This window comes from Triticum urartu, chromosome 7 (genome assembly GCF_003073215.2).
Source record: "Triticum urartu cultivar G1812 chromosome 7, Tu2.1, whole genome shotgun sequence".
NCBI lineage: Eukaryota > Viridiplantae > Streptophyta > Magnoliopsida > Poales > Poaceae > Triticum > Triticum urartu.
The window spans coordinates 641,457,899-641,529,987 of record NC_053028.1 but is presented as its reverse complement, the minus strand read 5'-3'; the positions used below and the strand labels follow the sequence as shown (position 1 = coordinate 641,529,987).

At 45.7% G+C, this 72,089-nt stretch overlaps 1 protein-coding gene across 1 annotated transcript; it reads left to right on the top strand.

The window, feature by feature from the left end:
* The first annotated feature begins 27,558 nt into the window (after positions 1–27,558).
* On the top strand, positions 27,559–31,648 carry LOC125523116 (carbonic anhydrase, chloroplastic-like). Its single transcript, XM_048688170.1, has 5 exons — positions 27,559–27,710; positions 27,817–27,865; positions 30,379–30,635; positions 30,714–30,819; positions 31,234–31,648. The coding sequence occupies exons 1-5, from the start codon at positions 27,661–27,663 to the stop codon at positions 31,366–31,368; spliced, it is 597 nt and encodes a 198-aa protein (XP_048544127.1). The 5' UTR covers positions 27,559–27,660; the 3' UTR covers positions 31,369–31,648.
* Positions 31,649–72,089: the final 40,441 nt, after the last annotated feature.

Below are 72,089 nucleotides of genomic sequence, written 5' to 3'. Positions count from 1 at the left end.
AGTTCAATACGTACTCCATATAATGTACATAGACTCCAACAATGCAGCCGAATATGAGGCCCTTTTACATGGTCTCCGGATGGCAGTATCCATGGGCATTCAACGCCTAGAGGTGCGCGGGGACTCGAACCTCGCAATATCCCAAATAAATGGAGACTTTGATGCCAAGGATCCAAAAATGGTAGCTTATCGCAACGCCGTCCTAAAAATGTCAGCTCGGTTCGAAGGGCTCGAATTTCACCATATAGCCCGGGAAAATAATCAGGCGGCAGATGTCCTGGCACGCATCGGCGCAAAACGCGATGTAGTCCCCACCAACATCTTCCTGAAAAGGTTGTTCAAGCCATCCGTCGTATGGGAAGGGGAACCCGGCAATAACAGCCCGGACCCAACCGCACTACCCGACACCGAACACTCTGACATAATTGGAGGCTCTGCCAATGAAATAACACCTTCAGCCCACGTAATAATGGCCGTCATCGCCCCGTGGACAGAACCATTCCTCGCCTACCTTACTAGGCAGGAACTCTCCGAGGACCAAAATGAGGCACGCTGCATAGTGCGGCGATCTAAAGCCTATAAAGTCCATGAGGGAGAGCTTTATAAGAAAAGCACTACTGGAGTCCTTCAAAGGTGCATCTCCGAAGAGGAAGGGCGGAACCTCCTGGCTGAAATTCAAGCCGGAATCGGCGGTCATCACGCTGCAGCTCGGTCCCTTGTAAGCAAGGCCTTCCGTACAGGCTTTTATTGGCCGACGGCCCGCGCAGACGCCCAGGACTTAGTAAAACGATGCGTCGGTTGCCAGCTTTTTGCAAACCAAAGCCATATGCCACCCACCGCCCTCCAAACTATCCCCATCACTTGGCCCTTCGCGGTCTGGGGGCTTGACATGGTTGGACCCCTTAAAGGCGGAACCCACAAGAAAAAATACTTACTGGTCATGGTGGATAAGTTCACCAAATGGATAGAAGCCAAGCCTGTTAAGACGGCCGAATCCGGACCGGTGATAGACTTTATATCCGGGGTTGTACACCGTTACGGCGTCCCCCACAGCATCATCACTGATAACGGCACGAACTTTATGGCCGACGAGGTAAAACTCTGGTGCAAAAATATGGGCATCAAGCTCGATTATGCTTCCGTCTATCACCCACAAACTAACGGCCAGGTCGAGCGTGCAAATGGTCTTATCATGAGCGGCATCAAACCCAGATTAGTGCAGTCCCTTAAGGAATCTAACACGCACTGGGTAGAGGAGCTCGACTCCGTACTCTAGGGGCTGCGGACCACGCCGAATCGCACCACCGGATACACACCATTCTTCATGGTGTACGGCGCAGAGGCAGTTTTGCCCTGCGACATAATTCATGACTCACCTCGAGTGTGCATGTACAAAGAAAGAGAAGCCAAGCTCGATCGGCAGGACAGTTTGGACGCCTTGGAGGAAGAGCGTGATGTGGCAAAAGCCCGTTCCGCATTCTATCAACAGCAGGCTCGAAGATACCAAAGCAGAGAAGTACGGGCCAAAAATTACAACGTTGGTGAATTAGTTCTACGCCTGCCGGACAAGAAGAAGGAAAAACTCAAGCCCAAGTGGGAAGGTCCCTTCATAATCGACCAAGTCCTGACTGGTGGAGCGTACCACCTGCGAGATGCATCGGATAACTGACTCGAACCGAACCCATGGAACGCAACCCGTCTACGAAGATTCTATGCCTAGCGCCGGACTATGTGTTCGTCTCCTTCCTCTGTCCATTTTTTATATACTTTTTCTCTTACATTTCTCTTCTTCTCCCCTCCCTCTCTCTTATAGCCTTTAAAGGCTCATAAAGTGACGCGCTATCCACGCTCATTAAACCTGGGGGCTTCTTTAAACAGAAGCTTATTTATACGGGCTTCATGCCCAACACATGTGTCACACTTCCGCATGTACCTTTTATTCGCCATTATATGCATCGATATGACTTAAGTTTTGGCCAAGCTAGGTTGCCTGGCTCCTGTGCTTACCCCTACGTTCCCGATTGTTCGGCTAGGTGGTAAAGGGAGCACCTCCGCGATTGTTACTACCGGGTCAGCCGGATGTGTACCTCAGACTGGGTGAAGCCGAAAGCTAGTATTCTTAAGGGAATATTCGGTCGGTGAACTAAAGATGATCTTTTTATTTATTTATCTATACGCCCCCAAATGTTTTTCCTGCGTCTCTTTTCACAGAATGGACATGCACTTTAGGGCATGCCTCCCAGGGAAAGGAACCCCTAACGGAACTATTCTCCCTGGAAGATGTTTCTTACTAACCATGTAATATAACATAACTAGTTGGGCATTTGTCTGTTCAAGCACTAATGACCCCTACGCCTGGTCTCCATGCATACCCCGGTTCTTATATAACCGCGAGGGTATTCGGACACACTCCGGACCGTCAGGTCCCGAGGTTGAAGCGAAAAGGTCGGCCATGACAAACGATCTACAATCCGGCTAGAAGGCATTACACATGTCAATTAAAATTACATAGTCAATCTGACTGATTGTATTCCTCTTCAATACCATCTAACAGGCTGTCTAGTTTACAGTCCTGTTGGGAATACTTTGCGGCCAACTCTACTTGGCCGTATACTAAGCTCACAGGGATCTCCTTCCCATCGGGCCCCACGGGTCCGACCTCGGCCATGTGGTTTGGGTCAGCCTTTGTGTACCGCGTCTTCACCATGGCCCAGGCCTCCCTGGTTCCTTGACGGCAGGCCGACATCTTCCATAATCGGAAGCACCGCCGCGCTCCCTTCAGCTTCTCTACAAGCTCTCCAAGGCCTTCGGGCATGGAGACGGATGGCCACAAGGCCTGGGCAACGCCTTGCATCACCTTCCGAACTCGCTCGTGCAGTTGTGAGAGCTCGGGAAGAAGGTCACCCGTAGAACCGGGCATTTCCTCTGCAGGACGACCTGTTAGCATACCTACAGACATTACTCTGTTAGTCGACTTCCTCGCCGAACTCTTTTTTCAAAGTTCGTTTAAGCACTTACTAAATATGCCGCGTCGAAGCCATTGATTCTCCTTAACGGAGTCTAACAGCTGGGCACGAACATCCTTCAGTTCAACGCCCAGCTTGGTGTTGGCATCTTGGAGATCGTTCTTCTCCCGCCTCACCTTTGTCAGCACGCTCTCACCAGCCTTCAGCTAGCGTAGGAGTTGTTGTTGTTCCGGATTTAATCCGGCGCCATCTGCAATTTCATTTGTCAGATTTGCACACACGCCGCACTTCGCAAAATACTTATCTTTCGAAGCATATATTACCAGAGGGGGTCTCCTTGGGCTCCCCTGCCGCGGCTAGTGCGGCCTCAAGTTGGGCTTTGCACTCTTCCAGCTCCTGGGACAGTAGGGTATTCTTTTCTGTAAGAACCTGCATAACAAATGATCCTTAAATAAGTTATTCTAACTATTTCAAGTCTCGGGGGCTACTGGTATATATATAATTAGCAAAATTTTCTTACCCGTATGTCTTTTACATTGCTCCGTGGCTCTGGCTAGACCACTTTGAGCGGCATGGAGGTACGCATCTCCCGAATTGAAGGCATCCAATGCCTCTTGGGAGAAACAAGCGTCACGAAGAACTGTCCGGCGACGCCTGTGGTTCATGGCACTCTCCACCTCGGAATTGGTGGCAGACAGCCTGTCCGCGTCCTCTGTCGGAGGAGCGTCCGGTGCGCGCCTTGTGTTCACCTTCGCTTCCGGACCAGGCTTTTGGAGCCTGGCTGATGGAGGCGCGGTTGGCAACCTCTCCGGATATAGTCCGGTGAGGTCTCTTCGTCCTGAAGAAAGCACGAGCGTTAGTATGCCTTAAAGGAATAACACCTGGGAATAAGATGGCGCGCTATACCTTTGCGCCGGCGTCTCAGTCCGGACCGCACTTCTTTTTAGCCCGCGGGGCCTTGCCGCCCCTCGTTGGCTAGTCGGTGCAGGCTCGGCCTCCCGTCTCAAGGACCTCCCTTGCAAAACACGGTTGTCATATGGTAATCGAAAACACGCAAGGATAGATCCCTTTTCAAAGTGTTGGGACTTCGGTCTCAGTTACCTGTGAGGCTGGGAGTAGCCCTGGGTAATCGGCCGTAATGGCCACCAAGGCGTTGTCCTTGCTCAATTGATGAAACACCCCATCAATCAGCTCCACAGATAAGTCCGGATCCTCTTGAGAGGCCGGGTCGAGGGACCGTCCCGGATCCTCGGGTTGTGGAGGAGGGCTGTTTATTTCTTTAACAGCCTGGCACAGTTCCTGCGTTGAAGTCGTTAGACTGAATATTTAACGATGGGAATATAAAACGGATGGGCAAGTAAAAGTGTCCACTTACCCAACTTGGGGGATTATACATAGAAAATCCACCCTGTGGGTTGACGCGGAGAAATTCCTCCTCTTCTCCCTTGTACAAAGCGGACAAGGTCTTTATTAGAGCGGCAGCCGAATCCGGCCCCTTACGGCCGTGGCGGGTGGTGTCGTCCTCCCTGTTGAAGTCCCACATGGGGTGGCCTCTATACTGGAGTGGTTGCACCCCTCGCATGATGCATGCGGCCATGACCCCGATCATGGTCAGTCCGGAATGACCTAACAATCTTATCCGGCCCATCAGGTAAAGAACGTCCTTGTCGCTTTCCCTCTGAGGGCTCCGTGGACGCCAGCTTAGGCGCTTCTTTAGGGGAGCACTGTCGAACTCAAGGAGGCCGATCCGGACAGGATCCGGCAGCTGGACGTCCTCTATATAAAACCATTCCGAAGGCCAATCCTCGGACGCCTTCTTTGGGGTTTCGGATAGATATCCGGTCCCGGCGATGCGCCACACTTCGGCTCCGCCCACTTGATATATTGAACCCTTCTGAGAACGGGGCACAAGGCAGAATAGCCTTTTCCACAGCGCGAAATGAGCCTCGCAGCCCAAGAACAGCTCGCAAAGGGCTACGAAGCCCGCGATATGCAATATGGAGGCAGGCGTGAGGTTGTGCAGCTGGAGGCCATAGAACTCCAGGAGCCCCCGGAGAAACGGATGAATTGGAAATCCGAGCCCTCTTATTAAGTAAGGGACAAGGCATACCCGCTCTCCTTTGGAGGGATTGGGGGCGCTCTCCGCTTGCTCTCCGCCATTATAGGTGGCAAGTCCGGCTCGAACCGGGACCATATAGGCCGGGGGGGAGAAATCCCTTGGTCTGGAGCGTCACTAGCTCGCTGTGCGGGATGGAGCACCTCTTCCAATCACCAGGCTGAGGGCTGGAAGGGCGAGAGGAGGAGCTGCGGCGGCTGGCCATGATAGAATAGACCTCTGTCGGATACGCTCTGATGAATATTCACGGAGGGGATAAGGTGTGGTTTGGATCTAAATCCTCGTCCCCTTAAATAGGCGGCTCATTCACGCGGCTAGGGGTGTAAATATAAAAAAACACCCTGACTTTTCGTATTCGTTTGACACGTGGAAGACGGCCATTATTGGGCGTAGAAGCCAAGGAGCACTACATTTATAAGAAACCGGACACTATTCAACAGGTACACGGAATTTGGAGAAGAACCCGCCTTGCAATGCCGAAGACAATTTGCGCGTCGGACTCGTCGTCATTGAAGCCTGGTTCGTGGGCTACTGAGGGAGTCCTGGATTAGGGGGTGTCCGGATAGCCGGACTATACCTTCGGCCGGACACCTGGACAATGAAGATACAAGATTGAATACTTCGTCCCGTGTCCCGAAGGGACTTTCCTTGGCGTGGAAGGCAAGCTTGGCGATGCGGATATGTAGATCTCCTACCATTGTAACCGACTCTATGTAACCCTAGCCCTCTCCTATGTCTATATAAACCAGAGGGTTTTAGTCCGTAGGAACAGACAATCATACCATAGGCTAGCTTCTAGGGTTTAGCCTCTCTGATCTCGTGGTAGATCTACTCTTGTACTACCCATATCATCAATATTAATCAAGCAGAATGTAGGGTTTTACCTCCATCAAGAGGGCCCGAACCTGGGTGAAACTTCGTGTCCCCTGCCTCCTGTTACCATCCGCCTAGACGCACAGTTCGGGACCCCCTACCCGAGATCCGCCGGTTTTGACACCAAGTCCGCGCGTTGGGCAGTCGTTTTTGTCCAGGCGGACCCAAACGGACATGGACGGACGAAATGGGTCGCCCTATTGGAGTTGCTCTAACAACACAGCCTAATTAACTTACTTCCTTGTTCCCCCACTAGAGGTGGGCATAAAAGCCGAGGAACCGAAGCTGAAACCCAAATAACCCAATTTTTTATTTTTAATACTGGTAATGTAAAATTCGGCTTTTACTTTTGTTATCCGAACTCATTTTGATCGGTTCGGTTTTTGGTTGGTAACCGAACAAAAATAGAGAAGTGTAACTACTACAGCGCTACGAGAGCTTCTCCTGTGCGTCTGTCGCTAAAAGCACGTGCCAGGTAGCAACCACGGTATGTGTGTGGTAGCGAAATCACAAATTGAGGAGTACTACTTCCAAAGATCACTTCCACATCCGTAAGTTATGACAAGTGGTGCGCTGTATGTGCACCACTTGTCGCAACCTAATAGTTTCTCTTTTTTCGTAGATCCATTTATTAAAAACATTTTATCTCTTAAACTGTGTATTCAAATCTCGAACATTTTTAGTGTTGGATTCCTCGCGTCGAGATTTTCAAAATTATATCCCATGTTGATAGGTTTTGACGAACTTCTTTTTAACGAAAAAATTTGGACAAAAAAACCACACCAGGAGCATGTTTTTTTTCCTTTCCGGTAGTCATTTCCGACAATCACAACCGTGTCTCTCCCAGAAGCAAATACGTGGCTCTCGCGGAAGCAAAACCATGCATCTCGTGGGAGGAATAAATAAATAAATAAAAATTGTTTTTTTGTTTCCGGGAGGCATGGTTGTTTCTCTCGCAGAAGCAAATCCGTACCTCTCGTGGAAGAAAAACAAAATAAAACATTTTTTCTGTTTGGGAGAGGCACAGTCGTGTCTCGCGGAAGCAAATCCATGCCTCTCGCGGAAACGAAACGGTGCATTTCACGGAAGGAAAAAAAAGAGAAACACGTTTTTCTTTCGGTCTCCGAGAGGTATGGCGGTGCCTCTCGCGGAAGCAAAACCGTACCCCCTCGTGGAAATAATAAAAAAGTGCTTTCTTTGCCGTTTCCGAGAGTCACGGCCGTGCCTCTCGCGGAAGCGAAACCGTGCCTCTTGTGAAAGCAAACTGTACTTCTCACGGAAGCAAAAAAAAGAAAACAGATTTTATTGCGCATTTTTTTAATTTTTAATCAAAAATCTAAGAAAGACCAGTGAAAAACCGAAAAGCCAAAAAAACCAATAAAAACCATCTAAAAAGTCAAAAACATGTGCGGAAAAATAAAGAAAATCAGAAGGGACTGCCCAGAGCGTGACAAGTGGCAGCGGCTGAGAGCTTGCCAAGTGCGGCACTCTCAGCCCACCCCAAGTGACCCTTGGGGAGGCGCCCGAACGAGCGCTCGGGACCTCCTATATGCCGCTCTCTCCAGCAAACAGTCATCATGAACACTTTTTGGAAAATGGGAACAGTTCTTCGAAATTTCAAAACTAAACTGGGCAAAGGCAAACATTCTTTAAACTCCCGAACAAAACTTGAAAACACGAACACTTTTCTGAAATTTGTCAACAATTTTGAAAAGGGAAACATTTTCTCGAAACTTGAAAACATGAATAATTTTTAAAATTTGTGAACAAATATATAAAATGGGAACATTATATGAAATACTCGACCTTTTTTCAAAAGTTACGATTTTTTTACTGAAACATTCTAAACATCTTTTGGAAAATATGAGTTTTTTATTACGCAGATAATTTCTCAATAATATGCGACCATTTTCTGAATTTATGAACAAAATTTGAAACACAACCTTTTCTAAATTTTGACCATTTTTATAAGAAAGAACTTTTTTGAAATTTCTGAACATTTTCCCTAAATAAAGTAAACTTAAAAAAATAATTTTCAAAATGAAACCAATTTTTGAAATAATGCAAACCTTTCGTGAATTGATGAAAAAAATTGAATGCACAAACTTTTTTGAAATCTGATGATTTTCTAAAAGAACAAACATTTCTAAATTTCCACAAAAAATTCTAAAAAAAAGTATACTTGGAAAAAAAGAAAATAAACGAAAGCATCAAAAACAAAAATAAAAACTAGAACACGAAAAAAAAACGGTAAAAGATACAAAAACAGGTTCAGGGATCATCCAGAATGTTGCCATAAATGGATGAAGCTCTAGGTACGCTGTGTAAGCAAATGGGCTGGCCCATCGCGTCGCTTCGGGCACTCACCTGAGCGAAATACGGGCACTTTGACGCATCATGCGTCAAATAGGATTTCATCGAGGCTTCTCAATTAGTTGCTCACGTGTGGCAGGGAATCTCTCTTTCATGAGGCGATTCTTAAACGGCGCCTCCTGCCCCCGTTAAAAGCCTTTCTGCAATCGGGCGCATAACCCCTGATCCGATGTGGGCCGGCCCATTTGCTATTTTTTATTCTGTTGAAACTGCAGAAACGGCGCCTTCTGCGCCCGTTTCAAGCCTTTCTGCAACCGGTGCATAGCGCCTGCTCCGATCTGGGCTGGCCCATATGCTGTTTTTTATTCTGCTGAAACTTCACTAAAAGGTGCGGGTGACGAACATGGAACCTCTTTGTTGGAGTGGCACAGCAGTAACAACTAGACTAGCTCATAGCTTGCGTACAATTTCCATTTTCTTGTCACTTTATAACTTTCTTCGGTTTTCCCAGTTCGCTAGCCACTATCCCATCATTTTTATTCGGTTTTTCTTTTTCTTCTTCTTTCGAAAATACTTGATCTTTTATTCAAATTTGTGAACTTTTTTTCTCTCATTTCTTTCAATGAAATTTCTTCAAAGTTCATGATTATTTTTTCAAAATTGATGAGCTTGTTTTCAAAATTGATGAACATTTTAAAAAACCGATGAACTTTTTTGAAATTCGTCATTTTTTCAAAATTGATTAACTTTTTTCGAAAATACGTGAACCTTTATTAAAATACATGAACTTTTTTCGAAGTTCATGATTTAGTTTTCAAAATCAATGATTGTTTTTGAAATTGATGAATTTTTCTCAAATCAGTTAACATTTTTTTCAAAATTGATGAAATTTTTTCAAAATTCATATTTATGAATTTTTTTAAAGCCACGAACATTTTAATAAATCCATGAACTTCTTATCTCATGACCATATTCAAATGCACAAAACCCGGAAGCCAGTTTTTTTCCCTGAACCAGCAGCACAACACAGCCGAAAAAATGCGAGCAAGGGCGAGTCGACGGAGCAAGCGAACTAAGCAAACAACAAAGTAATGGAGCGATGGTTCAATGGGCTAGCCCACGAAGGCGGTGCGCGTGGGCGCCGGTTGCTTCCCGGTGCGCGTGAGCCCAGCCAACAAGTTGCATGTACGCACCTTTTTTGGGGCTCTGTGTGGAGGCAAACCAGCAGGACGTAGTACCCATCCTGGGTTTACTACCACCTCGACTTGCTACTGTAGAGGGACATAAAGCTCGGATAGATTAAAAAAAACATAAAGCTCGGATATACAAGGCCTTGTACAATGTTGGATGTTTAGGGTGGTACTTAGATAAACAAACTGAATTTTACTGAAGCACTGGTGCTTATTTCTATAGAAGAAACGCCTAATTAAGATCTACCCTGTATAAATAAGTACCGGTGCTTTTAATGTAAGATTAGGGAAACCACACGTTGCGGTGCCTTGTATTGATCAATATATAGAGGTTACAAGGCAGAGTTCGTATCGTACAATATACAGATACCTATACAAGGACTACACATATACAACCGTATATCTATACAAAACAATACGGTTATATATTCTAACACCCTTCCTCAGTCGTAAACGGGCGTCGACGAATGTCAAGACTGTCCCGAAAATCCAAGAAGAGAGGGGATGGCAATCCTTTGGTGAAAATGTCCGCAAATTGAGAAGAACTCGGAACGTGAAGAACCCGGACCTCGCCTGTGGTGACACGGTCTCGTACAAAGTGTTGATCGATCTCCACATGCTTAGTGCGCTGATGATGAACAGGATTCTGTGTCATGTAAACAGAGCTCACATTGTCACAAAGCACCACAGTGGCACCAGTCACCGGGTGATGAAGCTCCTAAAGAAGCTGCCATAACCAACATGTTTCAGCCACTACATTTGCAATTGCCCTGTATTCGGCCTCGACGCTGGAGCGAGAGATCGTGTGCTGCGGCTTAGCAGACCATGACACCAGGTTAGTGCCTAGGAAGACACAATAACCTGAGGTAGACCGGCGAGTGTCGGGGCAACCTGCCCAATCAGCGTCAGAATAGGCCATCAATTTGTTGGAGCTACGTCGAAACAAAGTGAGGCCATGGCCCGTGGTGCCGCGGATATAGCGAAGCACACGCTTCACAAGGAGCAAATGATAAGCCCGAGGATCATGCATATGAAGACAAATCTGTTGCACAGCATAAGAGATGTCTGGCCGAGTGAATGTGAGGTACTGAAGACCGCCTGCAATACTACGATACTCGGTGGGACCTGCAACTGGATCACTGGACTTGGATGAAAGTTTGGAGGTAGTATCAACGGGAGTAGAGATGGGTTTGTACTGCAACATGCCAGCTCGGTCAAGAAGATCCATTGCGTACTTCTCCTGTGAGAGGAACAGACTGTCCTTCATGCGTGTGACAGAGATGCCCAGAAAATAATGAAGATCACCCATATCTGTCATACTGAACTCGGTACGAAGAGAGGCAATCAAATTGTGCACCAATGTCGAGGAAGATGCAGTCAGGATGATGTCATCCACATAGAGCCGGAGATAGGCCATGTCAGCGCCACGCCGATAGACGAACAACGAGCTGTCGGACTTGAAGCCTACGAAACCAACCGATGCAATGAACGAAGCAAACCGCTAAAACCATACTCGAGGCGCCTGTTTCAAACCAAAGTGATTTGTTGAGGCGACAAACCTTATCAGGGAAGCGAGGATCAGCGAACCTAGAAGGCCGACGAGCATAAACAGTCTCGGTGAGAGTGCCATTGAGGAATGCATTCTTGACGTCAAGCTGATGTATCAACCAGTCACTAGAGAGAGCAAGAGAGAGCACTGTGCGAATAGTAGTTGGCTTGACAATAGGGATGAAAGTTTCATCAAAATCGATACCTTCACGCTGAGTAAATCCACGGAGCACCCAACGAGCTTTGTAGCGATCCAAAGAACCATTGATACGTCTCCAACGTATCTATAATTTTTGATTGTTCCATGCTATCATATTATCAACCTTGGATGTTTTATATGCATTTATATGCTATTTTATATGATTTTTGGGACTAACCTATTAACCTAGAGCCCAGTGCCAGTTTCTGTTTTTTTCCTTGTTTTTGAGTATCGCAGAAAAGGAAAACCAAACGAAGTCTAATTGACCTGAAATTTCGCAGAGATTATTTTTGGACCACAAGAAGCCCACGGAGATGGGGCAGAAGAGTCTCGAGACACCCACGAGGGTGTGGGGCGTGCCCTACCCCTTGGGCGCGCCCCCTACCTTGTGGCCGCCTCGGGGACCCCCCTGACTTGTTTCCGACGCCAAAAATTCCTATAAATACTGAAACCTCCAGAAAATAACCTAGATCGGGAGTTCCGCCGCCACAAGCCTCTGTAGCCACCGAAAACCAATCTAGACCCGTTTCCTGCACCCTGCCGGAGGAGGGAATCCCTCTCCGGTGGCTATCTTCATCATCCCGACGCTCTCCATGACGAGGAGGGAGTAGTTCACCCTCGGGGCTGAGGGTATGTACCAGTAGTTATGTGTTTGATCTCTCTCTCTCTCGTGTTCTTGATTTGGCACGATCTTGATGTATCGGGAGCTTTGCTATTATAGTTGGATCTTATGATATTTCTCCCCATCTACTCTCTTGTAATGGATTGACTTTTCCCTTTGAAGCTATCTTATCGGATTGAGTCTTTAAGGATTTGAGAACACTTGATGTATGTCTTGCGTGGGATACCGTGGTGACAATGGGGTATTCTATTGATCCACTTGATATATGTTTTGGAGATCAACTTGCGGGTTCCGTGACCTTGGGAATCTATGCATAGGGGTTGGCACACGTTTTCGCCTTGACTCTCCGGTAGAAACTTTGGGGCCCTCTTTGAAGTTCTTTGTGTTGGTTGAATAGATGAGTCTGAGATTGTGTGATGCATATCGTATAATCATACCCGCGGATACTTGAGGTTGTTAGAATTAACCTTGCTGTTTTTTGGTTTTTCATCATATTTATTAAGCAGTGTCATGCATGTTGTCACGTCCGACCTACCTGGCTGTGGGCATGTACTCACGTAGAGAAGAGATCACGCGTGTATATGCAAGTCAGTAGTGTATCCCGTTGAGTTTGTTAGTAGTTTGCATGGATAGGCTAGCTGCATGCGTCTAGTTCCGTGGAGTCCAAGCGGCCGAGTTGTGTAGCAGAAAGAGGTGGAGAAAGAAGCGGGCAAAATCAGTTGTGGCATGCGCCGGCTGCGTGAACTCTTAGTTGATCTGCAGAAAACTTGGAAGTGACTCAATCTAGACGTGGGTTAGTTGAGTAGTAACCGGGTCAGACAGTTGTGGCCTGTGCGTGTGTGTGCACGGAGTTAGTGGGTGAGTGGCTGCGTTTTAGCCGTGTGCTTCCGGCTATTTAAGCCATCATGTAATTGCATTGCAAGTGTGAGAAGAAAACAAAGAAAAGGCAAAGTGTGTGCGTGCCAAGACTCTGTGCGTATCTTCTTCCACCTCTAGTTGTGTGTGTGAGTCTTCTTCCTCCTCCGACTGTGCCAACATTTGGTATTCAGAGCCATGGTGACTGAAGGTTCGCGCACTCCGTCGCCGGGTCGCCGCCGTGTCTCGGCCTCGCCGGTGGTGCGCCGAGGCCGGAGCCCGACGTGGCGTGGCTGCCGCGAGGTGGTGGTGCAGCAGGAGGTCGTTCATTAGGCCAGCAGCACCGTCGTCTACCCGCCGCTGACGGCGACGAACTACTTCGAGTGGTCACTGATCATGAAGGTGAACATGGAGGCCCAATGCGTGTGGGATGCCATCGAGGGAGGCGGGAGCTTCAGTCAGGACAGGGCGGCGCTTGCGGCAATTCTGCGAGCCGTGCCGGAGGAGATGCACTCCACGCTTGCCGTGAAGGCGACGGCAAAGGAGGCATGGGATGCCATCAAGATCATGCGGGTCGGCGATGCCCGCGTCCGTGAGGCCAAGGCGCAGACTCTCCTCAAGGAGTTTGATGTCGTCCGCATGAGGAGCGGCGAGACCCTCGATGAGCTCGCCATGCGCATGAACGGGATCGCCAACAAGCTGCGCACGCTCAGCGAGAACCTCGACGTGGTGAAGGTCGTGAAGAAGCTTCTCCGCATCGTGCCATCCAAGTATACCCAGGTAGCTATTGCCATTGAACAGCTTCTTGATCTTAAAACCATGTCCATGGAAGAGCTTGTGGGAAGGCTCAAAATGGCGGAAGACCGGAGCGACTTGGACGAGGGCGCCAACAACTACGACCAAGGTGGTGGGAGTCGCCTGCTCCTCACGGAGGAGGAGTGGCTTGCTCGCCACCGCAGCGGCGCCGGCAAGAAGAAGGGCAACTTTGACATACGCAAGGTGCGTTGCTACAACTGTCAAGAGTACGGACACTACTCCAAGGACTGCACCGAGCCAAGGAAACAGCAGGCGCTTCTTGCTGCCGCGACGGCCGACAACGAGCCGGGGCTGCTGTGATGCTACGGCATGGGAGTTCGAATAAACAACAGCAAGGTTAAGGGGGTGATTGTTAGAATTAACCTTGCTGTTTTTTGGTTTTTCATCATATTTATTTAGCAGTGTCATGCATGTTGTCACGTTCGACCTACCTGGCTGTGGGCATGTACTCACGTAGAGAAGAGATCACGCGTGTATAAGCAAGTCAGTAGTGTATCCCGTTGAGTTTGTTAGTAGTTTGCATGGATAGGCTAGCTGCATGCGTCTAGTTCCGTGGAGTCCAAGCGGCCGAGTTGTGTAGCAGAAAGAGGTGGAGAAAGAAGCGGGGAAAATCAGTTGTGGCATGCGCCGGCTGCGTGAACTCTTAGTTGATCTGCAGAAAACTTGGAAGTGACTCAATCTAGACGTGGGTTAGTTGAGTAGTAACCGGGTCAGACAGTTGTGGCCTGTGCGTGTGTGTGCATGGAGTTAGTGGGTGAGTGGCTGCGTTTTAGCCGTGTGCTTCCGGCTATTTAAGTTGAACAAGTGAATGTAAAAGGTGTGGCCATGAGGGCTGGGCAAAACAATGTAGTGTATGTGTTTCTCACCGGGAGTAGAAAGCAAAGCTAGTCTCTCTCCACGGTGAGGTGTGTGTGTATGTGTGGGTTTCTGAGTTTTTCCCACCATGTGCATTCGTGTGTTCTTGAGAGAAGAACAAAGCAATAGAGAAGAGAGAGTTGAGTTGTGTGAGATAGAGGAAGAAGAAGAGCGGCGCTGCACTGCGAGGAGGCGGCGCCAACAATTGGCATCAGAGCCATGTCGATCCGAGGTGACGGTGGCGGCGCGGTGGACTCCATGTGAAGGGGACGTCAGCGCCGCAAGGTGGACGCCGTTGGCGGCGTGATGCTGCTAGTGGGTGCGTGTGTGAGTCCTGTACTTGGCTATTTAAGTTGAACAAGTGAATGTAAAAGGTGTGGCCATGAGGGCTGGGAAAAACAATGTAGTGTATGTGTTTCTCACCGGGAGTAGAAAGCAAAGCTAGTCTCTCTCCACGGTGAGGTGTGTGTGTATGTGTGGGTTTCTGAGTTTTTCCCACCATGTGCATTCGTGTGTTCTTGAGAGAAGAACAAAGCAACAGAGAAGAGAGAGTTGAGTTGTGTGAGATAGAGGAAGAAGAAGAGCGGCGCTACACTGCGAGGAGGCAGCGCCAACAGAGGTGACATTGAAGTATCTAGGTGACATTAGGGTTTTGGTTGATTTGTGTCTTAAGGTGTTATTCTAGTACGAACTCTAGGATAGATCGAATGGAAGGAATAGCTTCGTGTTATTTTACTACGGACTCTTGAATAGATCGATTAGAGAGAATAACTTTGAGGTGGTTTTGTACCCTACAATAGTCTCTTCGTTTGTTCTCCGCTATTAGTGACTTTGGAGTGACTCTTTGTTGCATGTTGAGGGATAGTTATATGATCCAATTATGTTATTATTGTTGAGGGAATTTGCACTAGTGAAAGTATGAATCCTAGGCCTTGTTTCCTAGCATTGCAATATTGTTTACGCTCACTTTTACCACTTGCTACCTTGCTATTTTTATATTTTCAGATTAGAACAACCTATATCTACCATCCATATTGCACTTGTATCACCATCTCTTCGCTGAACTAGTGCACCTATACAATTTACCATTGTATTGAGTGTGTTGGGGACACAAGAGACTCTTTATTATTTGGTTGCAGGGTTGCTTGAGAGAGACCATCTTCATCCTACGCCTCCCACGGATTGATAAACCTTAGGTCATCCACTTGAGGGAAATTTGCTACTGTCCTACAAACCTCTGCACTTGGAGGCCCAACAACGTCTACAAGAAGAAGGTTGTGTAGTAGACATCAAGCTCTTTTCTGGCGCCGTTGCCGGGGAGGTTAGCGCTTGAAGGTATATCTTTAGGTTTTGCAATCGAATCTTTTTGTTTCTTGTTTTATCACTAGTTTAGTCTATAAAAGAAAATTACAAAAAAATGGAATTAAGGTTGCCTCATATGCTTCATCTTTTAATGTCTTTCGTGAAAATAAGGATTCCGATGATTGTGCCAAAGTGTTAGAAGAAGAATGTATTAAAATGTTTGGCACTAAATCTTTGGATGATGAGCATGCTTGCAATGTTGTTAGTATGAATTCTTTGAATATCCATGCTGCTAATGATATGCAAAGCCACAAGCTTGGGGATGCTATGTTTGATGAAGATGATATTTTTTGTCCCCCAAGTTTTGATGAGCAATTTTTTTTGATGATAGCATGCCTCCTATTTATGATGATTATATTGATGAAAGTGGGTTTGGAAGAGTGTCAACTTTAGGAAGTAATGGTCCCACTATTTTGGAGGATGTTGAATCTTATTGTGATAATTATGAAAGTGGGTTTGGAGAGGTCATGACTTTAGTTAATGTTAATCCCACTATTTTGGAAGAGTATCAACTTTGCATACATGTGGATCGTGTTAAGAATATGTTTTGTGATAGCTATATTGTTGAATTTGCTTATGATCCTACATGTAATTATTATGAGGGAGGAACATATGCTTGTAGGAATTGCAATAATATCAAGTTTCCTCTCTATGTGTTGAAAATCTTGAAGATTTGCTTGTTTTACCTTCCTATGCAAGTTGATTCTTGTTCCCACAAGTTGTTTGCTCACAAAATCCCTATGCATAGGAAGTGGGTTAGAATTAAATGTGCTAGTCATATTCTTCATGATGCTCTTTTTATGTGTTAATTCTTATCTTTTATGCCTAGCTAGGGGCGTTAAACGATAGCGCTTGTTGGGAGGCAACCCAAGTTTATTTTTGTTCTTGCTTTTTGTTCCGGTTTAGTAATAAATAAATCATCCACGTCTATTATGATTTTTTTATGTTTTAATTAGTGTTTGTGCCAAGTAGAACCTTTGGGAAGACTTTGGTGAAGTCTTTACGATCTTGCTGTAAAAACAGAAACTTTTGTGCTCACGAGATTAGCTGCCATGCTTTACTGGAGAGTGCAATTAGGTTGGTTCTTTTTGAAGACGATTAATAGACAAATTACTCAGGTCCACCAATTTATTTCAGAATTTTTGGAGTTATAGAAGTATTTGAACCTCCAGATTGCTATAGACTGTTCTGTTTTTGACAGATTCTGTTTTCTATGTGTTCTTTCCTTATTTTGATGAATCTATGAGTAGTATCGGAGGGTATAAACCATAGAAAAGTTGTAATAAAGTAGATATTACACCAATATGAATTTAGAATGAGTTCGCAACAGTACCAAAAGTGGTGATTTATTTTCTTATACTAACGGAGCTTACAAATTTTCAGTTGAGTTTTGTGTTGTGAAGTTTTCAAGTTTTGGGTAAAGATTCGATGGACTATGGAATAAGGAGTGGCAAGATCCTAATCTTGGGGATGCCCAAGGCACCCCAAGGTAATATTCAAGGAAAACCAAGAGCCTAAGCTTGGGGATGCCCCGGATGGCATCCCCTCTTTCGTCTGCGTTCATCGGGAACTTTACTTGAAACTATATTTTTATTGACCACATGATATGTGTTTTGCTTGGAGCAACTTTTACGATTTGAGTCTTTGCTTTCTAGTTTACCACAATCATCCTTGTTGTACACACCTTTTGGGAGAGACACACATGAATCGGAATTTATTAGAATACTCTATGTGCTTCACTTATATCTTTTGAGCTAGATAATTTTGCGCTAGTGCTTCACTTATATCTTTTAGAGAACAGTGGTGGTTTTATTTTATAAAAATTATTGATATCTCATGCTTCACTTATATTATTTTGAGAATCCTTTAGAACAGCATGGTAGTTTACTTTGGCTATAAAATTAGTCCTAATATGATAGACATCCAAGACTGGTATAATAAAAACTTTCATAAAAGTGCATTGAATACTATGAGAAGTTTGATACTTGATGATTGTTTTGAGATATGAAGATGGTAATATTATATTCGTGCTACTTGAGTAGTTGTGAATTTGAGAAATATTTGTGTTGAAGTTTGCAAGTCCCGTAGCATGCACGTATGGTAACCGTTGTGTAACAAATTTGAAACATGAGGTATTCTTTGATTGTCATCCTTATGAGTGGTGGTCGGGGACGAGCGATGGTATTTTCCTACCAATCTATCACCCTAGGAGCATGCGCGTAATGCTCGGGTTTTTGATGACTTGTAGATTTTTGGAGTAAGTATGTGAGTTCTTTATGACTAATGTTGAGTCCATGGATTATACGCACTCTCACATTTCCATCATTGCTAGCCTCTTCGGTACCTTGCATTACCCTTTCTCACCTTGAGAGTTGGTGCAAACTTCGCCGGTGCATCCAAACCCCATGATATGATATGCTCTATCACACATAAATCTTCTTATATCTTCCTCAAAACAGCCACCATCCCTACCTATTATGGCATTTCCATAGCCATTCCGAGATATATTGCCATGCAACTTTGCACCGTTTCATTTATTATGACACGCTTCATCATTGTCATATTGCCTTGCATGATCATGTAGTTGACATCGTATTTGTGGCAAAGCCACCATGCATAATTTATCATACATGTCACTCTTGATTCATTGCCCATCCCGATACACCACCGGAGGTATTCATATAGAGTCATATTTTGTTCTAGTATCGAGTTGTAATCATTGAGTTGTAAATAAAAAGAAGTGTGATGATCATCATTAATAGAGCATTGTCCCCAAAAAAGAGAGAAATGCCAAATAAAAAAAGGGAAAGGCCCAAAAAAGGGAGAAAAGAAATAAAATGGGACAATGCTACTATCCTTTTTTTCCACACTTGTGCTTCAAAGTAGCACCATGATCTTCATGATAGAGAGTCTCTTATTTTGTCACTTTCATATACTAGTGGGAATTTTTCATTATAGAACTTGGCTTGTATATTCCAACAATGGGCTTCCTCAAATGCCCTAGGTCTTCGTGAGCAAGCAAGTTGGATGCACACCCACTTAGTTTCTTTTGTTGAGCTTTCATACATTTATAGCTCTATTGCATATGTTGCATGACAATCCCTACTCCATGCATTACATCAATTAATGGACATCTCCCTAGACCGTTGATTAGCCACGTTAATGTGAGACTTTCTCTTTTTTTGTCTTCTTCGCACAACCCCCATCATTATATTCCATTCCACCCATAGTGCTATGTTCATGGCTCACGCTCATGTATTTCGTGAAAGTTGAAAAAAGTTTGAGATTACTAAAGTATGAAACAATTGCTTGGCTTGTCATCAGGGTTGTGCATGATGAGAGCATTTTTGTGTGATGAAAATGAAGCATAGCCAAACTATATGGTTTTGTAGGGATAAGCTTTCTTTGGCCATGTTATTTTGAGAAGACACAATTGCTTAGTTAGTATGCTTGAAGTATTATTATTTTTATGTCAATATTAAACTTTTATCTTGAATCTTTTGGGTCTGAATATTCTTGCCACAATAGAGAAGATTACATTGATAATTATGTTAGGTAGCATTCCACATCAAAAATTCTGTTTTTATCATTTACCTACTCGAGGACGAGCAGGAATTAAGCTTGGGGATGCTTGATATGTCTCCAACGTATCTACAATTTTTGATTGTTCCATGCTATTATATTATCAACCTTGGATGTTTTATATGTATTTATATGATTTTTGGGAGTAACCTATTAACCTAGAACCCAGTGTCAGTTTCTGTTTTTCCTTGTTTTTGAGTATCACAGAAAAGGAAAACCAAACGAAGTCCAATTGACCTGAAGTTTCACGGAGATTATTTTTGGACCACAAGAAGCCCACGGAGTATCGGAGATGGGCCAGTAGAGTCCCGAGGCACCCACAAGGGTGGGGGGGTGCACCCTACCCCTCTGGGCGCGCCCCCTACCTCGTGGCCGCCTCGGGGACCCCCCCTGACTTGTTCCCGACACCAAAAATTCCTATAAATACTGAAACCTCCAGATAATAACCTAGATCGGGAGTTTCGCCGCCGCAAGCCTCTGTAGCCACCGAAAACCAATCTAGACCCATTCCGGCACCCTGCTGGAGGGGGGGAATCCCTCTCTGGTGGCCATCTTCATCATCCCGGCGCTCTCCATGAAGAGGAGGGAGTAGTTCACCCTCAGGGCTGAGGGTATGTACCGGTAGCTATGTGTTTGATCTCTCTCTCTCTCTCTCTCGTGTTCTTAATTTGGCACGATCTTGATGTATCGCGAGCTTTGCTATTATAGTTGGATCTTATGATGTTTCTCCCCCTCTACTATCTTGTAATGGATTGGGTTTTCCCTTTGAAGTTATCTTATTGGATTGAGTCTTTAAGGATTTGAAAACACTTGATGTATGTCTTGCCTGGGATACCCGTGGTGACAATGGGGTATTCTATTGATCCACTTGACGTATGTTTTGGTGATCAATTTGCGGGTTCCGTGACCTTGGGAATCTATGCATAGGGGTTGGCACACGTTTTCGTCTTGACTCTCCGATAGAAACTTTGGGGCCCTCTTTGAAGTTCTTTGTGTTGGTTGAATAGATGAATCTGAGATTGTGTGATGCATATCGTATAATCATACCCACGGATACTTGAGGTGACATTGGATTATCTAGGTGACATTAGGGTTTTGGTTGATTTGTTTCTTAAGGTGTTATTCTAGTACGAACTCTAGGATAGATCGAACGAAAGGAATAGCTTCGTGTTATTTTACTATGGACTCTTGAATAGATCGATCAGAAAGAATAACTTTGAGGTGGTTTTGTACCCTACAATAATCTCTTCGTTTGTTCTCCGCTATTAGTGACTTTGGAGTGATTCTTTGTTGCATGTTGAGGGATAGTTATATGATCCAATTATGTTATTATTGTTGATGGAACTTGCACTAGTGAAACTATGAACCCTAGGCCTTGTTTCCTAGCATTGCAATACTGTTTACGCTCACTTTTACCACTTGCTACCTTACTGTTTTTATATTTTCAGATTACAAAAACCTATATCTACCATCCATATTGCACTTGTATCACCATCTCTTCGCCGAACTAGTGCACCTATACAATTTACCATTGTATTGAGTGTGTTGGGGACACAAGAGACTCTTTGTTATTTGGTTGCAGGGTTGCTTGAGAGAGACCATCTTCATCCTACGCCTCCCACGGATTGATAAACCTTAGGTCATCCACTTGAGGGAAATTTGCTACTGTCCTACAAACATCTACACTTGGAGGCCCAACAACGTCTACAAGAAGAAGGTTGTGTAGTAGACATCGACCATCAGACTTCATCTTGTGACGGTAGATCCACTTACCAGTAACGATGTTAGCATTGCGAGGTGGATCAACGAGGTCCCAAGTGTTGTTGGAGAGAAGAGCACCATACTCCTCAACCATAGCGGAATGCCAGTTTGGATCCTTGAGAGCACCACGATAAGTCTTCGGTATTGGAGATAAACCCTCAACATGAAGATCAAAAATCTTTTTCGGCTGCACAATACCCTGTTTGGCACGAGTGGCCATGGCGTGAGATGGTGGCGGTGGGAGGCCCCGTGGCCGGCGGGTCCGGGGTGGATCCACAGCAGCAGGAGCTACGACAGCGTGGCCGGCGATGATGCTGCGGCAGTAGGAGAAGGACTCCCAGCAGGGCCGCCATTAAGCCCCCCAGCAGGGCGCTCGGCAGAAGCCCGTTCCCCAGGCGATCAAGGCGATGTCGGTGGCGGCGATCGAGGCGAGGTCGGTGGCGGCAATCGTGGCGGCGACCGTGGGGTCGCATCCGGGGTTACCGTGCCTAGCACGGTGAACGACATCGGCTACTCAGTACCCTGCAAGAAATCATAAGTGTGCAGGGAAGGAGTAGGAGTTGACGAAGATGGAGTGGATGCAAATGGAAAGCTTGACTCATCGAACACTACATGGCGGGAGATGATGATCTTTTGGGTGGAAAGATCAAGGCAACGATAGCCATGATGCCGTGATGGGTACCCTAGAAACACGCATGGCACGGAGCGAGGCGCAAGTTTGTGCGGAGCAACAACGGTGGTGTTGGGGTAACATAGACATCCGAAAACCCGAAGACCAGCATATGCAGGATCCACGCCAAGTAAGGCACGAAAAGGAATGCGATCCGAGATTGCCTTGGAAGGTTGCCGATTATACAACCTAATGGTGGTGTGAAGAGCTTCGACCCAGAAACGAGGTGGCATGCTAGCTTGGATGAGGAGTGTACGAGTAATGTCATTGAGAGTATGAATAATGTGTTAGGCTTTACCATTCTATTGCGAAGTGTATGGACATGAAAAGCGGAGTGCAATTCCATGGTGCTGGGAAAACAAATGGAGGAGTGAATTATCGAACTCACGACCATTATCACACTGAATAGCCTGCAAGCGTGCACTAAACTGGGAGAGCGCTAAAGCATGAAGGAACGACAAGTGCAAGAAAGCTTCTGACTTAGACCGTAGAGGATAAACCCATGCATACCGAGTAAAATCATCGAGACAAACGAGATAATACTTAAAGCCAGAAATACTCTCAACAGGAGATGTCCACAAATCACAGTGAATTATCTGAAATGGAGTAGTGGTTACACGATTGGTGGAAGAAAAGGAAAGACAAACATGACGACCTAACTGACAAGCATGACACAAACTACTTTTATTCTTTTCCCTAGGGATGATCGAAGAACGAGCTAATGACTCCATGACGGGCCGCCCCGGATGCCCAAGCCGACGGTGCCAGAGTGCTGCATTGACGATGAGGAAGGCGTCTGGCTGGCTGGTAGAGGAAGGACAGATGGAGTAGAGAGCTCTGAAGCTATTGCATTTGAGAAGCTCGGTCGTGGTTAGGAGATCCCTCACAGAAAAAGCAAGAGGGTCAAATTCGACGGATACACGATTATCAATGGTGAACCGACGAACAGACAAAAGGTTTTTAACTATGTTAGGAGCCACTAAGACATTACGTAGGTAAAGAGGATGAGAGGTGGTGGAAATAGGAAGACGTGCATGCCCGGTACCGGTGATTGGAAGGGTGGAACTGTTACCGACAACGACAACACTACGAGAGGAGGAGGGGACAGACACGGAGGTGAGCATACCGATATCGGACGCGAAGTGGGAGGAGGCGCCGGTGTCCATCACCCACTCCCTGGTGGGTGCTTGCAGCCCCATGGTCTGGAACTGATGCATGAGCGCGGCCTGGTCCCATGAAGCAGTTGTTGATGCCGGTGATGATGGAGCCGGACCGGTGAGTCTGTAGGAGGGCTGTCCAGGGGCGTAGCCATAACCGTAGGGGGCAATGCCGTACGGGCTCTAGGCGTAGAACGCATGCGGCGACGGCATGTGCCGGGGCGCGTAGCTGGGAGCCGGGGCGTAGGTGGGCGGCGCACGACCGAGCAGCCCCCCTGGCCATAGGGCCACATATGGATGGCACCATTCCGGGATGCTGCAATGAGGGCCAGGAAGGAGTGGCAGCCGGCGGGGTCACGAGCGCCGGGATGATCTCCTTGGCGACTCCAGCGGCGACCTTCTTCTTCTTCCTTCCTTTTCCAGAGGCCTTGCCAGGGTTGCCGGCATTGTTGGTGAAGAGGGCCGTGTTCGAGTTGCGAGCGCGGCGATTTTTGCGCTTCATGTCCTGGAGCACGAGCAACGAGCGGCATTGCGCGAAGGTCATACCGGGCATGAGGGAGATCAGATCGGCGGCGGACTCGTATTGCTCGAAGAGGCTGTTGAGGCAGTGAACCACCATCTCGGCATCATCAACGGGGCGCCAAGATCCGCAAGTCCATCGGAGAGGGACTTGACCTTCTGAAGATAGTCGGTCATGCTCATCTCTCCCATCTTGACATCGCCGAGCTCGGCCGTGAGGTGGAGCTGACTATTGATCTTGTAGTCGTTGAAGAGAACGTTGATGCTGTTCAGAGATCGACGGTGAGGGGATCATCACCGGGCGTCATGACGGCGTCGAGGATGTTGAGCGAGACAGACCCATAGAGCCAAGAGACGATGGTGGCGTCGAGGAGAGACCACTCCGGGTTCGGCGCATCGGGGGCGTCGAAGTCGAGGTGATCCAGGAGTGCGTACTTGCGGCAGGCGGCACGGAAGAGAGTGTGCCACTGACAGTGAACGCCGGTGTCAAGCGCGAGCTCGATGGGAACGTGTCCCTTAATGGAATGCAGGCCGATGGCTTGGGCATGCAGCGAGGTCAAGGAGAAAGATCCCGCGCTCGTCCTGGATCCATCGGCGGCGGTCGCGAGAGGCAGCTTGGCCTTGGCGGCCTCTGCCTCGGCGTCCTGGCGCTCCTTGGCCGCGGCCAGCGCCTGGTTCGTTGCGTCCGCATCGGGCTGCGACATGGAGACGGCGTTGCGGGGCGCGGCAGCGAGAGGGGTGGTGGCTTCGGTGGCAGAGGAAGGAGGAGGAGGGCGGCGCAGGCTAGGGTTAGGGTTTTAGGCTCTATACCATGTAAGATTAGGGAAACCACACGTTGTGGTGCCTTGTATTGATCAACATATAGAGCTTACAAGGCAGAGTTCGTATCGTACAATATACATGGACTGATATACAACCGTATATCTATATACAACAATACGGTTATATATTCTAACACTCAAAATAGCTTGATTTATTTCTCCAAGCACCTCCCATAAGCACCTTGCATTGTATAAGGCCTAAGAGGCTACGTCGGAACATGTACAGTGCGCATGCAACTGAACTAACCATTCAGTATATATGGTAGTATAAACCAAATACCGTACTGAATTATCGGTTGACCGAATTTTCGGTTTTCTAATTTTTGAGCCATTTTTGGCTAGCATTTTGTCTAACCGAAATATAAATAATACTGAAATATATTAACCGAAATTTCGGTTTATATCAAGAGTCTAGGCCTATTCCCCACTGAGATCTCCTGTTATTTTGGCTGCATAGACCATCCTCGGTATAAATTTGAGGCAGACGAGCCACGACGCTTCATTCAGGTTTTGGAGGGCACATTTTCTGGATCTAATTTCCAAATTACCACAGTCTGTTTCTCGAGTAGCTTTGTTTTCATCGAAGTACGTCTTCGGCTCGCTTCAGTGTTTGTAGTTATTCCTAGGTGGTCTATAAATCTGAATATAATTTTTATTATTTCTGGTGTTCATTGTACTACCATGATTAAAAATGAATAGATCGAAAGTTTTCTCGGAAAAAAAAGATTTGAGTTAATCATTTCTTCTCAGATTTTGTGAGGACATCACGGTAATACAAGTCACCTACGGAAGTTCCATCCCGTCGAAGATGGTTCTTTACTCCTCCACGTATAGGCAGGGTCTAAAACACAACAGCGTGTGTCTATTTTATCCTTTCTGCATCCACCATCTACATGTGCATGTCGGCAAACTCGATATAATATGCGAGATGAACGGGTTTCCAAAGAGGTGGCCGGTGATAATGTTAACTAAAGATGATAATGTGCTCTGGATTGAAAACGACACAACAAAAGTCTCAACTGGAAAGGCGAAAGTTCTTATGGTGCATTAAGAAATCAAACATGTAGTGCTGTAGTGGCTTTTCCATGAAGCGATAAGGCGTGGAGTCTTACTATCAGGCTTTATTGCTATGACTGAAAGGTCATGAATTATTGCGGAGTCTATCAGGCATTATTGCTAAGACCGAAAGGCCACGAATTAGGCTGTAGGTCTACTCCATGTTCCTGTTATCTTGGAGAGAGATATATCTCCATCCTTGGGCGTAATGTTGAGCAGTTTGACTTTGATATACAGAAGTTTGCAGAATCAGAATAACGACGGAGTCATCCATTTCGTCAGCTTCCTATCAACTATTAACCTCTTTTGGAGTTTCTAAACATATATACCCTGTCTTAATGTTTGTTTTAATATTTGATTTGTTTTATAAGAAATAAGCTGGCATCATACATGATACATGTCAAAAATAACTGACTGATGGTTATAGCAGGCAGTTACTGTAGGGTAACCGATTTGTGGGGCAAATGCCGGCTGCTGGATAGTAACTGTGGATGAGCTCAGCTGGTTTACCAATTTCCAATTCCACCTTGGATCTGGGAGGCGGATGGACATTTTTTTTTCTTTCGTGGACATGTATGTGTGCATTCATGATATATGCACAAAGTGCGCAGGAGAACAGTGTCGGTCTATGTGCCCGGTCTAGATCTTAGGTACTTCCTTTGTTAAAAATAATTGATGTTCTAGATTTATCCCGAGTCAAGCATATCTAAGATTCGCGGCGGCCTTATCCTCAAGATACTAACAATGAACCTGCTTCATTTTTCTGATAGAGAGTGGCAAGCCGAGGTACTTCACCGGGAACGTAATGATTATCGCAGGGAGGTCAATGAGGACATGTTGAAGGTCGATGCCATGGTATCGACTGGGTGCTAGTTGACTCTTGCAGAAGTTGGTAACAAGGCCAGTCACGTTGCCAAACTCCCTCAAGATGTTGGAAAGTGAGGTTTAGTAATGCACACCTCGCCCATGTAACTAGTGCAATCTACCCTGAGAAGTGGCAAGGGCAATGATGAGCTGATAAATAGGGTCGATGGCAAGGCTGAGAGTAAAGGAGATGGCCTCTGCCTCCTCGCCTTCCACTAGGGTTCTCACCTAAGTTCTTCCCACAAATCTCTACTCTCTTAACGACGTCACCAAGTTTATTTCTTAAGCCGCTGCATTGGTCCCCTTCCTCTTCCCCATCAGGCGGCCTCGCCGGCGGCATCAAGAGAAGTGGGACTCGTCAGTACATTCCCTTTTTTTTCTCCTTAGGTTTTGTTTTCCTGGCGACATCGGCGAGGTGGTGCGACAGTGGCGTGTTAGAATAAGGTGTGTCCAGTCTCTCCCTGCCTCGATGACGTTCGATCCAGTGTCGACGAAGGACCTGTACGAGTTTGTTTCCCCGGGTCCGCTGGCTCTCTTCAGATCCTAGAAGTTAGTGTGTTCTTCAAGGAGAGCAATTGGTTGGCCATTCTTGCGATGACTTTGACATCTTCTTCTATATATTGTTCCACGACATGATTCAACTCTTTAACCTTCTGGACCGGCGATAATGAATTGCAAGCATGTTCTGTGTGGGTCATGCTCCGGCAGATACTTCTTCAGTGGCTTTTAGATTTCATCTATTGGGACGAGTGGCTATTGCGGTCACTAAAACATGGTATGGCGAAGGTGTTTGCAAGTGTCCCTTTTTATTACCATTGATTCAGAACAATTTTCATTCTTTGGCAGGCGGCGTACATCTGGACGAAGAAGATACGTAATATGCTCTGCAGAACTTTGGTTGGGTACACCCCAACTATGAAAGTTTAAGGATTTCATAGTCTTTCTGTATGCAAATCAATCTATTCAATATGTTTGTTCTGCAGGCTAATATGATGATAGTTTTTTTAAGTAACTTTAAGATTCATGCAAATTTTTAAGGAGGCGTGAGTTTTGCAATGTAATTTTATTTTGTACTGATTAATCCGCGCCAATTATTTTTTTCATTATACTGGCTATAATTTTTCTTGATAAATATCAGGTGTAAGATACCCTTTAGTTCTCTTATATATATAAAAAATCTCCACTCTCTTCTCTCCGCCAAATTAAAGAAAGCTCTAATCACCATCGATTGACGGACAGCCTTAGTATAATGTGATCAAGGGGAGTATACTAGAAGAGAAAGAAGAAAGGGAGGCTCTTGCCATTCTGATCAGCCACAAAAGAAATTTTATCCTTGTTTGACCGGCCACTGCTGATCCGGGGAGACACCATCGCAAAGAAAAAAGTATATGTATGCGAGATGAGCGGCCTCCCTCCCCAGCTGCTATATATGTGGCCTCCTCTTCCTTCTCGAGAAGCCCACCTACTATCGTCCAACAAGGTCCTCCTCTTCAAACCAGCCCTGCAGATAGAAAGATGGAGCGCCTCAGGACCGGCTTCGACAAGTTCAAGACCGAGGTCTACGAGTAAGCTTCCTCTCTCAGATCCTGCCGCTATGCTTTCCTTTCATCTTTTTGAGATTATTTATTTCTGTCTTCTTCCACTGATTATTCTCTGGCATGGCTGTCGCAGCCAGAAGCCGGATCTCTTCGAGCCCCTCAAAGACAACCAGGAACCCACGGTATGTACTGTACCCCCCACCATTTCTCTTTACTGCCATAATAAAATGTTGTCCCTGGCTAGCTGCCAACTCTGGTTACTTCATCTGCGATTTGTTGATTAGCTTGTTAAGTTTGTCCGGATGCTTGGCCAACAGAGTGTGTTCTCGGTCCTCAACAAAAAAAAGTGTGTTCTCTCTAGATTTGGTCATGCTCTCTTACTGCTACTTCCCCTATGGAGCAGTACTTGTTCAGTTGTTCTGTTTTTTCCCCTCTTCTTCTTCCTTTTTAGGGCTCATTCGGTTTGGAGGAAATCAAAACGTAGGAATTAGGAGTAGTATAGGAATATGATAGGATGGCACTTGCCATCCTAAGGAATTGACTTGCCTCGTTCCTACGCGTAAAATGAGCTTTGAGTGGATGTGTAGTTTCCTTTAAAAACACGGGAAATGAGTAGTATTTCTATGAAATTCCTGCACGCATTTCCTACAAACCGAATGCATACATAGGAAATTTTCCTCTGAAATCCTTATTCCTATGTTTTTCCTACGAAAATCCTCCAAACCGAATGAGGCCTTACTTTTTTCGGAACGGAGGTTGAAACCCCCTAAAGTTGCTTTGGTTGTACAACAATGTTGCTTGCCATTCGAGGAATACCCGGGATACACTCTGACTCTGGGGGTGGGGTATCCATAGCATTTCCTATTACTATCAAAGTAGATATAAAAAATTAAGCGACAGCTTGTCCTAACAGCACGGGCTAACCTTAAGAGGGGGGCCATTGCCGGCCACTTGATAATAGGTTAGTATCTGCTTATCCAACTACCAAGATAGGCACTGGATAATCTTCCGTTGAAATTGGATCATGCACCCTCAAGAAATTGGATCTGTACCGACTCACATGTGCGTTGCCATGATATATGATTTGGCTTATTCATATGTCACCGTCCCTATCACTTTTGTAGTCTTGTGGAGGTTGGAGTATATATTATGCAGGAGGACTAGCAGTTTAGGGTATATAACATGATCTATTATGGACAGATCGAAACCTGATGAAAACCTATGGAAATCAAAATAATTTACCAGAGTGGGAGTTGTAGGCACCCCAGCCAGTCATCGGTTCCGTGACTAACACATGGGATTCAGACTAAGCCTACAGAGCAACATTAGTTTTATGTTCACTTTGTTCTTTCAGAAAAGAAGATGCACCTTATTAATCATTCCGACTTAACGCGAATGATATACTACTCATATAAAAAGGTGCTTCTTCTTTTTTGGAAGCTCGTCTCCGAAGAACCTACAGGCTAAGTGTGCTTGGGATGGGGTAACTTATGGCGTCCTGACTTAATTGGAATGATAGATTACTCATATCAATAATGTGCACCTTCTTTTCCAGAAGCTCATCTCCAATGAACCTATAAATTAAGCATGCTTCTGTGACCATACGGGAAGTTATTCCCGGCGAGCTGCAACCGTCGGTCGGCGGGCTACAACTGACATAGGTAGTGCTACAACGAGTTACGAACGAGCGGTGGCGAGGTTACATCATGGGTACGGCGAATAGTCTCGGAGGCCATCCCTGACGATGCGACAGTGATCACCGGGATGTCGTCGGGCCTCGGTGCGACGTGGCTGCCGCAGCGAATGGAGGCGACGTCGGGGGAGCAGGGTGCTGTTGTGCCTTGCCAGTGTTGCACGCACATGGGTGGGAAGGTGGAGATGTGCGAATCATGGGCATGAGGGGATACTTTAATTTACGTTGACTGGACGAGAGGAAAAAACAGTCCATCCTATGGTTCGAAGAGGCTTCATCTGACGGTCCTGCTGCGACTGGTCTGGTGCTTGCGCCGATCAACCGACATAGAGTGTTACCCAATTTGGTTTGGACGGGCGACGGAAGTACCTTGCCGCTACTTGCTTTGCTTGCCTTTCTATCTCCGTGTGTCTCTACTTTTCGATTTCTTGTCACAAAAGCAAAATTTAGTTTCTCCCGCCAGATTGAATAAAAGGTGGTCCGAGATAGAATGTTGAAAGTGGCAGCCTTCAGCGCAAAGCTATGTCAGAAACGTCTATTCCACCTATCAGAGCAAGTATGAGAAGGGGTTTATATCCCGATCTACATAGCATTTTTTTTTCTATGCGAAGAAAAGAGACACTAAAAAAACCTCTCATGCAAGAGCTCGAGGTCGGCTCTATGCGTGCTTCTTAACAAATGTAATAAATACAATGAAAGAAAGAGATAAGGTTGAAAAAAGTGCTAGTTAACGGTCCATCTTATAGACTATGTTAAATGTGAGTGATTATAGATGATTACTCTAAATAGCGTGGCAGCTATATATAGCCATCAACTGACTATACTATTAACCATGCTCTTACGATATCGGCATACAGACAAATTTCTTTATTTATATCACAAGGCTGACTAATACTGCCCAGCCATAATGAATAGCATCTCTGCTTATCACTGACAACTATGAGATGTTGGAGTTCCAAAAAAACTCTAAAATATTGCAAACTAAATATATCGGTCATGCAGTATTTGTTGTTTGCGTGCGCCGACTCGCGTGTGTGCCCATCGGTCACCTTGGGCCTGGAACCCGGCGAGGCCTTCACCGTTCGCAACATCGGTGCCATGGTCCCGTGCTACTGTAAGAACAAGCACACCGGCGTTGGATCGGCAATCGAATACGCCGTCTGTGCCCTCAAGGTTAAGGTCATCGTGGTGATTGGTCACAGCCGCTGTGGTGGAATTAAGGCCCTCCTCTCGCTCAAGGATGGGGAGGACGACTCTTTGTAAGTACGTAGCTTGGATCTGAATGATAATTTTCTTGGTCCGTGTCTGACCGGAGAAGTTTGGTTTGTTGGTGTCAGCCACTTTGTTGAGGACTGGGTCAGGATCGGGTACTCGGCCAAGAAGAAGGTGAAGGACGAGTGTTGTGACCTGCCTTTCGAGGACCAATGTGCCATCTTGGAAAAGGTTCACTCGCACCATTGGCCATCTACCATTTCATACTACTTTACTTGTTTCGTTTTACTCTATATATATAAGTTTGTCTCAAGTCAAATTTCATCGAGTTTGGCTAAGATTGTAGGAGAAAGTATTGACATATCTTTTTGATGCTCAGAAAGTATTCATATTCACATTATCAAATTAATAGTATAATTAGATGCATCAAGTAATTGCTTTTCATATTATACATTCTAAGTATTGTTGGTGTTGATATTTTAAATATAAGTTTGGTCAAATGTCAAAAAATAAATCTTAATGTGGAATACAATGCAACGGAGGGACTAGTATTTGGCAGATAGCTTGTAATGTTCAGACTTTTTGCATGTGAATAAATGGAAACTCGCTGAGCGAGAGTTCTCTCTTAACCGTTCTCATCCACAGGAGGCCGTGAACGTGTCCCTCCAGAACCTAAGCACCTACCCGTTTGTCAAGGAGGGTGTGGCCAACAGAACCCTCAAGCTCGTCGGCGGCCACTACGACTTTGTCTCAGGCAAGTTCGACACATGGGAACTGTAAATCAATCTTCCCTCACATTGCTCAACTCCCACACATATATGCATACGTGTGTATATCAAGATATATGGATCCATCGATATGAATGCCATGGAGTACCTACTCGTTATTTTCCAGTAGTGAATGCCGGATGGCTTGGTGTCAATTTTTGTAATAAGCAATAGTATTTTCCGACGCACAATTATTGTACTACTATGTGATGCATAATTTGATCGTCATATGATCAAAATGTATCAGGCATTATTCTAATCATATTCTTCATTAAGAGTTTACCTTTCGATTTTTTGGCTTTGTTTTCCCTTAACACTAACAAATTGTTGTTTGCCCCTCCATTGCTACTTTTTTTTATCACTATTAATTTAACCCAGTGATTGGACTCTCTTCGGCTTTCTGTGCTACCCAGCTCTTTCTACACAACATGTCCTTCTCCTTTATTTATACAAGGCATTCATTCATTCCACTAACTCCGCCTATGTTGTCTCAACATAGTCAGTCCCAAGCCCGGATAAAGGAGGAGGGTTGTGATAGGCTTGGCGAGCCAACATAAAAACTCAACCACTCTCATGAAGATGAAACCCAAAAGATTTCCGTTGGGGCGTAACCCTCTCAACGACGCGCCACATCGGAACCCGGTGTGGTGGAAAATGGGCAAGGGCCGGGCCATCACCCCCCAGGTGGCGCGCCGTATCTTGATTCGGATACAATGGCAAGTGAGCAAGGATCGGGTCGCCGCATCCTTAGTGGCGCGCTACATCGGCGCCCGGATGTAGTGGAAAATGAGCAAGGGTCTTCGCATTTGACTCGATGAGTGCGAAGGGTAAGGAAGCTAGCCGAGCCTAGGAGGATTCGCTTAGGTAGCTGGAACGTAGGGTCTCGGACAGGGAAGCTTCGGGAGCTAGTTGATGCAGCGGTGAGGAGAGGTGTTGATATCCTTTGCGTCCAAGAAACCAAATGGAGAGGACAGAAGGCGAAGGAGGTGGAGGATACCGGCTTCAAGCTGTGGTACACGGGGACGACTGCAAACAGAAATGGCGTATGCATCTTGATCAACAAGAGCCTCAAGTATGAAGTGGTAGACGTCAAGAGACACTAGTAGAAAAAGGGCCATTTGTCCCGGTTCATAAGGCCCATCTGTCCCGGTTGGGGAACCGGGACTAAAGGGTCGTTACTAATGCCTAGGCCTTTAGTCCCGGTTCTTATACGAACCGGGACAGACGGGCCTCCACGTGGCCGGTGCGGCGAGCCCAGGCAAGAGGCTCTTTAGTCCCGGTTGGTGGCACCAACCGGGACCAATAGGCATCCATGCGTCAGCTGTTCAGAATCTAGGGTTTTTGTTTTTTTTCTGAAAGGGAGGTGGATTTGGGGCTTTTGTATGGTTAATTAAGGTGTTTCATATATTGTGTTAGGTAGCTAATTAATTAATAGAGAGAAGTGTCCTCTCTTATCTCCGTGCTTGGTCGATGCTACGTACTATACATATAGAGAGGCCCTCGACACGCTAGCTAGTAAGAAAATGAAGGAAACCATTAAGTACAGAAGTTCGTCATGCATACCGAGAGAAGTGTTGGACCTCTCCTTCTCCGAGAGATTGGTCGAACAACAAGTTTTCGTATTATCTATCCGATGCTACTGGCTACATACATATACAATATGTAAGATCTGTTACAATCCCCTAGCATCTGAAATCAAGTTCCACATGGTATTCTCCGGCTTTATCGAGGACGTGGTCAAGAAAGAATCCCGCTAATTCCTCTTGAATTGCTTTCATGCGATCTTATGGTAGGAGTTCATTCCGCATCTCCCACGTCTAATTTGAAGAAGGGGGTTAATACATATATATGAATGAAAATCAACAGAAATGATGGTGTAATAAAATGAAATTGTGAATATTATTGCTTATGCACATCAAATTGTCTTTTAGAGTAGCCCCTCTTATCTTTGCAAGTCGCATTGTAGATGAACTCGCACACGTAGTATCCACAGTAATCATTCCCTTGTTCCTGCCACAAGCACTTTACGAGAAATAGAGGTCAATTAAACTGATAATGAAGCATTATAAATGGCATTGATGAAAGTAGTTAGAATCAACGGGAGATGTGCGGAACTAGCTAGCTAGTAGTACTTAATTTTGGGTATGTATATCGCAGCTCCATCGGCAGTCCCGGAGCTTCTTCGGTGAACTTTTTCCAAACCCTGCATGACAAAGAAAATAATTATTACTTGAGATATCAGGAAATGAACAGAAAGTTGCCGATATGGTGCGATAATGATCGATTGAACTTACTTGTTGAGAATTTTAGTCATGTCCGCATAGGTCTCGGGATCTTTTCGTCTCGAGTCTAAGACGGTTACTCGTCCCTGCTCAAGCTTAATCTTCAGGAGAATATAGTGGAAGCTGCGCACGCATGCATAACTCATCAATTACATTACTATAACCTCGCTCAAGTAATAAGGGAAACCGAATATGCACAAGACACTAACACTCACTCAAAGTTGTAAGGAAAGAGTATTTATCTTTGTTTTGATTTATTATCAATGATTTGAGCAAGTTGGCCTCAGCATCTTCGGTGTTCTTTTTAACCTGAAATTCATCTATGATATTTGTGTTAATGAACCCAATATCATACATTTATGCTTTTCTGCACTCGACGATCTTCAATCTGCATAATATGATGAGGATAATTATATATACATGCAATGAAAGAGCTGAGCTATATATAGAGACTTAATGACAGAAGTAGTACTTACAGATAGTAGCAAGTGACCGTTAATTTATCGAGGGCCTTTTGATTGAACAACTGGAAGAACTCCTCAAATGGAACAGTCAACAAATCAATTCCAATGAGGTCGTGCTCCTCTTTAACACTCAGATACAAATTATTCGTCCCCCCAGACTCTCTGCAGGTTTTCATGTACCAATCATGGAATCTTCGCATCATCTTTGTTAGAGATTTTTCATCTTTGACAAGAGGTTTGCCGTAATGGTATTGGTGTTCTTCCACCTCCAAGAAATCATAATGTACATCGTCGGGCAGGTAATCTTCAAGATTGCTATAATCGGGCACCATCCTCGGATCATTAGCGACGATATCGCTAGACACCTTGAGCGGGGGGCACGATTGGTCCGCTTGTTCGCCGAGCTGGGCAATTTTTTTCCCAACTCGTCGTTCTGCTAACCTTCAATCACTTATAGTATTTTCCGACCGCTCCGCTTCGATATATACCTTTGCAGTAATGCGCTCATAGTGGTTTTTCAGCGGAAACTTTGGTGGTTTCCTCAGGGCATCGATAGTGCGCTTTGCTTTCACCCAGTCTACCTTCTCCTCCGGAGGTGGATGTCTCTTTGCTTTCACCCCTTCAAAGAAGTCCTTCACTTCTTTTTCCATGATCTTCGCGTTTTCTTCCACAGTCCTCTCGTATGGTAACTTCTCTAGAGGCTTGAGAGGTGGGCCGAATCTGTATTGCCTCCTGCCACTGGTTGTACTGCTAGATGCCGGAGCAGATGGAGCGGTTGCGGCTATCTTCTTTCGTGCTTGCTTACGAGGCGGAGGAGAAGGACTATGACGCGCCGGAGCAGCCGGGGCGACGGCGGGTCTCTTCCGCCCTTGCTGGCAAGGCGGAGAAGGAGGAGGCTGGTGGCTGCTCGGGCGCGCCGGCGCAGGCGGAGAAGGAGGCGGAGTGCCGCCACGCGCCGGAGAAGGAGGCTGAGTGCCCTGATCACTCGCCGGAGGACGAGGCGGTGGAGGAGGCGGAGTGCCCTGACTCGCCGGAGGAGGAGGAGGAGGCGGAGGCGTCCAGTTCGGAAGGTTGATGAGCTTTTTCCGCCATAGGCATGGAGTCTTCAGACAAGAACCCAGGCGAGTCTCCCCGTCACCCGTAGGGTGGTCAAGCTGGAGGTCCTCAAATCCTTCTGTGATTTCATCCACCATCACCCTAGCATATCCTTCTAGAATTGGCCAGCAGTGAAAAGTTGCGTCAGGTTCAGGAGGTGCAACAGAGCCAACAGCCGCCTTGACTTTCAATTCCATCCACTGCGTCATAAGGTGGCAATTCTGAGACTATGTGATAGCATCCACGGGGTAGCTAGCAGGAGCCGTGAAGACAGGCTCCTGAAGCAGTTCCGTGGAAGCCACGCTGCTTCTCCGCTGAGATGGTGGGGTAGCTTCGGGTGTAGCTTCGGCAGGTCGTGTGCTGCGAACTGCGTCTCGTTCCTCTAGCGCTTGTACCCTTGCGTGCAGCGCCTGTAGTTGGGTCAACTCCTTTTTCTTCTTCCTCTCCCGGCGTTTGTAACCGCCTGCGTCAGGAAATCCAGCCTTCCACGAAAGGGAGCCTGGCGTGCCTTGTGTCCGTCCGGGGTGCTCAGGATTCCCGAGGGCCTCTATGAGCTCGTCGTTCTCTCTGTTCGGAACGAACGTCCCTTGCTGCGCCTTTTCGATATACTCCTGAAGCTTCTCGATGGGTGTATTCATCTGCTCGTTGGTCCAAACGCACTTCCCTGTTACAGGGTCCAATTTTCCCCCAACCCCAAAGAACCAAGTCCTGCAACGGTCTGGCCAGCGTCGCGTCTCTGGTTCAATCCCTTTATCAATGAGGTCATTCTCAGCCTTGTCCCACAACAGCCGGGCTTTCAGGTAGCCACCTGACCCCGTGCGATGGTGATGCTTCTTCTTTACAGCATTTTTCTTATTTGTCGCTGACATCTTTACTGTTCTCTCAGATTTCTTTTTGGTGACAAATGCGGGCCACTGATCTTTGACCTTCTCAAATCGGCCGATGAATTCTGGAGTCTTGTCTTGGTCGACAAACGATGATTTCAGCTCATTCTTCCACCTCCTGAATAGCTCAGCCATCTTCTTAAGAGCATAAGCCTTGATCATTGGCTTTTAACTGGATTCTCCGGATCCTCCTCTGGCGGGAAGGTGAAATTTTCCTGCAGCGCGGTCCAAAGATCAGCTTTCTGCCTATCGCTGACATAAGACACCTGAGAGTCTTTGTCCTTAGGATTCAACCATTGTTCGATGCTGATCGGGATCATGTCCCTAACTATAACCCCGCACTGAGCATTAAATTTTTGCTTGATCCAGAGGGGTTCAATCGGTTGGCCAGCGCGATCAATTTCGATGATCGTGTACCTTTCATTCGACTCAACTTTCTCTTCAGGCCTCGTCTCGTTACCGAAGTGTTGCTCGATTCGGAGGGCTAGAAAAGAAGAAAAAGAAGAGAGTTAATATGTGTACATACCAAAAAAATTAATGCATCAATTACACATGCTTAATTAATTAATATATATACCTGGCCGGACTCCGTTCGGTCATCGGAGCCGTCATCACGGTGTCCTTCCCCTCCATTCGGTCACCGGAGCCGTCATCACGGTGTCCTTCCTCCTCCATTGTTTGATCATCGTCGTATCCTGCTTCTTAATCCTGTCTTTCCAGACCATCGGTGCATGTGTCGTTCAGAAACGACAAGACGGCATCACTTCCGTGTGCGATTATCTCCCCCAACACCGCTTCTGTTGCTTCGCCTCGGGGGTGCGGATCCATAGTTTCTGCAAATATTTACAACATGGCAATTATTATTCAAACATTACAGATGGATATATTAGTGGCAAACATAGAACTAGCTAGCTAAGCACAATAAGGAATCATATTAGTGGCCTGGCCTCGACGCTTCTCTAGGGTTTGGGGGTGGCCTCGGCAACGGTTGAAGGGTTTGGGGTGGCCTCGACGACAACGCTCTTTTAACTTGGTAAATTTGGGTGGCCTCAATAGAGTTTGTCGATCGGGTAGGGGCGCCGCGGGAGGGGGTAGGAGACGGACATCGTTTTTTTCTAGGCTTTGGGTGTCCTCGAGAGTTTTGGTCGAGCGAGAGGGCCGGGGGGTGCTCCTGACGTCCCCCCCTCACTTTAGCAAAGAACTATCTTAAAAAAAGACTTGCTTCGCCGCGGGTGCTCGATCGGTGCGACGTGGACTTGGTGGAAACACTTTATGAAAATGCGATGGTGGCCGGGCCGGGCGGTTTTCTTTTCCTTCTTCATTTTTTCCTTTGTTTTTTATTATATGTTTGTTTTCGTTTTCATTCTACATTTTTGTACATATGAAAAAAATAAAGTTTCTATACAAAAGTGCACAATTTTTATGAACAAATTACAACATCTAAATTAACTATACATCTAAGTAAATATAACTACACATCTGAAATTTTCTTAATCTTAAAACTAAACTAAACATAAACTAAAATAATATAACTACACATCCATCCATACATACATACACATACATATACATCTACATTATATATGAACAAAAAAACCTAATTTTATGAACATCAAAAGGTCTATGAACAAAAAAAACATCACCGGGATAATTGCTTTAACTAAAAAAATTCATATGAGCTCACTAATTAAGGGGGCGGCGATAGACGAGGAGGCAGGGCACGGGGGCAACGGTGAGGGGCGCGGCGACAGTGACGGTGTGGGGCGCGGCGACAGGCGACGAGCGGAGCCAGGGGGCGGCGGCGGCGACGGTGAGGGGCGCGGCGACAGGCGACGAGGAGGCAGGGGGCGGCGACGGCGATGATGAGGGGCGTGGCGACGGGCGATGCGGAGGCAGGGGCGGCGACGGTACCAATGCACCCCTTTAGTCCCGGTTGGTGCCAGCAACCGGGACCAAAGGCCTTGCACATCGGGGTGGTGGTGGGAGTTTAGTCCCACCTCGCTAGTTGAGAGGGGCGCGCACTGATTTATAAGCCCCACTGCCGCACCCCTCTCGAGCTTCTCTCCATTGAAGGCTTACGGGTCTAATTGTGACTGCTATGCCTGCTGGGCCTACTGGGCCTTCTGTGGGCCTGAATCCTAGCCCATGGATTGGTTTCTAGTCGAATTCAGGTCGTGGTGGCCCAGTAGGTGGCAATTTTTTTATTTTTTCCCAGTTTTTTTGTGTTCTTTTTTGCTTTATTTTTTTTGTTTCTACTTACAAAAAAAATATTTATTTATTTTATTTTATTTTGTTTCTAATTACTTATTTATTTTATTTTATGATAATTCCTTTTTCTATTAAAGTTTCTAGCAAAAAAAGTTATTTATGATTTTTTTTGCTTTTAATGATTTTGAACAGAAAATACTTTGATAATTTTAGTTGCATCAATTTTATATAATTTTAGTTTCATAAATTTTAGAAGTTGCTTATAATGTTTTGAACAGAAAATACTTTGATAATTTTAGTTTCATACATTTTATTTATGTTATTAAAGTTTATTTTATTTTGTTTTGTTTCCACTTATATATTTTATTAAAGTTTATATTATTTTGTTTCAAATTACTTATTTATTTTATTTTATGATAATTCTTTTTGCTATTAAATTTTCATTCATTTACTGATTATTTTGAGCTATAAGACCCTGATATTAAAAAGCATTATAAATGAACTCTGAAAAGGTTAAAAGTTGGCATGGTATCATCATTTCATCACATAGCATGTGCAAGAAAGTAGATAGTGTTACGGCAAAAACTGGATGCACTTCGTGTACCAAATGGACAATCTCTTTCGAAGTTTCAGGGTTTCATACGGAAACTCGTCTGTTACAAAGAGATTTCATTTTTTGAACTTATTTGAACTTCATAGTTTTTCTGTGTTCAAAATGCACCATTCAAAGCCACATCATCAATTTTCAACCCTTTCTGACTTCATTTGTTATTTTTCATGTATTTACTGATTTTTTTAGCTATAAGACCCTGAAATTAAAAAGCACTACAATGTAAACTCTGAAACGGTTGAAAGTTGGCATGGTATCATCATTTCACCCACATATCATGTGCAAGAGAGTAGATAGTGTTACGGCCAAAACTGGATGCACTTCGTGTACAAAACGGACAATCTCTTTCGAAGTATCAGGGTTTCATACGAAAACTCGTCTGTTACAAAGGGATTTCATTTTTTGAACTTATTTGAACTTCATAGTTTTTCTGTGTTCAAAATGCACCATTCCAAGCCACATCATCAATTTAGTACATATAGCTCTCATCAATAGATAAGTGACCAAATTAATAAAAGTTCATCATCACAATAAAAACAAAGTACATACATAGTTCTCATTGAACAACATATAGCTCTCTAGAGCATCTAGTTAAACCATACATTGAAACTATGTAAAATCTTTCAATGCAACAACAAATGCGATCATAATCACAGCGAAGGTAAAAATTGATCCAACGGCATAATGATACCAAGCCTCGGTATGAATGTCATATTTTCTAATCTTTCTAATCTTCCACCGCATTGCATCCATCTTGATCTTGTGATCATCGACGACATCCGCAACATGCAACTCCAATATCATCTTCTCCTCCTCAATTTTTTTTAATTTTTTTCCTTCAAGTAATTGTATTCTTCTTGAACTAAATTTAACCTCTCGACAATAGGGTCGGTTGGAATTTTCGGTTCAACTACCTCCTACATAAATAAAATCTATGTCAAGTTGATGGGCATAATTGTCATAAACAATGAATGAACCAAATAGTTATAAAAGATAATATATAGCACATCCGAATCATAGCCAGGACGAGGGCCGATGGGGGCGGATACCAAAACCATCGCACTATATAATAACAAGCAATAATAAAAGTAAGAAAATTAGACAAGTATTTATCTGAAGTAAGAATTTTTTTTCTTTCAGAAGAAGATAAGAACAAGAGGCTCACCACGGTGGTGTAGGCGACGAGATCGGCGTGGGCGATCGACGGCGGTGAAGACGGGGACGGGACGTGACGGACCACTAAACCTAGACAAATCTCGGGGAAAATGGAGCTTGGAGGTCGAGCTTCGAGAGGAGAAAGCTTAACTAGCGTGGCTCGGGCACTTCATCGAACACCTCATGTGGATAGGAGGTGAGCTAGAGCACCCAAATGCCCTCTCCTCGTCGGCCAGAAAAAACAGAGCATTGTGGAGTGCTTTGCTGCGGCGACGGTGTATATATAGGCAACTCATTTGTCCCGGTTCGTGTCTGGAACCGGGACTAAAGCCCAGCCTTCTGTCCCGGTTCGAGCGAAGAACCGGGACCAATGTTTGTGCGCCAGGAGCGAGGCCCATTGGTCCCAGTTCGTGCCAAGAACCGGGACAAATGGGCCCAGACGAACCGGGACCAATGCCCACGAGGCCCCGGCCGCCCCCTGGGCTCACGAACCGAGACGAATGCATCCATTGGTCTCGGTTCGTGGCAGAACCGGGACTAATGGGCTGGCCAGGCCCGAACGAAAGCCCCTTTTTCTACTAGTGAGACGTGGGGACCGGATTATCCTGGTCAAGCTGGTAGTTGAGGACTTGGTTCTCAATGTTATCAGCGCGTATGCCCCGCAAGTAGGCCATAACGAGAACATCAAGAGGGGGTTCTGGGAAGGCCCGGAAGACATGGTTAGGGGTGTACCAATTGGTGAGAAGCTCTTTATAGGAGGAGACCTCAATGGCCACGTGGGTACATCTAACACAGGTTTTGAAGGGGCGCATGGGGGCTTTGCCTATGGCATCAGAAATCAAGAAGGATAAGATGTCTTAAGCTTTGCTCTAGCCTACAACATGATTGCAGCTAACACCCTCTTTAGAAAAAGAGAATCACATCTGGTGACTTTTAGTAGTGGCCAACACTCTAGCCAGATTGATTTCATCCTCTCGAGAAGAGAATATAGGCGTGCGTGCCTAGACTGTAAGGTGATACCCGAAGAGTGTCGTACCCCAGCATAAGCTGGTGGTTGCTGACTTCTGCTTTCGGATTCGTGTCCAGTGGGATAAGCTACATAGTAATGATTCCTTAACAGAAACGTTTCAGGAGTCAATTGGCCAGAGGTACGATGGCGAACAAGAGAATGTATCTGGTGCACCGGGCCACATGGTGCTACCGGTCCATCAAACTTTCTTAGGACATTTTTAAATGTTTTAAAAGAATGACAAAAATCTAGCGACATCACTATAATATTAATGTATGTTGTCATAAAATTTCATACCAAAATTCGAAACATAGCTTGAGATATAATGATGACAAATTCGTCACGGAATAGTATATAACACAAGTTGGGCTTTAGATTTGGCCCATTATCACACTGATGTCAAATTTATCAGTTTTGTATCTTAAACAATGTTTCAAAATTTTATACGAAATTTTGTGAAAACGTATATTGATGTTATGCCAATGTGTTTAATTTTTTGGATTTTTTGAAACATTAAAAAATGTGCTAATGCATCCGGTGCACCAGATACGTTCTTTGGCGAACTATGGCATCTCAGGGTCCTTTTAGACTACGGAGTGCAGTGAACAGTGGTGTACATGGATTTTTATCCCTATTGATAGGAATGTGGTACATGGTAGAGAAAGATGACTGTTGGGAGCACACTACAGATTCCAAAGATGATGGCCTTAAAAGCAACTCCAACACAACGATCCAAATCGTTCACCTCTATTTGTTTGGGTCGGCGCAGACAAAAGTGAAGACCCAACGCGTCGACCTAAACCCAAAACAAGTCCGCTTTGCGTCCGCGCCGACCGCAAATGCGTCCGGCCGGACACGCCGCGCGTTCTCTCGGTGTCTGCCGCGGTCCCATTTGGCAGCCACTTAACTACCGCCCACCTTCTAATTTATGACTACCATCGACACTAGGCCCACTAGTCAGCCAATGCAACCGTCTTATTTTAACCCACACTTGCTGGGGGGCGTCCTCATCCACTTCCGTCCACATCTGTCCTCCCCCCCCCACCACCACCCCCTTCTTGCTTCCTCGCCGGCGACAACCCAAAATCCTAGCCATGGGCCTCTTCGGCAGCAGCTCCGGCAGCGGCAAAGGCAAGGGCACCCCCCGCGCCTCATCCTCCCGTGTTCCGCCTCCCCCTCCTCCTCCGCCGCCGGCGCGTGCCCGCCCAGGTCGGTAGCGTCTGCACATCCCGGTGCACCAAGCGAGGTGGTACTGGGAGTATAGGCAGTCGCTGCCTTACCCCGACGTAACGCTGCCGCACCACTGGCACCTCGATCTGGAGCGGACCCCGGTGTCGGCGGTTCCGCGGTTACAACGGATGCATGACAAGGAGGTGCAATGGCGCCAGGCGCGGCTCACGCCAGCGCAGTGGCAGATGCCCGAGTACGCCGCAGATTCTCCCAGCTAGGAGGCTTGGTTTGCCCTCGAGCACAAGGAGCAACGGCGGCTCGGCGCCCAAATCAACCACGATCTTCCGTCGCCGCCCCTGTGGGTAGAGCCGGACGAAGAGGAGGCGGAGGCGGAGTATCAAGTCGTCCTCAAGGAGGCACTACAGCATGCGCTGGAGGCGAGCCGACTCGAGGAGGACGCCCAATGGGATGGGCTGGAGCAAGCCCTTGCTATGTCTACGGTGGGGGACTCCGTCCAGGCGCCCTGTTCGTGCAGCCACCGCCCCCGCCGCCAGCCCTCGTCGAGCCCAAGCCCGAGCCGGAGCGCGAGCCAACTCCCATGCGCAAGCGGTCACCGCTGCCCCTCACTTGGCCGGAGGAGTCCTATTCATGGACCGGCCAGTACCGCGAGTGGGTGAGCGTGCCTCCCTGCCACTACGCCGCCACACCGAAAGAAGAGGCGGACCACCTTGAGCGCTGGAAGGCGCACTGGCTCGCCGAGGAGGAGGCCGACAGCGAGTGGCTGATGCAATGTGAGCAGATGTTGCGCCGTGATGAGGAGGCTCTGCGGCTTGAGGAGGAGTAGGAGGAGCGTGCCCGCCTCGCCGCTAGGCCGCCGCAGCAGATGCCGGAGGAGGCTGCCCTGGCGGCCTATCAAGCCATGTTCGGTTGGGCTGGGCGTCCCCCCGTCTTCATTGACCTCACCGACGTCGAGAACGACGATGGCAAGGGCAAGGGCAAGGGCAAGGGGGTCTACTAGGGCAGCGCGCAGACGGCTTATTTTTTTTCTTGTGGTTTAAGTGGACTTTGACCAGCCATTTATGTATGATTATGTTTAATTATTCAGCTTCTGTCACATCGGTATAAATGGGTCGGCCTTCCGTTGGGCGCACCTGCCGACCCAAATGAAAAACCAAACGCGCTCGTCCGCCTGGCCGACCCAAATGGACTGAAAGCAGACAAAGCGCACGTCCGTTTGGGTCGGCGCATTGGAGTTGCTCTTAGGACTTTCCTGTATTTTGGAATCGGACTTATTTTTCCTTTATATCTGGTAGTTTGCAATAAAATTACGCTAAATGTGTGGATCCGAAGCTGGGCTAGTAAGCTCAACATTCTTTTCCTTTCCAAACTAAAAATGATGTTTTGAGCATTGTGCTAGAAAAACTTGCGGCTTTTAGATGCATGTGTTTTGGTAGTTAGGAGTACATTCAATATGAGTTGTAGCTTGTTTGATATATGGTTTAAGTAGATAGATAATCTACATGTTCGTATATAAAAACGACAAACCTCCTTGAAACTCCAAATTTAAAAGACAAATGTAGCTGTATTTTTTTTATTGTCTCATAAAGGCATGTGATGTCTATAGTGTTGCCCTGCTATCTTATCTATACTTTCATTTATTGTACTACCAATTTATGCTCTCTTCAAATACTTCTTCCTCTGCTCTCTCTGTACTGCCAAGTGCTATAGCTACTTTGCTGAGAGTATAGGAGTATGCTTAGGCGATTGAGTTGTTTCTATGTTGAGTATAGGCATGCACATAGTCCAGTCCAATATGATTAGGCGGTTGAGTTGTTTGTATTTCTTTCATTAGTGGGTTTGTCCTTTCGCCTCTGTACTCGTCAGTTCAAAATTCCGGCATGGGACGTATCAGGATGCAAAACTGTACGAGTTGGAGGATTCAGGCAGATCCAACACAAGTGGTGCATTGCTTCCTCATCAGTTAACCTAGCGTTAATATGTGACTAGCACCGAAGAAGCACGGCGCACGCACGCCCGTGACCGATTTCATCTGTATTTTGCCGAAATAAGCCAAAAACAATATGTATTACGTGAGAATAAAATGAAGTTTTGAGAACGAAAGCTTCCCCCCCCCCCCCCCCCCCCCCCCCCCCCCCCCCCCCCCCCCCCCCCCCCCCCCCCCCCGCCCCCGCGTCGCTCTGCTTGGGGCGACTCGGGAGGCGACGAAACCCTAGCCGCCAGTTCTTCCACCCCTCCTCCTTCCCCCCTCGCCGCCGCCTGAGGAGGCCTTCGGCGAACTCCGCATGCCCACGAAGGACGGCAGCGGCGAGGATCTAGCCGCTGCCGCACGGAGGGCTTCAGGCGCCGAGGCGGTGGCCTCGGGTGGTGAGGCGGCGCCGTCTTCTACAGCGAGTGGCGTCGCAGGTGTTGCCCCTGTGTCTCCTCGGCCGCGTGGGCGGCGAGGGACGGCGGGAGTTGTCGCCGGTCGTAGCGGGTTGTGCGTCCTCCTGGCTCGCGTCCGGATCTGAACGCGACCTCCCTCCCCCCCCCCCCCCCCCCCCCCCCCCCGACCCCGCAGCGCTGCTGTACGCCGGATCTGGTCGTCGGAGGCCTTGGGTCGCGGGCGCCGGTGAAGGTGGACTGCCAGGAGTCGCGAACTTGGATCGGGAGAAATCCTTGGCTGGTTCTCTGGCCACGGCGGCGGCGACACTGGCCGGTGCCGTTCCCCTCCATGGAGGCGTCGTCGAGGTTCGGTTCCTCTCCCTTCCGCTTCTTTCCCAGGAGAAATCCCTTGTCTTGCTTAGACTGGACGGCAACGGCGCGACATGCGTCGCCTCCTTCTTGAAGGTGCCATCTTGGGCAAGGTGGGAGCGTGCAGTGGGGCATCGTGGTGGCTGCGTCTTCGGCGAGGGAGATGGAACATGGTGCTTTGTTTCTGAATTAGTGCAGCTCGTCATTCCTTGATTTGTTCGGTTGCCAGTCAGCTTCTGCTTGATTGGCGTCATTGCCTTGGGCAGGGAGGAGATAGGGGTCCTCACTAACAACTGCTCGATGCAGTGACACGAACATGGCTGATTTCCGCGTTCCTGAGCTAATTCCAATTGTGGTGCTCTATCTCTTTTCTCTGTATGTTTGTTCAGTGACAGGTCCCTTGTGCAGTTTTTCCTCTTCGTGCTTGTATCAGAGAGCTTCGATGTGGATATCCTCGGTTTCCTTTGTGCAGCAACAGGTCGGTATGAGTATCTCCCTTGGTGGTCGGAACCGTGTCTGTTCTTTGCTCTAGGGTGAGCAATTCCATCTTCCGGCGGTCCGGCGCCTTTCGAGCCAAGGCGAGGGGCAGGGGTCCCCTCCGGATTTGGAGAACAGCGGCATGATTTCGGTGTCCACCTTCCTGGGTAGATGAGGGCGCGATCCTTTGTCGTTGGGCACTGGCGCCATCTGATGTTCCTCTCTATTTGCTCTTCTGGGTCAAGTTCACTCGGATGACTTCGTCGACTACAAACTAGAGCTTATTTAGGATTCTTGTGTAGGGCTTGTAGTCTTTGGTGCTTGTAAGATGCTGGGCAACACTTTGTATCGGCTGTAGCTTTTCCTTTCTGTTCCGTGTTGGTTGTATTTATGGCCTTGTGTAATCCCTGGCCGGTTGATGGCTTTGTTAATTCAAATCCGGGCTTCTCTTGAGCCTTTGTTCCAAAAAAAAGAATAAAATGAAAAGGAGAACATGAATTCTATCTTTACCCCAAGATCTATGTTGGCATGTAATAAACTTAAATAATTTTTAAAAAATAGGTAAACCGGCTGGCGTATTAATATTTTTTCATAAGCACATATTTTCCCCCTTCCATAAGTAAAAATAAGTGATGGGCGCCATAGACGATGGCAAGAACATGACTATTCTTCTTGCGTAGGTGAATGCACCAAGGGAGAAGGAGTCTCAATTTTTTTAGATATTTCTTCTGAATTACTATTCACCTGAATGCATAGTGCTGATTTACTATTTTTATTGTCCCAGTTTATTCGGGTGTATCATTCTTGGTTATAATTCAGATACTGTTTTGGTTTACGGTTCGGATGGTAATGTTTTTGGTTTATTCAGGTGTTGTTCCGTGTCACTAGTTTTACTGTTCCGGTTTGAGGGAGGAGATGGGGCTAACCGAACATAGCATAAAGGGGCACTTCTCTCATTTATTCTAGAGAAAAGTATACTTTTCGTCCCTCAACTCTTGGCAGAGTCTAGATTTGGTCCCTCAACTCCGAAACCGGACAACTTGCACCCTGAACTACTAAAACCGGACAAGGTTCGTCCCTGGACACGGTTTTGACTGGTTTTGGTGCTGACTTTTGCCGATTTTGACCGTGTTTTGACTCAAATTCGCGTACTTTCTTCAAATCCGTTTATTTTATTCAGGTCTGCATACCATTTTCAAGTGCTTTTTTTCAATTCTGCGTACTTTCTATAAAAGTTCATGAATTTGAAGAAGTACACGGATTTGAAAGCAGTACACGAACATGAAAAAAGTACGCGGATTTAAGAAAAATACGCGAACTAGAAAAAGTATGCGGATTTGGAAAATTATGTGAACTTGAAAAAATACGTGGATTTGAAAATAGTGCGGATTTCAAAAAGGTATGTAAATTTGAAATTTTACGCAAACGTGAAAAGTACAGAGATTTGGAAAAGGTACATGAATTCAAAAGATTCACATATTTGAAAGATATACACGTATTTAAGTTAGCACCGGTCAAAACCGGGGTGAGCCAGCACCAAAACCGCTCAAAATCGAGACCAGGGATGAATCTTGTCCGGTTTCAGTAGTTGGTGGTGCAAGTTGTCCGGTTTCAAAGATGAGGGACCAAATCTAGACTTGAACAAAAGTTAAGGGACAAAAAGTATACTTTTCTCTTTATTCTATCCATTTTCTCTCTTTAACTACTCTACCTCTATTCGTTACACATGGATCCTCCTTTTAGACTAGTTTCTCTCCTCCCTATCTATTGATAAGTACTATGGACACTTTACTCTGAGGTTGGATATGCATATATACACAACAACCACATATAGGCATGCACCCAGTCAAATACTATATAAAAGGCAGTTGAGTTGTTCATACATCACCAAAATGAGTAGGATAGTATTCTTTTATTTGCACTTTTGTGCGTTCTCCCTTGTACTCGTTAGTCCGACAATTCGGCATGGAAGGTATCAGGATGCACAAAGGTGCCAGAGGCACGGGTCTGTGAGATCCAACAAAAGTAGTGCTATGATCCCTGCTCAGCCTTTGCATGGCTAATACATCATTTATTGTCATACCCCCCACTCACACACATTTCAAAATCCAAAAAGAGAACCCGATGTTTTGGTCAAAGGCTGGTTTAGGTGCCGCCGGTGTGGTGCTGTGAACTTGCCTGTATTTTCTGAGCGGTAATGCTACGACTACCGATGTTATTCCTCTTCCATCATCTTTCACGCCGGCTGGACCTCCTCGAGTTGTGGCAGCTCGGCGGTCAAGGTGAAGCCTCTCCTGGATGCCACCACCGCTTGTGCGTTCACTTGCGTGTCAGCTGCATAAACCAGGACGGCCAAGAAGCAGAATTCAGTTGTGTCACTGGCCGGTGATGTACATGGCTTTGCTAGCTCAATAACTTTGTGCTTTATGTACACACAACTTGACTCGTGTATATGCAAGCTGACGGTGTTCACACTCCTCGATGCAGCTCCCGTGGCAACCTCTGAAATGCTGCCCTACTCGCTCATTGATAAGTGATAGCCATTAACCAATCTACACTCGCTGATAACTAATTGTAGGTTCATGTGAAATTTCGATATGGCTGTTGGACGAGTAACCAGTGGTCCTTAGCACTCACAAACTTCTGCAGGTCCCAGAGTTCTGTCAGTATATTTTCCTGTACTGAACATTTTTAAGTTCGCATCGTCTATCTGAAGCCGACAGGCCTACCCTTCTCAGTCAAAGTCAGCAAACAACCCCGAATTGTCCCAAGAGCTCTACTGTTCTTCGCCTCGCCCACCCCTCTTACCTGCTAATCTCTTCTCATCTTGTTCTTTTCTGTTTACATTGTATCTTTTCTTGGACGTTACACCCATCATATTGATCAGTAGCCCGACTCCCCTCGCGTCGCCTCCCCTCAGGCGGCGCCAGGGGCTCCAGATCCCTAGCCGCCAGTCCCTCCCCCTGCTCTATACCCAGCCGCCGGCAAGGGCCGTGGTGGCGGCGGGCCCTGCGCCGCAGATCCAGGGGGTGGTCGTCGTGGCGGACCCTGTGAGGCAGAGGCGGCCTCTCATGCGGGGAGGCCGGGGGTGGCAGTCAAGGCGGTGCCCCTGCCGTGTGGCGGCGATGGGAGTCTTCATGGCCGGCGGTATGGCGGCTGCGTGCGCATGGATGGCTCCGATGGATGCGGATCTGGCGTCATGTCCAGATCCGTCTTGGTATGGCCTTGGCCAGCCGGTGGTGCGAGGAGGACTGGTGAGGGGTGGCTGGAGGCTCCCTGCCAGCGTCCCGACAGCGGCCCTCGTCTTCACGACGAGGCTCCGTTTGGTTCCAACCAGCTGCGAGGTTGGGGGGACGCGACTTCCGGTGAGAATCACGCTGACTTCGGTCATGGCGGACGATGGCGTCGTCTATGACGTTGTTCCCTTCTCGAAGTATCGTTGTTGCAGGTCGTGGCACCCCACTCGTGATGCTCTGGGGGAAACGCTAGATCTGGATCTACCGGATCGAATGATGATGGTACCTTTGATGCCTTTATCCCTCCCGAGGGCATCATTTTGAAGCAAGTGTTGGTTGGACGGAGCAAGCGGAAAAGCGGTGTCTCATCCACCGCAAGGCTGAAGATGGATCCCGGTGGCATGGCGCTGCGGAGGTTCGGCGACGGGGCGTTTGGACGGATATGTGCAGCATGGTGGAGTTGTCTTGCGTCGTGGTGGCGTCGACGGCATGCCAGACAAGGTCGATGAGTCAGTTACTGCTCTGAAGATGGACCGATGGAAGATGGCAGCAATAGGCTCTGAGAGTGCATTAGTCTGGTATGGAACCCAGTTTCGGTGTGTTGCTAGGCTGGGGCATCCGGCTTTAGATGTTAGGGTTTGGTGCGATGTCCGTTTGGTATTAGGCTCGAATATTCGACACATCTTCACCAATGGGATAAGAGTAGCAACATATATTGCCTAGATGGTGGCTTCAGACTGACTGATGTATTACTTTGTATAGTCTTCGTGAATAATAAATAAAATGGCCGCATGCATCATTCAGATGCAGTGGCAGGAGGTCTATCCTCCTTTTCAAAAAAAAAAAAAACAAGTAATCAGGCAACATTACCGTCCGAAGCAGAACTTCGGTTATTTTGGCTGCACACGACCAACCTCATAATAAATTTGAGGCGCACGTCACGAGCCCTATAACAAAACTGTGGTTTCTGTTGCACTGTGCTCCATTCAATTTTTTAAGGTAACTTTTGGATCTGCCAATTTCACATTTTCTGAACAATTGTGCGAAGGAACGGACAAACTATTATAGAATATTGGGCTCCAAACTCTATGTTTACCTTTGTAGATCTCAATACGCACTTGCCTGGAAGGGATAATGACCAATTTTGTATGCACTTTGTAGGTATTCAAGTAAATCCAGAGCAGTGTATCATAAGAATGCACGAGCGACACGAGAGGCCCCAAATACTAGCCGCCGGAACCAACCTTCTCCTATCCCTCCCCTCCGTCACGGTGGTCGGTGCCGAGTAAAGCCTGTGCGTGCGCGCTCTCTTGGGTCACCGGATGGTCCGGGGCGCCCTGCTCGTGGAGATGTGGCTCCCTTTCTGATCCACGTCGGCCGGATCCTGGCGGTTGTGTACGGCGTGATGATGGTGGGGATCGACGGCCGAAGGAAGGTGGTGCGGCTGGGCGTGGTCAGTAGCGGCGGCCAAGCTCGGTCTGGATCCGGGGTGGCAGCCCCAGAGGTGGACGCTCGTGAGGCTCTGACTATCCTCAGCAGCACGGCGTGGAGATGCCCATGTCCAAGGCGGAGCAACTTCAGCAGTCGGTGGCTTCAGCAATGCTTCCCGCTTGGTTTAGAGACAGTGACAAGCACGTCTTGGATTCTTCCTAGTGGCTTATCTGCCATGGCGTGGTGGGCTGGCGGCCCTCCTCCAGGCTGTAGTGGTGGCGCACTTCGATAGTGGCTGGAGCGTCAGGCTCCCGCGGTGACAGTGCTGATGTGGATGGTCACCGGATTTGCATGGCCAAATCTGGGGCTTTGAAGGTGATCTGGATGATGTGTAGTTGTCAGTTGGAGTCTCGTGGGGAAGATGCGGGTGAAGATCTTGTCTTCGGCCAGTGGCTGGAGCCGGTGATGGTGGTGCTCTGGCGCGATATCCTTCTTGAAGCATCGAGGTGAAGCGCCCACCTCCTTCCGCTACCTCCGGGGAAAACTCTTGAACAATCGATCAAATGATGGTGGCGTCCTTGTGTCATTCCCAGCTTGCTCCCCTGGGAATAGTTTGGATTCCCCTAAGTGTACCAATGAAGTAGCCTAGCGGCAAATATTTTCCTCAGTTAATGAATCAAGGTTATCAATCCAGTAGGAGTCCCGCAAGCTAACAAAGTGAATGCACCTGCACAAAAGAGACAAAACACACTCATCCCAGCACGGCAAGATGGTTGTCAAGCCCTTTGTCTTGCTAGTTACAAGATTAAACTACAAGGGGATAGTTGATAGCAATGTAACACGGAAAAGTAGAAGTAGCAGTTGTGTGCAAGAATTCAGTGGCGGAGAATAGACCCACGGAGAACTACTGGCATGTCACTCAAAAACAAGAAAATGTCATGGTAAACAAAATTATAGTTGGGTAGTATTAATGACTATGATCATTGATGGTATAATCTTATATAGGAAGTATGTCTGTGATAAATAGACCGTTAATCCAACTGCATATATTCTATATCTAAATAGCTAGTCCCCATTAACATATTTCTCTCAACATGCAAGCATGTCACCTCATCATTCAACTTGCATAGGAAAGGCCCACCTCACCATGCAACTATGCATATTAAAAATCCACTTCAACATGCAAACATGCATGCATGTAAAAGTCCATTCTATTATGGAATTAGATTTAATTCTTATATAATTTTAAAAACTATTATTTCAAATATTCATGTTCCATATAACCAAAATCTTACTAAAATACTGCAAAATATTTCCGCAACAACGTGCAGGGCATCATCTAGTACTACTAATAGTCCACCCCAAAACTGTTATCCAACATGCATCTCGGGGTATTAAGTTTGCAAGAAACAAAGCATCACAATAAGCAAGATGACCAAATGTAGATACAAAAACATCAATCAATATGATGAGACCCCCGTCGTTTAATCCTTAGTGGCAACAATACAATACGTATCTTTGCCTTTATTGTCACTGTGTTAGAGCATTGCAAGATTGAACTCACTGCAAAGCACCTCTCTCTCTCTCTCTCTCTCTCTGAAGAAAAACCCATCGGGCTTGGCCAAAGCAGATTGACAGATCGGAGAACATGCAAAGTTATTTAGTTATAGATCAAGAAAATCTCAACAGATTCAATTGATTTCAAAGAACAATCTGATTATAAAGTGACAATTCATCGTATCCCGATAAACACACCGCCAATTACATCAAATAGATCCCAATCACGTGAGGCAGCTCACGGGAACATGGTACTGAAAATTCAAAAGAGAGAGAAACATCTAGCTACTATGGATCCTAAGGTCCTAATGGAATTACACACACGTGGTCATGGAGGCAACAAGTTTGATGAAGAAGCCTCCGACAATGGATTCCCCTCTGACCGAACTCCGGAACATGCCTCCAGAGTGGATTTTCACGAAACAGAAACTTCCGGCGGTGGAAAATTCTTTTAAAAATATAGCGGAAGGTTTCGGAATTTGTAGCATTTTAAGGTGGTGGAATAAGCTTAAGGCGGTGCATGTGGGCCCCACACGCCCTAGTGGCGCTGCCTAGGTCTTGGGCGCACCTCCTGTGGATGTGGGCCCCCCTATGGCTCCTCATGTTCCTTGCCGAAGCTTCATGTGTCTTTGTCACTAGATTGGCACTATATTTTGAACATACTAGATATTGATTTCCTGTCAAACCAAAAACATGCAAGAAAACAGGAACTGCACTAGGCACTAGATTAATAAAATAGTCAAAGAATAATACAAAATGTTATAAAAAGTATTTAAAAGTGATAATATAATAGCACGAAAAAAATCATAAATTATATATTTGAGACATATCATTCCCCCTTGGGGGTGTCATCCTTGGAGGTGTGCTTCAGCCCGAGGGACTAATGGAAGATTTTGCCAGTGCAGCGGCGTTGCAGTGACGCATCGAAGATGTGGAGTCTTAGCGGCATGGCACAACAGGGTCTCCGTAATGGGTGCATGATGTTGGAGGCGCATAGGGAGGTGGCGTTGTCTGGCTTCGTGAAAGCGTTGATGACAGGCTTGGCATAGTCAATGCGTCGATACCTATTCTGAAAATGGTTTGACAGAAGACTGTGGTGGCGGCCTCTGGAGCGCGCGCATGCAATGCCAGCTGAGAGTCCGATGGACCAGTTCGTGGCACCAACCAGTTGATGGGTAGCTTGATTGAGGCCTCTGGATTTAGATGTTGGACGATTCTTTAAGGTCCCCCGAACATGTGCACTTCCTTCACCATATTGGTAGAAGTAGCAAGAGAAGTTGCGAGAAATGTGGCTTTCAGATTTATTGATGTATTACTTTGTAAGGCTTTGTAATCTATACCTAAAAATACAAGAGCTACTACTTGCGGTACGATACGGAAATTGTTCTGGAGGTTGCAAAATATTACCCATCATTGTCACCTATAAGTGATAAAAAACATTTCACCCAGGGGAATCCCCTGCCGGGGCCAGCCCATGCAGTAGAAACCACCTATACTGCGCTCTCCGCGCTGGGAGAGGACGCAACGCGCCTGTTTTGGCCAACCCATGTTCTGGCGGTCTGTTTTTAAAATTTCGTTTTTTCTTTCCTTTTCGTTTTTTTCTACTTTAAATAATTTAGGAATTCAAAATTTTTGAGTTTTCCTAAAATTGAGAATTTTCAAATAAAAATAAATGTTTAATAAATCATAAAATGTTCGTGATTTTATAATTTCTTTTGCTTATTCACAAAATTTTTAAAAATTTGAAAACAAATTTTCAGGAAATAGTAAAATATTCGTGTTGTTTTAAAAATTTATTGTGTTTAAAAAGGTTAATGAAATTGAACAAAATTTTTCCAATTAAAAAATGTTCCGTAATACAAAAATATCTTAAAAATGCAAAAACTATTTGTGACTGACAAAATAGTGCATTCATTCATAAAATGTTCGGTGATTCAAAAATGATCATGCATGTCAAAAATGTTCGTAAAATCAAAAAAATATTCATAAATTTCAAAATGTGTACCAAAATTTTTCAAAAAAGGTTCGTCCATTCTAGAAATGTTCGCCAATTCAAGAAAATTGTTAAAATAATGTCGACAATGTTAATAAAATGTTTGCAAATAGTATAAGATGTTCATGAATTCAATTTTTTTATGGAATTTAGAAAACGTTTGAAAATTTGTAAAAGTGTTCACTGTTTCAAATATCTCCACGAGTTTTAAAATTGTTCATGATTTCAAGAATTGAGACTGATAGTGCATCTCGGTGATGCAGCAAAAAGTGATCATAGCCATTGGAGATTTTAATTTTTCCCCCTGTTGCAACGCATGGGCCCTTTTGCTAGTAGAACATAAAATTCATATTACAGGTAAATTAATTGCAAAAATGGTGTGTGAGGAGCTCGTAACTTCTTCAGCAAAAATTAAACATGTTGATATATGGGAAGATTGTCTTGTGCATCCATAACTGTTAACTAAATGAAAAACCAATGCAACACAAATGGAAACTGTGAAGACTCACAACTTTAGACAGTTCCTTTATCCAATAAATACTCCGATCAATGATCACAACATGAATTTCTGGTGGTGAGCATGACCATCAACATTAACAGGTTCTTTCTCTTCTTTTCAGCTGATTCTGAGCATGACCATCAGCACCAGTAGTAGTTGCCTTTAATCCATCCGTATTAGAATGAAGCAGCAAGAGCAAAGATAAGGTTGTTGATCTAATATATATTAAAAAACAAACATACACTACTCCATTGAAGTACACTAGTAGAAAAAGGGCCATTTGTCCCGGTTCATAAGGCCCATCTGTCCTGGTTGCGGAACCGGGACTAAAGGGTCGTTACTAATGCCCTTGGCCTTTAGTCCCGGTTCTTATACGAACCGGGACAGATGGGCCTCCACGTGGCCGCTGTGGCGAGCCCAGGCAGGAGGGCCTTTAGTCCCGGTTGGTGGCACCAACCGGGACCAATAGGCATCCACGCGTCAGCTGTTCAAGGGCTAGGGTTTTTTTTCTGAAAGGGGGATGGATTTGGGTTTTTTTAATGGTTAATTAACGTGTTTCATATATTGTGTTAGGTAGCTAATTAATTAATAGAGAGAAATGTCCTCTCTTATCTCCGTGCTTGGTCGACGCTACGTACTATACGTATAGAGAGGCCCTCGACACGCTAACTAGTAAGAAAATGAAGGAAACCATTAAGTACAGAAGTTCGTCATGCATACTGAGAGAAGTGATCAACCTCTCCTTCTCCGAGAGATTGGTCGAACAACAAGTTTTCATATTATCTACCCGACGCTACTGGCTACATACATATACATTATGTAAGATCTGTTACAATCCCCTAGCATCTGAAATCAAGTTCCACATGGTATTCTCCGGCTTTATTGATGACGTGGTCAAGAAAGAATCCCGCTAATTCCTCTTGAATTGCTTTCCTGCCATCTTCTGGTAGGAGTTCATTCCGCATCTCCCACGTCTAATTTGAAGAAGGGGGTTAATACATATATATGAATGAAACTCAACAGAAATGATGGTATAATAAAATGAAATTGTGAATATTATTGCTTACGCACATCAAATTGTCTTTTAGAGTAGCCCCGCTTATCTTTGCAAGTTGCGTTGTAGATGAACTCGCACATGTAGTATCCACAGAAATCATTACCGTGTTCCTGCCACAAGCACTTTACGAGAAATAGAGGTCAATCAAACTGATAATGAAGCATTATAAATGGCATTGATGAAAGTAGCTAGAGTCAACGGGATCGAGATGCGCGGAACTAGCTAGCTAGTACTACTTACTTTCGGGTATGGCCATCGCAGCTCCCCCGGCAGTTCCGGAGCTTGTGCGGTGAATACTTTCCAAACCCTGCGAGACAAAGAAAACAATTACTTGATATAAGGAAATGAACAAAAAGTTGCCGATATGGTGCGAAAATGATCGATTGAACTTACTTCTCGAGCATTTTAGTCATGTCCACATAGGCCTCGGGAGATTTTCATCTTGAGTCTAAGACGGTTACTAGTCCCCGCTCAAGCTTAATCTCCAGGAGAATATAGTGGAAGCTGCGCACGCATGCATAACTCATCAATTACATTACTATAACCTCGCTCGAGTAATAAGGGAAACTGAATATGCACAAGACAGTAACACTCACTCGAAGTTGTAAGGAAAGAGTATTTTATCTTTGTTTTGATTTACTATCAATGATTTGAGCAAGTTGGCCTCAGCATCATCAGCGTTCTTTTCACCCTCAAATTTATCTATGAGATTTGTGTTAATGAACCCAATATCATACATTTCTACTTTTCTGCACTCGACGATCTTCGATCTGCATAATATAGTGAGGATAATCATATATACATGCAATGAAAGAGCTGAGCTATATATAGAGACTTAATGACAGAAGTAGTACTTACAGACAGTAGCAAGTGACCGTTAATTTATCGAGGGCCTTTTGATTGAACCACTGGAAGAACTCCTCAAATGGAACAGTCAACAAATCAATTTCAACGAGGTCGTGCTCCTCTTTAACACTCAGATACAAAGTATTCGTCCCCCCAGACTCTCTGCAGGTTTTCATGTAACAATCATGGAATCTTCGCATCATCGTTGTTAGAGATTTTTCATCTTTGACAAGAGGCTTCCCGTAATCGTATTGGTGTTCTTCCACCTCCAAGAAATCATAATGTACATCGTCGGGCAGGTAATCTTCAAGATTGCTATAACCGGGTACCATCCCCGGATCATTAGCGACGATATCGCTAGACACCTTGAGCGGGGGGCACGATTGGTCCGCTTGTTTGCCGAGCTGGGCAATTTTTTTCCCAACTTGTCGTTCTGCTAACCTTCGATCACTGATAGTATTTACCGACCGCTCCGCTTCGATATATACCTTTGCAGTAATGCGCTCATAGTTGGTTTTCGACGGAGACTTTGGTGGTTTTCTCAGGGCATCGAGTGTGCGCTTTGCTTTCACCCGGTCTACCTTCTCCTCCGGAGGTGGATGTCTCTTTGCTTTCACCCCTTCAAAGAAGTCATTCACTTCTTTTTCCACGATCTTCGCGTTTTCTTCCACGGTCCTCTCGCATGGTAACTTCTCTAGAGGCTTGAGAGGTGGACCGAATCTGTATTGCCTGCCTCTGGCTGTACTGCTAGACGCCGGAGCAGACGGAGCGGCTGCGGCTGTCTTCTTTCATGCTTGCTTACGAGGCGGAGGAGAAGGACTACGACGCGCCGGAGCAGCCGGGGCGACGGCGGGTCTCTTCCGCCCTTACTGGCGAGGCGGAGAAGGAGGAGGCTGGTGGCTACTCGGGCGTGCCGGCGCAGGCGAAGAAGGAGGCGGAGTGCCGCCACGCGCCGGAGAAGGAGGAGGTTGGTGGCTGCTCGGGCGCGCCGGCGCAGGTGGAGAAGGAGACAGAGTGCCGCCACGTGCCGGAGAAGGAGGAAGCTGGTGGCTGCTCGGGCGCGCCGGCGCAGGCGGAGAACGAGATGGAGTGCCGCCACGTGCCGGAGAAGGAGGAGGCTGGTGGCTTCTCGGGCGCGCCGGCGCAGGCGGAGAAGGAGGCGGAGTGCCGCCACACGTCGGAGAACGAGGCTGAGTGCCCTGATCACTCGCCGTAGGAGGAGGCGGTGGAGGAGGTGGAGTGCCCTGAGTCGCCGGAGGAGGAGGCGAAGGCGGAGGCGTCCAGTTCGGAAGGTTGATGAGCTCCTTCCACCATAGGCATGGAGTCTTCAGAGAAGAACCCAGCCGAGTCTCTCCTTCACCGGTAGGGTGGTCAAGCTCGAGCTCCTCAAATCCCTCCGTTATTTCATCCACCATCACCCTAGCATATCCTTCTGGAATCGGCCGGCAGTGAAAAGTTGTGCCAGGTTCAGGACGTGCAACAGAGCCAACAGCCGCCTTGACTTTCATATTCATCCATTGCGTCATAAGGTGGCAATTGTGAGACTCCGTGATTAAGTCCACGGGTAGCTAGCAGGAGCCGTGAAGATAGGCTCCTGAAGCAGCTCCATGGAAGCCACACTGCTTCTCCGCTGAGATGGCGGTGTAGCTTCGGGTGTAGCAGCTTCGGCAGGTCGCGCGCTGCGGGCCTCGTCTTGTTCCTCTAGCGCTTGTACCCTTGCATGCAGCGCCTGTAGTTGGGTTAACTCCTTTTTCTTCTTCCTCTCCCAGCGTTTGTAACCACCTGCGTCAGGAAATCCAGCCTTCCACGAAAGGGAGCCTGGCGTGCCTCATGTTCGTCTGGGGTGCTCAGGATTCCCGAGGGCCTCTGTGAGCTCGTCGTTCTCTCTGTCCAGAACGAACGTCCCTTGCTGCGCCTTTTTGATATACTCCTGAAGCTTCTCGATGGGTGTGTTCAGCTGCTCGTTGGTCCAAACGCACTTCCCTGTTACAGGGTCCAATTTTCCCCCAACCCCGAAGAACCAAGTCCTACAACGGTCTGGCCAGCGTCGCGTCTCCGGTTCAATCCCTTTAGCAATGAGGTCATTCTCAGCCTTGTCCCACAACGGCCGGGCTTTCAGGTAGCCACCTGACCCCGTGCGATGGTGATGCTTCTTCTTTGCAGCATTTTTCTTGTTTGTTGCTGACATCTTCGCTGCTCTCTCAGATTTCTTTTTGGTGACAAATGCGGGCCACTGATCTTTGATCTTCTCAAATCTGCCGATGAATTCTGGAGTCTTGTCTTGGTCGACAAACGATGATTTCATCTCATTCTTCCACCTCCTGAATAGCTCAGCCATCTTCTTAAGAGCATAAGCCTTGATCATTGGCTTTTAACTGGATTCTCCGGATCCTCCTCTGGCGGGAAGGTGAAATTTTCCTGCAGCGTGGTCCAAAGATCAGCTTTCTTCCTATCGCTGACATAAGACACCTAAGAGTCTTTATCCTTAGGCTTCAACCATTGCTCGATGCTGATCGGGATCATGTCCCTAACTAGAACCCCGCACTGATCATTGAATTTTTGCTTGGTCCGGTGGGGTTCAATCGGTTGGCCAGCGCAATCAATTTCGATGATCGTGTATCTTTCATCCGAGCGCAACTTTCTCTTCGGGCCTCGTGTCGTTATTAAGTGTTTCTCGATCCGGAGGGCTAGAAAAGAAGAAAAAGAAGAGAGTTAATATGTGTACATACCAAAAACAATTAATGCATCAATTAGCTATATTCAGCACATGCTTAATTAATTAATATATATACCTGGCTAGACTCCGTTCGGTCACCGGAGCCATCATCACGGTGTCCTTCCCCCTCCATTCGGTCACCGGAGCCGTCATCACGGCGTCCTTCCCCCTCCATTCGGTCACCGGAGCCGTCATCACAGTGTCCTTCCTCCTCCATTGTTTGATCATCGTCGTGGTAGCCTGCTTCTTCATCCTGTCTTTCCAGACCATCGGTGCATGTGTCGTTGAGAAACGACAAGACGGCATCACTTCCATGTGCGATTATCTCCCCCAACACCGCTTCTTGTGCTTCGTCTCGGAGGTGCGGATCCATAGTTTCTGCAAATATTTACAACATGGCAATTATTATTCAAACATGACAGATGGATATATTAGTGGCAAACATTGAACTAGATAGCTAAGCACAATAAGCAATCATATTGGTGGCCTGGCATCGACGCTTCTCTAGGGTTTGGGGTGGCCTCGACGACAACGCTCTTTTAACTTGATAAATTTGGGCGGCCTCAAGAGAGTTTGTCGATCGGGTAGGGGCGTGGCGGGAGGGGGTAGGAGACCGAGAGTTTTGATCGAGCGAGAGGGCCGGGGGGTGCTCCCGTGGTATAAGTTATCACGGTCGAGAGGGGGTATATCAACAATGACAACATACGACGATCCCTCGACCCTCGAACCCTCGGCGACCCTCGACCCCTCGGTGACCCTCGACCCTCTACCCTAGCTAGTTCCCGCCCCTCGCCCCTCAAACCCTCGGCTACCCCTCCCCCTCCCCCCCCCCCTCATGTCGAAGTTATCGGGGACGGGGTATATCAACAACAACATACCCGATAAAAATAAGAAGACGAAGAAGAAATAAAGAGAGGAGAAGAAGAAAGAAATAAAGGAGAAGATCGAAGAAAAAAAAGAAGAAAAAAAAGAGAAGAAGAAGAAAGGAATAGAGGAGAAGAAGAGAAAATAGAATTTTTTCTATTTTCTCTTCTTCTCCTCTATTCCTTTCTCTTCTCCTCTCTTTTCCCCTTTTTTCCTCTTCTTATTTATTTCTCCTCTTCTTCCTCTCCTCTTCTTCTCCTTTTTCTTTTCCTTCTTCCTAAACTAAACATAAACTAAAATAATCCTAAAACTAAACGAAGTTATCGGGACGGAGTATATCGACAACGAAGAAAAAAAAGAGGAGAAGAAGAAATGAATAGAGGAGAAGAAGAGAAAATAGAAAATAGAAGAAATGAATAGAGGAGAAGAAGAGAAAATAGAATATTTGCTATTTTATCTTCTTCTCCTCTATTCCTTTCTTCTTCTCCTCTTCTTTTTCTTCTTTTTTCCTCTTCTTATTTATTTCTCCTCTTCTTCCTCTCCTCTTCTCCTTTCTTCCTCTTCTTATTTTCCTTTTTCCTCTCATTCTTTTTCTTCTTCTTTCCTTTCCTAGCTAGATATATAAAACTTTTCTAAAAATGTAACTTTTGCATATATAAAACTTTTCACTCTACATTTTCATACATATGAAAAAAAGTTTCTATACAAAAGTGCACAATTTTTATGAACAAATTACAACATCTAAATTAACTAGACATCTAAATAAATATAAATACACATCCGAAATTTTCCTAATCTTAAAACTAAACTAAACATAAACTAAAATAACCTAAAAACATGTAAAAACATCTAAGAATAGCATCTAAAAACTTCTAAAAAATATATAAAAACATCTACAAATATTATAGCACCGCGCAGGGGCGGATCCAGGGGCACGGTGGAGGGGCCGGCGCCGGCGCCGGCGAGGCAGGGTAGGGGCGCAGGGGCGCGGGACAGGGGAGGGGCGCGGGAGTAGGCTGGTGCTCACAGGGGGCGGCGTGTCGGGGCCGGCAGGGGCGCGAGGGTCGACGGCGCATCGGGGCAGAGGGCGTCAGCGGCGGCGGCGACGACGTTGAGCAGCCTGACGGCGTCGGTGCCGGCGGCGACGACGACGTTGAGCAGCCTGACGGCGTCGGTGGCGGCGGCGACAACAAGGTGGAGCAGGGGTGTCGGGCGGCGACGGCGACGAGGAGGAGCAAGGGCGTCGGGGGAGAAGAAGTGATGGATTTCATCGAAACTGCTAAGTGTTTTCTTGTATACCCAGGGCATTGGTACCGGTTCGTGGCACAAACCGGTACCAATGCCCCCTTTAGTCCCGATTGGTGCCACCAACCGGGACCAAAGGTCTCTTTTCAGCAGCCCAAAGGGTGGGAAGCGGAGGCCTTTGGTCCCGGTTGGTGGCACCAACCGGGACCAAAGGCCTCGTGCTCCCCGTGGTCAAAACTTTAGTCCCACCTCGGTAGTTGAGAGGGGCGCGGAGTGGTTTATAAGCCCCACTGCCGCACCCCTCTCGAGCTCCTCTCGATTGCAGGCTTACGAGCCTAATTGTCACTGCTATGCCTGATGGGCCTTCTGGGCCTTCTGCGGGCCTAAATCCTGGCCCATGGTAGGGTTTCTAGTCGTATTCAGGCCGTGGTGGCCCAGTAGTTGGCACTTTTTTTTGTTGCTTTACTTATTTTATTTTGTTTCTACTTACAACAAAAAACCTTATTGTTGCTATTTTTATTTATTTTATTAAAGTTTATTTATTTTACTTTTATAAAGTTTATTTTGTTTCTACTTCTTTATTTTATAAAAGTTTATTTTATTTTATTTTTTCTACTTATTTATTATATTAAATTTTAATTTGTTTTATTTTGTTTCTACTTATTTATTTTATTAAAGTTTATTTTATTTTATTTTGTTCTACTTATTTATTTTCTTAAATTTTAATTTATTTAATTTTGTTTCTACTTTTTATTAAAGTTTATTTTGTTTCTTTCTGCTTTTCATGTTTTGAACAGAAAATACTTTGATAATTTCAGTGGCATGAATTTTATATAATTTTAGTTTAAAAAATACTAGAGGTTTATAAAAGCTTTTTAGTTCATTCCTTTTGCTATTAGAGTTTTATAAAAGTTTTTTAGTTAATTTTCTTTTTGCATGGTATCATCATTTTATCCACATAGCATGTGCAAGAAATTAGTGAGGGTTACGGCAAAAACTGGATGCACTTCATGTACAAAACGAACAATCTCTTTCGAAGTATTAGGGTTTCATACAGAAACTCGTTTGTTACAAAGGGATTTCATTTTTTTGAACTTATTTGAACTCCAAAGTTTTTCTGTGTTCAAAATGCACTATTCAAAGCCATGTCATCAATTTTCAACCCTTTCTGACTTCATTTGTTATTTTTCATGCATTTACTGATTATTTTGAGCTATAAGATCCTGAAATTGAAAAGCATTTCAAATGAACTCTGAAAAGGTTGAAAATTGGCATCGTATCATCATTTCATCCACATAGCATATGCAAGAAAGCAGAGAGGGTTACGGTAAAAACAAGATGCACTTCGTGTACAAAACGGACAAACTCTTTCGAAGTATGAGAGTTTCATATGAAAACTCGTCTGTTACAAAGGGATTTCATTTTTTTGAACTTATTTGAACTCCATACTCTTTCTGTGTTCAAAATGCACCATTCAAAGCCACATCATCAATTTTCAACCCTTTCTGACTTCATTTGTTATTTTTCATTCATTTACTGATTATTTTGAGCTATAAGACCCTGAAATTGAAAAGCACTACAAATGAACTCTGAAAAGGTTGAAAGTTTGCATGGTATCATCATTTCACCAAGATAGCATGTGCAAGAAAGTAGAGAGGCTTACGGCAAAAACTGGATGCACTTCGTGTACAAAATGCACAATCTCTTTCGAAGTATCAGGGTTTTATACGGAAACTCGTGTGTTACAAAGGGATATCATTTTTTTGAACTTATTTGAAGTCCATACTTTTTCTGTGTTCAAAATGCACCATTCAAAGCCACATCATCAATTTTCAACCCTTTCTGACTTCATTTGTTATTTTTCATGCATTTACTGATTATTTTGAGCTATAAGACCCTGAAATTGAAAAGCACTACAAATAAACTCTGAAAAGGTTGAAAGTTGACATGGTATCATCATTTCACCCACATAGCATGTGCAAGAAAGTAGAGAGGCTTACGGCAAAAACTGGAAGCACTTTGTGTACAAAATGCACAATCTCTTTCGAAGTATCAGGGTTTTATATGAAAACTCGTTTGTTACAAAGGGATTTCATTTTTTTTGAACTTATTTGAACTCCATACTTTTTCTGTGTTCAAAATGCACCATTCAAAGCCACATCATCAATTTTCAACCCTTTCTGACTTCATTTGTTATTTTTCATGCATTTACTGATTATTTTGAGCTATAAGATCCTCAAATTGAAAAGCACTACAAATGAACTCTCGAAAGGTTGAAAGTTGGCATGGTATCATCATTTCACCCACATAGCATGTGCAAGAAAAAGTAGAGAGGCTTACGGAAAAAACAGAATGCACTTCGTGTATAAAATGCACCATTCAAAGCTACATCATCAATTTAGTACATATAGCTCTCATGGATAGATAAGCGACCAAATTAATAGAAGTTCATCATCACATTAAAAACAAAGTACATACATAGTTCTCATTGAACAACATATAACTCCCCAAAGCATCTAGTTAAACCATACATTGAAACTATGTGAAACCTTTCAATGCAACAATAAATGCGATCATAATCACAGCGAAGGTAAAAATTGATCCAACGGCATAATGATACCAAGCCTCGGTATGAATGTCATATTTTCTAATATTTCTAATCTTCCACCGCATTGCATCCATCTTGATCTTGTGATCATCGACGACATCTGCAACATGCAACTCCAATATCATCTTCTGCTCCTCAATTTTTTTATTTTTTCCTTCAAGTAATTGTTTTCTTCTTCAACTAAATTTAACCTCTCGACAATAGGGTCGGTTAGAATTTCTGGTTTAACTACCTCCTACATAAATAAAATCTATGTCAACTTGATGGGCATAATTGTCATAAACAATAAATGAACCAAATAGTTATAAAAGATAATATATAGCACATCTGAATCATAGCCAGGACTAGGGCCGACGGGGGCGGATACCAAAACCATCGCACTATATAAGCACAAGCAATAATAAAAGTAAGAAAATTAGACAAGTATCTATCTAAAGTAAGAATTTTTTTCTTTCAGAAGAAGATAAGAGGCTCACCACAGTGGTGCAGGCGACGAGATCGGAGTGGGCGATCGACGACGGTGAAGGCGGGGACGGGACATGACGGACTGCTAAACCTAGACAAATCTCGGGGAAAATGGAGGTTGGAGGTCGAGCTTCGAGAGGAGAAAGCTTAACTAGCGTGGCTTGGGCATTTCATCGAACACCTCGTATGCATAGGAGGTGAGCTAGAGCACCCAAATGCCCTCTCCTCGCCGGCCAGAAAAAATAGAGCACTGTGGAGTGCTCTGCTGCAGCGATGGGGTATATATAGGCAACTCATTTGTCCCGGTTCATGGCTGGAACCGGGACTAAAGCCCAGCCTTCTGTCCCGGTTCGAGCCAAGAACTGGGACCAATATTTGTGGGCTAGGAGCGAGACCCATTGGTCCCCGTTTGTGCCTGGAACCGGGACAAATGGGTCCATACGAACCGGGATCAATGCCCACGAGGCCCCGGCCGGCCCCCTGGGCTCACGAACCGGGACGAATGCATCCATTGGTCCCGGTTCGTGGAAGAACCGGGACTAATGGACTGGCCAGGCCCGAACGAAAGCCCCTTTTTCTACTAGTGGTAGGCAATTGGTAAATGAGCTCGAGTTCCATGGAGCACTTAATTAAAAAAATCAAATGTCTAGGTTTAAATTACTTGTCTGCACAGTTTCATGGCAAAATATTTTTTATGCGAGTTACAAAAATATGACAAAATCACGTATTTCTAGCACATGTACTATTAACTATAAAAGTACATGACTTTTCTTTACAGCTCACATCAGAGCGTACTTCGTGATGAAATACCACACACATCTAGTATATATACATCCATAAGTATGTGCTATTTATTGTTAGATTGTTTTGAAACAAAAAAAGTTGATTTTTGTTTTTTTAATGTTCTGGGCTCCATCGAGCCCAAGAGCAAAAAATCCACTCTCTATTGAAGTATGATAACTATATAATAGCGTTGCTTCCATTGAGAAATTTAGTGTGCCATTAATTATGCAACATAGCATAAAATTATTTAGCACAAATTATTTGTCAACACTCATAGGAGAAGATAACCCTGGAAAAAAAACAGAGAAATGAAGTCTAGTCCAATCCTAAAATTTCATATTCTTGTTGAAAGTGTTGGTTTGAAAATCAGTTTGGGGGTATAACATAAACTATAGATTTGTTGGTTGGGTCACATGGTGTTTATGCTCATGATTTTGGTCCCTGTTTATGGGAATGTGGTAGGTGGTAGACAAAATGACTGCCACGAGGCGCATTGCAGATACTAAAGACGATGAGCTTGTTTTCTTTCATTTCTCTGTTTCAACAAAATCGAACATGGCCAATCCAACGTCCCATGTGGGTGCAAAAATAGTCTCCAACCTTCAACCCGTGGACATGGCGTCTTGCTAACGTCTCGCGCCGAAAGTACACGACATCACATACAAGCAATATATGGTGAGCATCTTGCTACTCGCTCTTCTTGCATCCACAACACGCAAAATTTCTATTGCACCGTCATGAAAATCTCACTGGTGGAACAATATTTCTCTGTGAAATGTTGAAACAGTCCAATTTGGAGGAATTATCATGTATTCATAGAATTGTCACCTATGGGGACATTGCATTATTTAGTGGAAATGTTGAAACAGCCCCATTACTTTGGTTGCACAGGTCATCCTCAATAAAAATTTGAGGCCCACGGCACAAGCCCTTATTATAAGAAAACTGCAGTTTGTGATGTACTGTGCATCATTCAGTTTTTGAAGGTAACTTTGGATGAATCAATTCCACATTTTCTGGATCTAGTTTCTAAAGAACCGGACAGCCTGTTATAGAATTTTGGGCTGCAACTCCACATTTATCTTTTTGGATCGCTATACACACTTGCCTAGAACGTACGCCCAATTTTGTATGCGCTGTGTAGGTTATCCAAGTGGTTCCTTTAAATGAAGGGGTTGCTCAAACTGGAAAAATAAGGACTTGTCTTGCACCTTACTCCGTATTGAGTTATTGCAATATATTTTCATCCCAGTACACTTGCACAGGCAACTTGATATTGAACCAGTGGTGCGTTTAAAAATGAGTAACTATCTTTTCGATTGTAAAAATGTGTTCCACACAATGTAGCTTCATTTCTCAGAGTAGCTTTGTTTCCACCAAAAGTTACTTTGCTGATTCGAGTTAATTGTTTCTTCTCAGGTTTTGTCAGAACATGACTGCATTACAATTTTGTCTACAGAAGTTTGATCATGTCGAAGACAGTCCTTTTGGTATAAGTATAACGTCCATAACCAAAATGCCTGCTAGGGCTAGAACCAAAACGAATTAATGCACCTTATTTCATTGCGCATTTCGTTTCGTCCCTAAGGTTGAACCAAAAGGCACTGCTGCACAGTTGACCCACCCTGCTGGCCACCTTGATCTTCTATAATGTTGTAAGCTTTTCTATATCTGTAGTAGTATAAAACTAATCATTGAAAAGAATATATGAATCTAACAGACAAAGGCTTAGTTTTTTGCTTATCCTGTCTGCATCCACTGTCAACCTGCGCGCATGTCCACAAACCCGATAGAAAACGCATGTTCCAAAGACGTGGCCAGTGATAATGTTTACTAAGGATGGTAATGAAAAGATTTTCAGAAGAGAATGAATTTTCAGTGCCCGGGTGCCTAGGCACCCCCTTATCACCACCGTTGGTCCAGAATCCAGCGCTTTGAGATGCGTGATGTTTACTGCAGCGAACAGATAGTTAACAGTGGCTGTGTTCGATAACCGCGGAGTCTATCTGTGACTGTAACCGAAACATAGCTGGACCTAGTCTGTCACTGTTCCTCGTAGGATGATTCCCCCTACAAACAGATATGACATGTCGGCCCGTATTAAAACATCTGTGCAAATGGGTCCGCTCGCGATTCAAACAGCATAAAAGGACGTGTCACCATGTAGCTACGTGTAGTCGCCAAGCTCGCGCAGCTTCCTCCGTATTTATGTTCCCCGCCTTCATTCTCTCAGGCGCCATGCGACGAGCTCGCGATCTCTCTGTCGACTCTGATGAAGAAAAAAAAATACGATGCTTCCCCTTGTAGGTGGATAGCAATCCCAGGTTGGACGTTCCCCATCTCACGCTAATTCCCTCCCCTCACCGGCGGCATCACTGCTGCAAGAACACCACCCTACCAGCTATGGTGAACTTGCACTACTATGGCGCCGGCATGTAGACCAAGACGATGCCTCCCCTTGATTCTCTTCTGAACCGAAACCAGCTCCAGTCGCCCAATAAAGCTGAAACGAGAGAGCAAACTGAACAACACGTGGCGAAAAGGAATCCCTTGCTATGATGGTGGTCGCATGCACTCTATTGTGTTGTTACTTCAACCATCTTGTGTACCGCGTATTCCTACTGACATGCCTAGTCCTGCCTAACCTATCTCTGCATGCTGCATGCTTCTGCCGTCCCTGTTTGACTGCATAACAACAGCTTACTTATTACTCTGAACCTGCAAAGCGTCTGCGCGTGAACAGTAACTAGCACGAATCTTAAAATCGCTGTACGGACAGGATAAGCGGGTGCCTAGGCTCCCGGGACCTGTCGCACCTTTCCGTTTTCAGAAACATTGACCTAAGTCTGGAAGCCTGGAAACAAGGTCTACTTCATGATCTTTCTCTTGTCAAGCACAGAGCAAAAAGGAAGAACATTGCTAGTCTGTAGCGATGGATGACCTCCCTCTCATCTTAAGTCTCTAGTTTTTTACTTTCCAATGTTAGAGAAAACAGGAGTTGGATAATTTTTACTTTCCTGGTCTTTTTCTTTTTTAGCTTAGTTTGTATATACTTTTATATAAATGAAAATTACCGTAGAACAATTGTTCTATGGTTTTGGGGTAAAAAAAAGAAGATAATGTGCTAGTACTGCTGGTCTAGTTGAAAATAACTCCCCAAAAGCCCCAAGTGGAAAGGCGAAACCTCCCAGCACGTAAAAAGATCAAACGCGCAGGAGCTTCTTCTTGACGCAATAAGGTATTGAGTCTATCAGGCATTGTTGCGAAGACGGAAAGGCCGTTTATCATCCTATTATAGGTCTACTCTCCATGTTCTTGCTCTATTGGGGAAAGGCATATTCCGTCCTTTGGCTCAATGTTGAGCGGTTTGACTTTGGTTTGCAGAAGAAGTTTGCAGCATTAACGACCGAGTCATCCGCCGCGTCGGCTTCCTATTTTCTTCCTTTGGAGTTTCCAAACACTACCACATGTCTACATGTACCAGACGCACACCAGACGGAGGCGCATCCGTTGCTTGTGCGTGCGCGTGGAGGACATGGCGGCCGGCAATGCCATGCATGTCCGTGTGCATCCTGCTTCCTGCATGTACGCACATGGCTGGAAATAACTAATGATTTGCGCGCACGCTGTTCACACTATTTGCGTTGTTGGAGCACGTTGATTGACCATTTGCGTCTATTCTGTTCACATCATTTTGCGTTGTTGGCACATTGATTATCATGTCCAACAACTAGACGTTGGCGGTCCTGCACACGTCGCGGCGAAGCCGGGACTGCCCGTTGTGAGGGCGGACGAGCTGGGGCCTCCCTCGCGTCGTCTCCTCGTCGAGCGTTCGCGTCCTTGGACAGGGATCGAGGCCGACGGAAGCGGTGATGGAAGATATGCAATGGGTCACAGGGTTCCCCGTTGCCACCGCCGTGTTCGATCACATTCATCATCGGGCCTCTTTGTTGTTCAATACAATGTCCATATGAGTTGCCTATCATGATTATTGTCCATGATGAGTTATTTTTTAAAGTTTATACTGTGTTGATGCCTGATGTTTGACTTATAGATGCATTACTTTCTCAAGTTTTTTATCTTCTGTTGGCATGTTTAGATGGGTAATTTGTAGTGGGAGACGTGTGCATTAATTGGATTCAATCTTGTAAATAATCTATCGTGGTGACAGTTACTGAAAATGGCTTGACTTGTATTTGCCACTAAAAATGAATGTTTGTACGACGCCTTTAATATAATTATGCAATCAACACTTGGCATCTTGCTTAAGAAAATTATCCATTTTATACTTAATATACTTATGATGCAGAGAGAATCTCGGTCGAATAATGAATTATTAGCTATAGGGGTAGGGAGGGTCATCAATGCGTCCCCAGCAAGCCACCACAAAGGTCTGGCCTCTCTCATCGCGCTTACTGCCTGGACTATATGGAGGCAGCACAACACGCTTGCATCTTCTACGGCGCAACCCCATCCCACTCCATCCTGGTCCGCAACATTCAGGACGAAGCTCGCATTTGGGCAAAGGCTGGTGCTCGAGGGCTTAGCTCAATTATCCATGTAACCTGAATCTTGGCATGTAAGGGCTGAGCAACCCATCCTATGCTCATCGCGACATTGTAAGCGCCTAGTAGCTTACGCCTCGTGAGGTCCGCCACTGTATTTTTCTTCCCTCTATCAATGAAATAATACGCCAAGCGTGTATTCGTGAAAAAGAGGTAGGGAGGGTCTCAGTCTATAGATTTATGGCTGTGATTTGTGATTTCCTCTATTGACCAAGACCATTCACTAGTAGAAAAAGGGCCTATTGTCCCGATTCGTAAGGGCCTTTTGTCTCGGTTTCTGAACCGGGACTAAAGGGTCGGTACTAATGCCCTGTCCCTTTAGTCCCGGTTCAATCCAGAACCGGGACAGATGAGCCTCCACGTGGCCTGTGCGCGGAGCCCAGGCAAGAGGGCATTTGGTTCCGGTTGGTGGCACCAACCGGGACCAATAGGCATCCACGTGTCAGCATTTCTGTGGCTGGGGTTTTTATTTTTTATTTTTGAAAGGGGGGAGGGTTTGGGGGTTTTGGAGGGTTAATTTAGGTGTTTCATATATTGTGTTAGCTAGCTATAATTAATAGAGAGAAGTATCCTCTCTTATGTCCGTGCTTGGTCGACGCTACGTACTATACATACGTATAGAGAGGACTAGACACGCTAGCTAGCTAGTAACCAAACGAAGGAAACAGAAGATCGTCATGAACATATATGCATACAGAGAGAAGTGATATCGACCACCTCTCCTTCTCCGAGAGATTGGTCGAACAACAAGTTCTCGTATATCTATCCGACACTACCGGCTACATATATACAATAATTATCTCTTACAAATATAATCTCCTAACATACGGACTCATGGTCCACACAGTATTCTCCGTCTTCAGCGATCACGTGGTCAAGAAAGAATGCCGCCAATTCCTCTTGAATTGCTCGCATGCGAGCTGGTGCTAGGAGTTCATCCCGTTTCCGAAACATCTAATTTGCAGAAGGGGGTCAATACATATATATATGAATGAATGGAACTCAACACAAATGATGGTAATAAAATAAAATTGTGAATGTTATTATTTACGCACTTCATATTGTTCGTCAGAGTAGCCCCGCTCACAGGTCATGTGGCGGATGGACTCGCAAACGTAGTATCCACAGAAATCATTCCCTTGTTCCTGCCACAACCACTTTACAAGAAATAGAGGTCAATCAAACTGATAAGCAAGAATGCCAAATGGTATTGATGAAACTAGCGCTTGAATCAATAGGAGATGCGCGGAACATGCTACTATAGTACTTACTTTCGGGTGTCTAAATTGCAGCTTCTTCGGGAGTCCCGGAGCTTTTTTGGTGAATTTTTTCGAAACCCTGCCAGACAAAGAAAACAATTACTTGATATATCAGGAAATGAACAAAGTTGCTGATATGGTGGATAATGATCGATTTAACTTACTTCTCGAGCATTTGAGTCATGTCCGCATAGTCCTGGGGATCTTTTCGTCTTGAGTCTAAGACGGTTACTAGTCCCTGCTCAAGCTTAATCTCTAGGAGAATATAGTGGAAACTGCACACACATGCATAACTCATCAATTACATTACTATAACCTTGACTAATATATAAGGGAAACCGAATATGCACAAGACAGTAACACTCATTTGAAGTTGTAAGGAAAGAGTATTATATCTTTGTTTTCATTTATTACCAACGATCGTAGCAAGTTGGCCTCGGTATCTGTGGCATGAAATTTAACCTGAGTTGCATCTATGATATTTGTGTTAATGAACCCAATATCATCGATTTGTCTTTTCTTCAATTCGACGATCTTTAATCTGCATAATATAGTGAGGATAATTATAAATACATGCAATGAAAGAGCTGAGCTATATAGAGAGACTTAATGACAGAAGTAGTACTACTTACAGATAGTAGCAGGCGGCCGTTGCTTTATCGAGAGTCAATTGATTGAAAAACTGAAAGAACTCCTTAAATGGAACAGGCAACAGATCAATTCCAACGAGGTCATGCTCCTTTTTAACTCTCACATACAAAGTACTCCCCCAGACTCTCTGCAGATTTTCAAGTACCAATCATGCAATCTTCGCATCATCGTTGATAGGGATCTTTCATCTTTGACGAGAGGCTTCCCGTACTCGTATCTTTGTATCTGCACCTCCATGAAATCATAATGTACATCGTCGGGCAGGTAATCTTCAAGATTGCTATAACCGGGCACCATCCTCGGATCATTAGCGACGATGTCGCTAGACACCTTGAGCGGGGGGCACGATTGCTTCGCTTGTTCGCCGAGCTGGGCAATTTGTTTCCCAGCTCGTCGTTCTTTCAGCCTTTGAGCACTGACAGTACTTCCCGACTGCTCCGCTTCGGCAAATTCCTTTCCAATAATGCGCTCATAGTTTCCTTTCGGCGGAGACTTGGGTGGTTTTGTCAGGGCAGCCAGAGTGCGCTTCGCTTTCACCGAATCTACCTTCTCCTCCGGAGGTGGATGTTTCTTTGCTTTCACCCCTTCAAAGAAGTTCCTCACTTCTTCTCGCGTGATCTCGCCGTTCTCCTCCGGGGTCCTCTCGTATGGTAACTTCTCTGGAGTCTTCAGAGAAGGACCGAATCTGTATGTCCTCCCGCCTCTGGCTGTACTGCTAGACGCCGGCAGAGCAGACGGAGCGGTTGTCTTCTTTACTTGCTTACGAGGCGGAGGAGAAGGACTACGACACGTCGGAGCAGCCGGAGCGGCGGCAGGTCTCTTCCGCCCTTGCCGACGAGGCGGAGAAGGAGGAG

Excerpts from the sequence above, each read along its gene's own strand:
- LOC125523116 (XM_048688170.1), top strand. The coding sequence starts at position 27,661 with ATGGAGCGCCTCAGGACCGGCTTCGACAAGTTCAAGACCGAGGTCTAC. Across the intron at positions 27,866-30,378 it reads AAGACAACCAGGAACCCACG|TATTTGTTGTTTGCGTGCGC; the intron begins GTATGTACTGTA and ends TCGGTCATGCAG. Across the intron at positions 30,820-31,233 it reads AATGTGCCATCTTGGAAAAG|GAGGCCGTGAACGTGTCCCT; the intron begins GTTCACTCGCAC and ends TCTCATCCACAG.